The sequence below is a fragment of the Lepidothrix coronata genome, unplaced genomic scaffold, assembly GCF_001604755.1.
Source record: "Lepidothrix coronata isolate B3197 unplaced genomic scaffold, Lepidothrix_coronata-1.0 Scaffold5, whole genome shotgun sequence".
In the NCBI taxonomy this organism is placed as follows: Eukaryota; Metazoa; Chordata; class Aves; order Passeriformes; family Pipridae; genus Lepidothrix; species Lepidothrix coronata.
Window position 1 is genome coordinate 4,653,942 of NW_016690185.1, and position 72,089 is coordinate 4,726,030.

The window sequence follows — 72,089 nt, forward strand, 5'->3', positions numbered from 1 at the left end:
TAGAGTGGTAGCATTTCACTTGTATAACAGCAGTTTACTGACAGGAAAAATAAGGGAGCAAGTGCAAGTGCATGGATTTATGCCAGAACAAGGAACCAATGAATCTCAGATCAACATTTGTGGTTTCCAAGTTGGCCTCAGCTGGATTGTTGATGATGTCAAAGGTGCTCTTGCAGACACCAGACTTCGTCAGTGCAACACAGAGCAAGAGAAAAAGGAACAACCTACTTTCCTGCCTTTCCTTGCTTTCCACTTTTGCTAAGAAAAGAGTGCACTAGTCTCAGGACACACATCAGTGGGGTGGAAACGGTGCTCAGGCCTAGACGACAAAGACTGATTACACCTCTTCACCCACAGTACATCTTGGGGAGGCCAAATATGCATAGGCTGTCTCAAAGATGAACACAAAATTAATTTATTTGATGTAGTATTTATAATGAGACACACCAAAGTGAACTTACCTGCTGCTTTCAGGCAGTGCTGCTGCTTGTCTCCCACCCTGGGCCAGCACATAGGAGAGGCAGCTGGCAGACCCAAACTCTATTAACCAGCTGTGTCTGTGTAAGCATGCAAAGCAAAAGCAGAGGGGATGAAGTGGCAGGATGCAGCAGCAGGGGAACATTCCTGCCAGCAGTAGCCCAGCATGCCAGGCTGTATCACCTGGAGGCCATCACATGCAGGTGCCTGCTCCTCACACGGCTCATCAGGGTGCAGCTCACTTGCAGCTTCTGCTCCTTTTAGCCTAAGGTGGCTCATGAGGCCACACTTGGTAAATAGAGCTTGAAACAGCTAATTTCAGTTTACAGGCGGGTTATTACACACACCCTTCAGCAAAGGGTCTCACCTCTGCCAGATACCTTTACAGCAGCAAACACAAAGAAGACCACCAAGGGTGCTTCAGAGGAGAAATTAAGTTTTGGGACACTGATTCATCATCTCAAGGAGCTTTTCTCCTTTGACTATAGAAGAAATTAAGGAGACAAAGAATTCAAGTTACCTAGACAAGTAGACTTTCTACTTCCTATACATTGGTTTAGGAATACATTTATTGTACAGATGGGATTTCTTCAGAATTACTGGTGTCACTTCATGGAGTCCTGCAAGATGTTGCTGACTTGAGGGCAGAGGCCAGCACACAGCAACTTGGACCAGTTGGTGTAATATGGAATTCTGAAAACTTTGCTATTTCCCTGCTGTCAATTTTTTTTTCCTGGCAACTTGTCTCCTGTGAACTGCATACGTCTGCACTTTTTTAAGATTATATCTTTTATCAGCAATTTGGGTTTTTTTTTGAATGGGGAAACTCAGCTTTTAGTTGCAATGTTCTTAATGTTATAAGTCTGGAAAATCATGTTAGAAATACTGCTTGAACATCAAGATCCTAACTTTGGCACAAAGACCTTTCCAAATAACAGCATTCGTATTCTTATTAGATAAATCTACTCTGTGGGATTTGCTAACCTAGTACTGTAACAGAATTAAACACAGCTCCCAGCTAGATGAGATACACATGGATTGATGGAGGTCTGATAATCATAAATAACATCTTGTTGAGGCCATGAGCCAGTAGCTAGCACAAGTCTCTAAACAAACATGGACAGAGGACAGCAGGAGACTTTGCCTGAGAATCTCCCAGGTCCTTCCATGCCAGTTCTTATTAGGATGGGTTTGGTGAAGCCAAATTTCCACTTCTTTCTGAGTGGATGATTACTTTCCAAACTCACACGGATGCTATGACAGCTAATAAATTATAGCTGTATTATGCTGTACAAATTTGATTACTGTAAAGAGAGTTAGTGGGGAGAAACACTTCACAGAAAATGAACAGAGACACAATGCTATAAAGGCACTGTAGTTAGATAGAAAGAAGAGAAAAACAATAAATAAGGAAAGGGGTTTTGAATAATGAGTACATAAGAGATGTATATAAAAGAAACAAGCAGTGTGCTGCCTTTCAAAATAGAGGAGGGGAAAAGGAAATTAAAAATTAGAAGCAGGCAAGCCAGCAAGATGAATAGATTTGAAGTATAAAGAGAAGAAAAGAATTTGAAAAAGGTGTAATAAAAGCTACCCAGCCTTTAAAGTAATGAATATTTTAATTTTTTTATACCCTTTCTGGATATTAGAGGGAAATGGTAGCACACTTATACTGACCTTGCACTATGCCAACACAGTACAGTTTTTAATTCCTGAATTATGTTAAATAATTAGCTGATGAATCACAAGTAAATAATTAATTCTTGGTTCTGTAAGCCTCACAACTGAGAACATAAAACTGTCACAGTGATAACCAGATTTTAGCAGAACTGATACTGTTATTAGTCAGAAAAAGGACAAAAAAAAGGTAACATCTGTAGCTATAAAGACAGCTAGAAGAAGCACCTGGGCTCCATTTTCCCGTGGAACAAAATAAAATGGATTATCTATTATTTAAATCTACTATATTAAAGTTATGTCTGGAGAAGGTAGAAGAATGGATTGCTAGTTTCTCTGCAAATTACCTAGACTTGCCCTGGGCTTTGTCCTGTTGGAGAGGGTGCATGATTTGAGGGAACAGGATTGGAATGGGTGTCACTCTAAAAGGCTAAGGCAGTCTTAAGTTCATCTTAAAATATCTTTTCCTCCAATACTCCTAAGATGAAGAGCTATAAAATAAATCCTTACAGTTCAAAGAACAATAGTTTATAAGTTTCATGGCACTATTTAACAACCTTAAGAACAAACAGCTTCAGGAATCTAATGTTTATTCTTGTAATAGAGGAACAGTAGACAAACTAAAAAAGATCAACCTTTGTACCCACAAAACAAAATAATTCCTTTTCTGCAATGAACATCTGTTTATTTCCTGATACAGTAAAAGCATGTGTACCTCAAGCCTAAGCAAGGCAATTACTTTGGATTCTGCCATCATCACAGTCATAGGATCCCTTTTATTATTTTTTACAGTGAGAGGACTCTGGGAGCACAGATCCTGCTGTGCAGAGCCATCACACTCCTTCATGAGAACAGCCTGGTAGGAATGAAAAATCTAAGCAAAAGCAAATAATTATTCCAATAAAGAAATGAAAAACATTTACAATAGTTATCAAGCTAGACTCATTTCATTTGATAATTCTTGCAATCTCTTATTTAAAAATAAATAGAAGACACTTTATTTTTTAAAAAATTTTAAGAGTCTCTGAGGATCAGCGTGGGCATGAAAATGTACCAGGATTCTTCAGCACCTCCAAGGAACCTCGAAGCCTGAGGTTAGGCTGATTCAACAGCTCTCTGTCATGTATGTTGGCTACCACCTGTCCTTCAGGGCCCACTGAGGGGTTCCTTTCACCATGGCCTGTGCCTAGGCATAGGAATAGGACTCAGTGTCAAAGTAGCCCTCCAGCTGCTTGCTGAGGGCATCGAAGGTGGGCCGCCCATCCACCTCCGCGCTCCAGCACTGCAACATCATCTCATAGAGCGGTGCTGGGCAGGTCTCTGGCTGAGGAAGTCTGTACCCATCATCCAGCAGCTGGATCACCTGGTGTCCTGGCATACCTGCAAACCAAAATAAGTTCATCAGACTACTCAGGGTCTACTTAGCAATGCCATATATCTCTGTGTTTTCATCACAGAACCACGGTAGAATGGTTTGGGTTGGAAGGGACCTTAAAGACCATCTTGTTCCAACCACCCTGCCATGAACAGGGACAACCAGGTTGCTCACAGTCCCTTCCACCCTGACCTTGAAGACTTCCAGGGGCGGGGCCTCATCTCTTACTGTTTACTAGCAGTTAAAAACCAGCTCCAATGCTTCCCAACCACCTCATCCTGACTGTGCCACCTGCAAGGCACTGCAAACAGGTTTTTTGGGAGTGAGGCTTTTCTTCCACCAGCCAGGTTTGCCAATATTTTTCTGACATCTATTTCACTTGAATTGTTGCTAAATCCCTATAGTCTCAATGACTCCAAAATCTCTCAAGAAAACTTGTACTGCTACTGAATTTTCCTCACATTTAGAAACTTTTTTGCAAAGTCAGCCCTAAGTTTCTTCGAGGGCAGATGTGCAGTGACATCCTGCCTGCTCTGCCACCACCAGTAATGGAGAAGAAACCATTCCCCTACCTTTGCTATACCTTTATATCCTAAAACTATTTTTCCGTTCACTTTTAATTTTTTACTCTTTAAATTAAATTAATTGTGTAATCTTAACTTCTTTTCCCTAGATCTCTGAATGGTGTTTCCTCTGCACATTGTCCACTGCCACCAGAAATCAACATAACCTTTTCTCCTAACCGATTACTGAGAACAAACTACTGAAAGTAATACAAAGTAAGCAAATAGCCATGGCAAAAGAACATTTTCTACTGTCAAGATACAGGTAAAATATGTCTTTGCAAAGGGATAACACTGAATGTATTTTCAGACAATACTCAGAACTATGGTGTTATGTAGTTATACTAAAATCTTTTATTTCTGAGTCTGTGTGCATATGCACACAGCTGTAGCTTATGTAGGATCTCAGGATTTTTTGCTTTGCTTTTCTTTTTTTATTTTTTCTTCAGAATACTTTCATAGGAGTTGAGAGTGGGAGTCAAAAAGCAAAATCAATTTTGCCTTTTACAGGAGATATCAGTTTGAGACCCTGTGAAGTGCAGTTTATGGTAAACGCACCACCCCTCAGGCCTGTTCAGGTGCAACATAACTGTTTTTTGCTTTAGTTCTTCCCTTGTGCTCTCCTCACCAGCACTAAATGAGCCAGAGTCAATCATTTCACTAATATTGTGTGTTATTGGAGCCACAGTTCCTTGAGCATTTTTCACAGTGCTAGGAACAGTGACTGCTCTCAGACCACTATATCTACTTTTGATGTAGGTGACATATTTTAATTATTTCTTTAATTCTTGTGATCCTTCTCTTTATGAAGACTTTTCAATGCAATAGTAAAATATGAGGTAAGGTGTGAAGTACACCCTGATTCATTTCTCAGACACCTTCTTCCTGAAGTGCCCATGCCATGCTCCACATATAGTTTATTCTTCCATGAGATATACTAAAAAAAAATTTTAAAAGGACAGTATGGGGAATAAAAAAACCTTCTTTTTTTTCTTCCCTTTTTCCATATTCCAAGAATTGGCATCTTTGATCTGATGCTGGAGGAAAATAGCCAGCTGGCTTAGGTGCCTGTGCAGTGCAGGTTGACTTCAGCAAGAAGCATCTTAAATGTATGCTAATCACAGCATTTGGAAAGCTTCCAGGGAGCCTGGGGAAGCCAGAAGGTCTGACCCACTAAATGGACCTCATCTGAACAGCCTTCTTTCTCTGTTTACAGTTTTAACCCTTTAACATGCCCATAGAACAGGCATTCAACCTTTTTTTTGTGTGTCATTATGAAAGCAAGAAAAAATTAGACATCATTCTTTAGGTTAAAAGGACTTACCAGCATAAGGCATCTTCCCATAGGTGATTATTTCAAACAGAAGTATTCCAAATGACCAGACATCTGATTTAATACTGAATCTGTTGTAGCGAATCGCCTCCGGGGCTGTCCATTTTACTGGTAGTTTTGTTTCAGTCCTAGCTTCATATACATTTTCATTTTCTACCTGTCATGGATACAATGAAGCAAGCCTGATTTCAGATCTGCTTCAGCAAAGCACTTAAGCACCTGACTAAGCTCAGCCTGTGCTTAATCTTATCATCTTTTAGCCAAGAACTTGTCTTTCATGGCATTACAGTACACATTTTCTGAAGTCTATCATTGAATTTGGCTTCACATTTGAGAAATGCAGAGGCTTCATCGGAGACTTTTCTAAAGCATTTATCATTTCGAGCAAGCACACAGCATTGGAGTAGCTCCTGATTAATTATGACTTGCTACCGTGAATCCTGGTCTTGGCATGCAAGATTTCAAAAGTCTGTCAGGAAAGGCAGCATAAGCATCCTGCTGACACCAGAGACCAAATGGCTTCACATCATGTCATCAGTAAACAGAGAAGGCAAGAGCAAGAGCTAACGAATTTCAGAACCTTTCTCTGTGATTTATTGTGGTGTTGAAGGGCCATTGAATATAATAACAATCACTTACACAGGTTTCTGGGACCAAAGAATAAACTCTGACTGATTCAAATTAACATATTAGCTTACAGAGAGTCAAATTAATTAATGTAAAGTGAAGCTGAAAGATGCATAGAAAAACTGTTAACTTGCAAATTTGTAGAATCATGTCCTTAAAGGTTTATTGCACAAACATCTAAATTTTTCAAACATTTATTCTCTCTTTAATTCCTACATGTAATTTAGCGTACTTAAGTCACATCCAAGTCTTGGTCAAGACTTGGTTACATGCAAATCCTGGCAAACGTGTAGCAGATTTTCCTTGTTTTAATACAAAATCTATGTTTCCCAGCTTCAATGCCATATAGTTTTGAAAATACTGGTTGTAGTGATTTTTATCTATATACCGATACAAGTATCTTGATCATAATACTCATCTCTAGGAGTAAGAAATTATTTCATTATACTAATTAATCCATATGGAAATACTGATTTCATTTCTCACACCTAATCCTTTGTGATCTTTCCATGTGACCATGTTATTGCTTTGGCTTAGGAGACAAACTATTCCTAGAAAAATATGCCAAAATGACTCTACAACTGAATATCTCAGTAAAGTTCAGCTTCAACAAGAAATGTCAACAGCTGTAAATTATTACCCTTTCTAGTGGGGACAAAGGAGAAATATCCACTGTGAGCATTATTCATTTAAAAATACGTATTTTTTCATGTTACAGAATGTGCAATCTGAACTTATGCATATCTAGAAGGATCAAAATTAAGCAAAAAGCACTTTCAAAGTCCCTTGATGCCATTGTCAAGCCATTATTCTATACTTCAGTGTGTAATAAATCCAACTCTGTTACAAACTTCAATTTCGGCTGCTTGAATGAAAAAAAACAAATGAGAAGCAGAGGACTTTTTTCTCTGTTTTTCCTTCTCAGGGTAAAAATATAAATCAATTAGAAAAAAAAACACAACCAAAGATCTCAGAAATTATGGATTACATACTGAAATCCATAAAATATGGCAAATCAAATCTTTCTAACTCTGATCAAATCATTTTCAGAGGTAGAAAATCTCATTTCTGAACCACAGTTCTTTCCTAGGGAGATATTGGTCAGTGATATTTGTCATTCCCTGCCCTCGAGGGCTAGAGGGAAAAAAACATTGCAGTGGCAAAGAACTTGAAACTGGATCAGATTTAAAGCTCTGAGAGCTCACTTTATGAACTTTGCTGTTAGCTGTGGAGAAGAATAAGGTACTTTTATGATTACTACCTGCATTTGCAAGCATCATGGAGGCAGTGGAGCAGTGAACAAGGGGAGAATTGCTGCCAATACATTTTTATATGACTTCCCTTACAGGCTCAAGAATATAATTTTTCCATCATTCCCATGATCTCTCTCCATGTGGCAGACACTAGCATCGTGGATAAAGGTTGCCCAGCAAAGGCTGTTGCTTGCTAGGCTCCTTCCTTGGTGACTAAGTGGGAAGCAGACGCCAGAATGCTTTCTGTAGACTGACAAAAAGGCACAGACCACCTTCTAACTTTGCATAGGATAATGCAGGTAGAGGATATAAGTGAACACATTAGGGATCCTTTTCTCCCTGGGCTTGCCTTTTGCCTGAACACAGCAATTTAGAGACTGCAGTCAATCCTTGAATTGGCCTCTTCTACCTTGTTCTCCAGAGTTAAAAGCAGAGACAATTCACTCTCCCACAACCTACCTTAAAAACTCTTGCAAGTCCAAAGTCTGCCACTTTGTAAACATTGTGTTCACCAACAAGGACATTCCTGGCTGCCAGATCCCGATGGATATAGTTCTGAGATTCAAGGTATGCCATCCCAGAAGCCACCTGAGTAGCCATGTCTACTTGATGTGTCAGGAAGATTTGAGAGCCTCCATCTTCTGTTTAAAAAGAAGATGACAAGAATAGCATAATGTTTACAGATTTCAGATACAAATAACTGAAAAACTGTCTGGGTCAAATAGCCAACACAAATGAACTAAACCATGCAATACAATAAAGTAATAGCCCAACCAAATGACAGAGGTTAGCAAATGACACTCCTTATTTCACAATAATTGAGTAACAGTGCCTGCCCCATCTTCTCTAAAAGAGTGGATACTAAATGCAGGAGTTGATCTAGGCCTGGAAGGAGCTTCTGACACAGTCCAAAGAGAAAGCTGTTTATCTGCTGATAGTAACATAGTATGCACCTTTCTGGCAGGTGCATAAAACTGTTCCAAACTGTGAGTAAGAGTTAATGTCAGTATTCACTGGCTGTAGCCAAAGCTGACTAAGGATGGAAAGGCAAAAAATTACCATTGTTCCCTGTTCTCCAATGATTCTTACTAGGAAATATACCATCTGCTGTCAAGTCTAACTCTCATTTTCACTTTCCAGTTCACTTGATGCTTCACACTGTTATCTCTGTCATTGCTATTCAACAGTAGGACTCCTTGAGCTGTTTTCAAGCTGCCTGTTTCTCTAGTAGGACTTTCTGAAACAATGTGTAATTCCCACCACTTTAAAACCAGCAAATCCCAGAAATTGAGATTTGCCAATCAAAGATAAGCTGTTCAAACAAAGTAGTAGCAGAACTTTGAGCAGAGCAACTCGCCTCCACAAATGAAGGAAAGAGTCTCGGGCCATGAAAAACTGCAGCCAAAAATTGTAAGACAGGTAACCAAAAAGTCATTGAGGTATAACACATGAGAATACAAATTCTGGGCCTTTGTGAATTTTTAAGGACAGCTGACTTCCTCATAAGAAAGAATTATACCCCAAAGTAATCCGGGTAAGACATAACAGTGTTACATTCAAGCACCACTGTCACCCAAACCCAAATCCTGCAGCACTGAAGCATGAGTGCCTACCTCTGTAGCTTCTAACACTCAAAACCGTTTCAACTTTCTGTTTCAGAATCTTAACAATATCAAAAAGCTGAATGTTTGCTGCTAGGCTTATTGGCAGTTCTCCTTTCTCATCAGATTGGTGACTTTTACTTGCTGCCTGTGTGTTAGAGAAATAAAACATTTGTAGCTGGCAGTTTTCTGTTGTTTATTTTTAAATAATTTGTAGTGATAGTGTGTCTTAGCATTGTTTTGCATAGCCTCCTCCAGTTCTGGCATTGTATCTGACATAACCTTGCAATCCCACTTTATGAAGAATGAAATAAAGTGTAAAATTCCATTGTTTACTAATCTATTCTGCAATCTCCAGGCCTTGAATTTCCTTCTCATCTAGATGTTCTGAGATGAATAGGTAGAAAAAAAAGAATTAAATTATTAAATTTGTCCTGTATGAGTATTACCCTACTTCCTTTTTGAGGCTAAACTCATGGTCATAATAATCCAGCACCAAGATTATTTACTTCTATTGTTGACTCAGAACATTTACTTCTATTGTTGATTCAAAACATCTTTTCTTCTCCTACACATATGTTTCATAGTTGCATTGACCTTTAAAAGAAAGAGGGAGAAAAATCAGCCTATATGAAAATCCATTCAGGCCACAGGCTAATATAATGTTCTGAAGTTTTGCAATTCTGAAAACTGGCAGGCATCAACATTTACTATTCATCTTGCTAGACAAAGATATAAATCCATAAATTATGCTCACGTTGTATTTAATCAGAAAATACCTTAATATTTATAGGTAGCTTGCATGAGTACTTGGGTTTTGGAAGCTATCTTATGTGTGTCAGCTTTAAATGTTCCTTTTCACATGGCTTCTTCATCTGCATGGGTTGTGAACTACTTCCTGGTGAAAGCAGACAAGAATTCAGACAAACTTGAGCACATTGGTCTGCCAATGCTCAGGGATAGCCTGACACAAGCTTGCTCCAACAGGCAGAGCACAGACATGTACTGAAAAACGGATGACTCATTTAAGCCTTGTGTTTAATGAGCTGCCTCAGTGCAGAATAGGAGTTAGAGCTGCTAAACCCTTCCTGTCTTATTCCCTGCAGGACACTCAGGTGCACCACGCTAAAGGACAAAGACGAGATCCACCTCTAACAGTGGAGTTGCAGTTGAAAGATTTTTCGTCTATTGAGGCCTGTTTGGGGTAGCAGATCAGACTGGGCTGACCTGCGGCCTTTAGCCTGTGGGCTGAGAGGGAGAGGAAGAGGCCACTGTTACCCTGGCTGCTACAGTATTTCTTGGATGATTTATCTCTGTGAGCTGGTTCTGCACTGCAGCTGTCCTGGAGGAAAAGGTTTAAGGAGGAGCCTCAGCTGATCAGGAGCTCCAAACTGTGCACAAAGATGGAGCATGAAAGTACATGTCTCTTTGGGATCTGAAGTGTAAATCATGTATAGCAGTCTCATAAAGATTTCTGACTATACCTCCAAAACACCAGGCTGGACCAGCCAAAGCACACAAGTTCAAGCACAGCACTATGTTAGTAAAACTGTGGAAGGTTCCAAACCAGAGCCAGCTCCCATTTCATTCAGAGCACTTCAGAAGATATTACAGCTGTATTCAAACTACATGTGCTGTAGTTTGTTTTAAAGTGTTCTGAGGGAGGAAAAACTATAAAAACAACAAAACCAAAGTTTAATATAGACTCATAGAATGGTTTGAGTTGGAAGGGACCTTAAAGATCCTCTAGTTCCAATCTCTCTGCCATGGGAAGGTATGCTATTCACTAGCTCAGGTTGCTTAGGGCCCCATTCAACCCAACCTTGAACACTTCCAGGGATGGGGCACCCACAACTCTGGGTAACCTGTCCCAGTGCCTCACCACCCTCATAGTGAAGAGTTTCTAAGAATTACCTAAACTAAATAAAGCCTTTTTCAGTGTGAAGCCATTCCCCCTTGTCCTATCACTACGTGCCCTTGTAAAAAGTCCCTCTCTTCATCTGTCTTGTAGGCCCCCTTTAGTACTGGAAGGCTGCTAAGTTTTATATATATGTATATGTTTGTATAACTTCCACAATCAAACTCAGGCACTACTGGTGAATTTATAAAATCTTCCCATGGACCAATAAAGAAAATGTAGTACTTCCATGTCCTTTTTTACTAATATTTTTTTACAAAACTAACACTCCTATATGGAAAATTTATTAGACAAAATATTAAAGAAGTCTTGGGGTCTGCACCCTGTTCTTACCAATCACAACATCTCATATAGAAAAGACAGGAAAATATTCTCACTGACCTATATCGGACAATAAAAAGAAAAAAAAGGAAAAAGAAATAAAGCAGCACTTTCTCCAGTGAGGGTATTGCCTCCATAATATTTCACAGAACTTCAAGACTGTGTCCCCGACAGAACAAGCTCCAGGTCTATCAGATTTGATAAAAGCACTCATATATTTATGACAATTTCATTCACATCCAATTACAAAGAAAAGTTTTCAGTTGCATTTTTCTCATATTGGTGGCAGCTCAATAACTCTGCATAGCAGTGTTCATCAAGAACTATTCCAAAGTACATTTGCAGGATGCACAGGGAATTCACATGCCCATCATTATTAAGCAGCTGTCATCATGGTGGAATGTGATAGTAAATGTGAATAAAATGTTAGGGATTTTTAAAGTTGGAAAAGCATACCACGCAGTTCTAGGGAGGAAAACTTAATCAGAGAATATCTTTGGACTTTCCTCTGCTATAATTTGCCATATTTACCCATAGTGCTCACAAAGACAGAAGCCTTCTGGAAATATTTTCCTGTTCCCTGGAGTGGTTGAGTCTCAAGAGCTGTCCACTCATCAGGAGCTGTCCACTCCGTGTCAGCTGATACATATCACTTCCAGTCATGGAGCTCTATGCAAGATTCAAATCTCTTTCCTTAATACTCTCACTGACAGCAGACTTTTCTCTGACCAATACCTATCAAAGTACCTGGATCTCTGCCTCCACCTCTTAGTTCTATGTACTTCCCTGTGTATAGGCCATCAGAGAAGGAGAGGTACCACTAGGCTGGGTTTCAACTGGACATTTTTACTGTTATCCTGATGACTGCCTGAAAACCAACTGCCTTTCCACAGTCTCTGATGCAGGGCTACAGAAGTGAACACGTAGCAAAGAGCAGGTTGCACACACGTGCTGCACGCAGCAAGGGCAGCTGCTGTGCATGTGCTGGCAACTGATCCACACACAGGCTGCAGTGTTGATGTGCCCTGGACATACTGTACTCTGTGCACAAACAGGTCAATTTTCACCTCTGCAATAGCTGTGGCTCATCCTGGCTTTCTCAGAGCTATTTGTCCAGTGCAGTAAGTGTTTTCATGCACAGCAATCATTTCCTGATGTGCCAGGCTCTTTCAATCAGGTAAGCGGCACTCTGCACACAAAGGCACGAAAGATGAGAATTGAAAGGAAATTTGTGCCTTGCTACCTCTGGAGAGTAAATGCCTACAAAACTGTAGACGATCTGGCCCAAGCTCATGGCAGACCCTCTCTACGCAGTTCCTGCTGCAGCTGTCCCTCTAGCAGAGATTTCTTTAGCTTTAATTGTCTGTGGACTGAGCCTTATTTGAAAAAATGGATCTGCAGAGAAGACGGGGGAAGGCATGTGTCGCGTTAATACTTTCTGTGGTATTTCACAGGGTTTGCTTTATGGGCTGGAAACAGAGAAGAAATTAAGCATGACAATCGCAGCAAACATTTTGTCTTCAAGAGATCATTACGCTTAGCATCTCACAGACATCTGCTAAACTGAAAATGGGTAACACTAGAATCAAGCATTTCTCAATAACAGGAGTGAACTTAAAGTGCAATCATTATGCCAGTCTGTTCCAGGCTGTACATTTTTATTTTTAATTATTATTTGCCTTCAAAAGAGCACTTTGAAGTACTGCTGAGATAAAAACCCTAATGTGATAGGCAAGGGACAAATTCATAGTGAAAAGCTATCCCTGACTAGTAATAGTTTTCAAAGCTGTTAAGTACATTTTGTGGAAGTGCTCCTATTTCACGTCAAATACGATGACCTATCCTTCTGGATGCTTGTATTTTTATTCCATTAGTGTATGTTCCCACCTACTCATAGAACTGGGTGAAAAAATATGGGTCGTTACAAGGCAAGAATCAAACTGTGAATGTGATTCTTTCCTACTTCTCAAATATTTTGGCCCACCAAAAATTCATAAACGTCTCTTTCCATTTTTCTTACACCCACACGCGATAAATAATGCAGCTTTTATATTAAAATAGGGTGTTGTACTTCTATTTTTTATGTTAGTGTGTTTACTAAACTGACAGCTGTAGCACCTCTAAAATGAATTTATAGTCATTTGCTTACTTTGAAGGTATTCTAGAAGACTTCCAAATCTCATCAGCTCAGTAATAATATAAATTGGGTCCTCCAAGGTACAGACAGCATAAAGCTGTATAAGCTTTGGATGTCTCAAGTTCTTCATTATTTGTGCTTCCCTCAGAAAGTCTTTTGGATCCATTGAACCTGAAACAACAGCATATAATAAAACATAAGCTGAGGTTATCAAAGGCCTTCCTACCAGCCTGGCAGTCTTAAGGAAATAACTGAGATTGTTTTCTGTCTTGAAAGTACATTAGCATCTCAAGTCTTCACAGTTCCCACGGAAAACAGACAGTGCAGCTCAAACAAACAGTTAATGAGTGAAATATGCCAGTTGTGTAGGGACAGAGAACATATGTGTTCCAGACACCAGAAATATAAAGGCTAAAATCAACTGCCCCCAGGCCTCCCCCAAACAGGAAACAAAAGTGAGGCTAGAATGTTAGCAGATACAATTTAAGCAAACAACCAGTTAATGAAAGGACCAGAAACTGAGGTGAGAGTGTCTAGGTAATGAACATAAAACTTCTGAGAGACAACTAGTGCTGCAACAAGAATTTGTTGCACTATATTTTCAGCTTCACCAATCAAAGCCTGGAATTACTTTAGCCTATACAGAGTAGATGTGTGCATTTATATCTATAAAAATAAATAACTATTTTTAATGTTCATGTAATAACAACATTATTAGAAATACTAATGTATGCACAGATGTAACATTAATTTTACAAACACTTAAATGTTAAAGTGTCTTAACAGCAAATTATGCCAACCTTTTAGGCATTACATAAGGTAATAACATCTCTAGTTCTATTCACATACACAGTGAGTCAATGTATAAACTATGTCAAAGAAACAATCAGAAATGGCACAGGGAGTCATGGCAAATTTAGGATTAAAGCTCATCTGTCCTGAATAGGGGATCAATTAGAAAAGCACAGATAAATAAAGAAGTAAAGCTTTTTCTATGAATGATTCAGTAATGATCAGATATGGTCAGATGTTTGAGAAAGCTGGTAAATAGTATCCACTTCAAAATGCTTGTACAAAAAAATATGAAATTATTCAACTACTCAAATGTCTCTTTCTTCCTAAATCAAAATACTTTAATTAAGAAAATATTACAGTGAAAACTGGGGAGGAAAAAAATCTATCCAAGTTATTCTGCTCTATGCTATGTTTGAAAACAAACTCTTCTTCTGGTGTAAGCAGATTGAGTCATTTCAGAAGCCAAGGCTGCAAGAATAAGTTTTTATGTGTTTTTTTAACATTAGGTAACCAAAAAGGTTCATTTGAGAGTTTGTCTCCGTTTCAAACACAGATGTTTAAGTTAAGTGAAATTCTGGGAGTATGTTAAATGGCTCAGCAATAAAATTTCAACAGAAAATCTGTTCTATAAAAAGAACTAGCAAATCAGCCTGGGCCACTTTTATCCAACACCTACCTTGAGTGCCACCTCCTGAAAAATGCTCCAATCTATTTCCCAAAACATACTAATGATGTGTGATTTCATATCCTTGCATCAATGCAAGAGGAATGACTCAGTAATGCTTCTGATATAGACTCTATGAAAAAAGAGCCACTTGACATTGCAAGTTGGGAGAGCGAAGATTACTTCAAGGGACAAGTGCTCCTCTCCTCCATGTCCTCATACTTCCCTTGGCAATCCCATAGGGTCCAATTTGGCAATACTCAATAGGATGTCATTAGGAGGGATAGTGAAACTTAATGGATTTCATTGCCATCAATAAATGGAGAGCAGCCAATAATATATATCCTCAACAGGTACAGGCTATACTAATTTCCTTTTGACACTGTCAGAGGAAAGTCGAGGCCTGCATGAAAAGTAAATGATCTTACTTGGTCTGGATAAAGCAGAAATTATGACAGTCAGAGAGAAAATCCCAAATATCTGTTATGCTTCTCTATGTCTTTTTCCTGTATAGAGTAGCACAATCTTTACAGATTTTTTTGAACTTTCCACCAACTCTAGATTTTTTTTAAAAAATATCTAGGCTTGTCTTTATATGGTTTAACTCACTTTGATACTGATTTAAAACTGTGCCCCACTAGCTTACCCTTTTCAAGATATATGCATTGTAATAGAAATCAACCTAAAATCTACAGAGAAGCTGCATGGTGTGAAGCATTCTGCCTCCAAAAGCAAATGCATAAGCATGACTAATGATTTAGCGTCAGTGCCAAAATTTGACAAGTTGATCTTAAAAAGGATAAAGTATTTGCTCACTTAGGGTCTCCCAAATCATGGAGCCTCTATGGATCATCATACAGGATTTCTTCACACCATAGAATATGACAACCTGATTTGTTCCCATCATCAAAGTTTGACTACAAGGAATTTGTCAGTTTAATCATGATATAAACTTCTTCTAACAAGCTGAAACCAAGCAACATGCTTTTCACATATAACAACTTTCAATAACTTGATCAGGAGAGAAGTATTCTATTAGTTGAATAGCTGCAAATCTTCCTTTACATTGTAAAAGAAAATAATAATAGATAACAAACTAGTGACAAAGATCAATAAGTATGTCATACATATTTTAAAGAGCATATGTAACTTTCTGTTTTAGTTAGTTTATATCATTAAATAGTACAAGTAGCAGACAGTCCCTCAAATCCCCCAGAGCCCTGTAGATCTTATATTGTAGTTCATAAAAGGATCCGATGCCAACAGAAAAAAATTTAGAAGTGTCTTTATGAGTGTTTTGCCTAAGATTAGGTTTTAGCAGCTGCATAAGCAAACTAAAAACTGCCTCTAAAAAAAGTGAACATGTGTGTTTCAAATGATTTGGATAAAGCCTGTCACAATAGTGGTAAAGAAGTTACAATATATCCCTTTGAGGAAGGAAATACATGCCACACAGAGTTTCAAATAACTGAGGGGTTTTTTTTAGTTTGTCGTTAAATATGTGTGTTTTTAATGAAGCATACATTTTCAGCTGTAAGTAGTTAACACAGTATGAACAGCAGGTTACTGTGAGTAGAAACCACTTGATCATAAAATAATTAGTTTACAGAAGTCTTTACTGAAACAACTGAAGGCTTCTTTTGTGCAAGACACCAGTTTGGGAGTAGGTTTATAAGTACCTGGAGAAAATACAGTTTTGATAATTTGTTTTTTGAATCAAACATGTTTTTTTAAATGTCATTCTTAAGACCAAAATGTTGGAATCTATTTCTTTGATATGTCCGATGATGATGTGCTATTTTGACAGGAATCACCTCTAATTTAAGCCTACTTAAAACAGGTATATCAGTTCTGATTACCTTCTTCTTGAAAATATTTTGTTCTAGATTTGAAGAAGCTTCACGTTATAAGATAAACCCTGATAATTTGGAAAGGAGATAGAGAGGAAGTCAGTTATTTTCCAGATTCCATTGGCCTAAATATATGTGGCCCTTACATATTCGATAAGCCTCTCACGAGACACTTTGTTTGCAACTTTCAATAAACCTTCCCAAATTACTTCAAAGTAACCTTGTACTTCAGGGGAGCCTAGTCTTCTGAATTAGTTTATACAAAACAAACTTATGCGGAGACTACATTAAGCATATAACTGTGATCTTCTGAAGAAATTTATGAGTAATAAAGAAATAACATTAAAAAGAACAAAAATTTGGCAACACAAGAGACTAAAAAATCCTATTCACAGGTGAGTGGTATAGGTATCTGACAGTTCTCAAGCAGCTTTGTCACTATACAGAAGTAAACTTACAGGTTAGAGTAAGGTCATATAGTGAATTAAATGGAATAAAAGAATCTCTTTTTTTCCTGGGAACTTGAGGGACTTTCCTGAGTGCAAAGATTTTTAGATTGCATATGCACTAAAGAGATTACATAGTTAAGAACTGAAAATATTATTAAAAACTCTGATGATGGTACTAACCCAGGCACTATTTGGGAAAAGCCTCCTGAAAAATAAAAATCACGCTTGGGCAGCTTTCATGTAGAGAGAAGCTTGGGAGAAGCTTTACAAGATGATAATGACAAATGTATCTGTCAACTTGAACAGGCATAAGGAACTTTATCAGATACAATTAATTGGTGATGATAGATGTCTGCTTCACATGCTGATAGCTGGAGAAGCAAGCTAGCCCAGACAAAGGGTTCTAGGATATCCATCACAGTCAGCATAGGATGAAGTGCAAATCCCTGCTGCAATGACTTCCACTTAAATAGAAAAAACAATGTCTCAGTGAGGAAATAAAAACAGAAATGTGATATGACATGTTCAGGGATCTGCATCAGGACAGTGTTATGCAGAGCCAAGAACAGAAATAGCAACTGCTGGCTTCTAGACTATTTTCCTGTCTGTTGATCCCTACACCTCTTTGATAACTTTGATAACTCAAAAAGTCAGAGGTGTTTCTTAAAGCAAAGATGTTTTGTGTTTTGTTTTTTCATTCACATATCCATCACTATGGTTTTGCCTGGTAAAATGCCACAGATGTTTCCAAAGCAGAGCCAAACACCAGTGAACAAATAGGAGAATTATCTGAATGAAGGCATCATATTACTCCTGCTTTTTGTTTATAGTCACAGTGACCAACAGATTGTAATATAGATAAGGAGAGGTAACAGGAAAGACACGGACTAAACAATATTTTACAGCGAAGGGTGGAATGATCATGGCGAATTTCAGTTGTTGTAATTGTGCTGAAGGGACAAAGGGTGGATTGTGTGTAAACTGTTCACTTTTCTTTGGTGTTATGATTATGGTATTTTGAAGTGGAGAACTCTTTTTCTTGATGTGAGTGAAGCTTGTGAAGTGTGTGTGATGAATGTGGACTTGAATGATAATTCTTAAATATTACATCCTTAAATATTAATTCTTAAATACACAGAGCTGAGGTGTAGAATATATTGGGTTTATGTGGCAAGGTTTGGTAGTGGGGGGCTACAGTGGTGGCTTCTGTGAGAAGCTGCCAGAAACTTCCCTCATGTTGATAGATCCAATTCCAGTTGGCTTCTAGATAGACCCACTGCTGGCCAAGGCCGAACTCATCAGCTATGGTGGTAGCGTCTCTGAGATAATAGATTTAAGAAGGGGGAAAAGAAAACTTGTGCAACACTAGCAACAGCCAGAGGAGAGAGAAGTGGGAATATGTGACCCTCACTGGAGCAATCTGTTCCTGAAGGACTGCACCCTGTGGAAGGGATTCATGCTGGAGCACTTTGAGAAGAACTGTGGCCCATGGGTAGGACTCAAGTTGGAGAAGGTTGTGGAGAACTCTCTGCTGTGGGAGGGCCCCCATGTTGGAGCGGGGGAAGAGTGTGAGGAGCCCTTCCTCTGAGGAGGAAGGAGCGGCAGAGACAGTGTGTGATATACTGACCAATACCTCCATTCCCCGTCTCCCTGCACCACTGCAAGAGAAGAGGTAGAGAATTCGGAAGTGAAGTTAAGCCAGGGAAGAAGAGATGGGTAGGGGGAAAATGTTTTGAGATTTTTGGCTTCCTGACATCCAGATTTTACAATCAATGGAAAGAAATGTGCTTTTATTTTATGTTATTTATTTCTCATTGTAATGTGCATTTTTAATCTATATTATTTATCTGATATGTGTTTATTTCTTCCTGCTAATTATTAAAAAAGCTAAAGATGTTAGATGTTAAATCTAAGATGTTAGATGCCTAAAAACAGGAAAAATGTAGTTAGTATGCTGCACATAAATATTTCTGAAGCAGTTGTGAAATTTCCGATTTGTGTGCAACATTTAAAAAATTGGGTCATGTTCAATTGGAAAAGAAACAGATTTCTGAATACCCTAATTACTCTCAAATCAGGAATCACACATTTGCGTCACGAGAGAGCTGGCTCTGGGAAAAACCCATCACTGCCATCTCACCAGAATTCTGGGAGATTAGTTTTTCCTACAGGTTGGAAGGTCACAGAGTCACAGAATCATAGAATCATTAAGGTTGGAAAAGATCTCTAAGATCATCAAGTCCAACCATTGATGCAGAACTGTGATGTTTATAACTAAACCTTGACCTCAAGTGCCACATCCACACATCTTTCGAACACTTCCAGGCATGGTGAGTCCATCAGTTCCCCAGACAGCTTGTCCCAATGCTTGACAACCCTTTCCATAAAAAAAAATTTTCCCAATATCCAATCTAAACCTTCCCTGGCACGATTGTCCTGTCACTTGTTACCTGGGAGAAGAGACTCCCACCTCACTACAACCTCCTTTCAGACAGCTGTAGAGAGCAATAAGGTCTCCCCTGAGCCTCCTCTTCTCCAGGCTAAACCCCAGCTCCCTCAGCAGCTCCTCATATGACTTACTCTCTAGACCCTTCACCAGCTTCATTGACCTTCTCTGGACACGGTCCAGTACCTCAATGTCTCTCTTGTAGCGAGGGGCCCAGAACTGAACACAGGATTCAAGGTGTGGCCTCACCAGTGCTGAGTACAGCAGTGCAATCGCTTTCCTACTCCTGCTGGCCACACCATTTCTCATACAGGGCAGGATGCCATTGGCCTTCTTAGTTCTAAGCGTTTTAGCAGCAAGGGCTAGAAATTAGTTTAAGTGCAGAAAAAAGTGTTTGAGAAATGAGGAGAATATTATATAACAAGAAATTATATTTAGCCTTTCTAAAGACAATTAAAAATTGGTGTAACTCACTCTGTACATACCTGCAAAATGGAAAGAAAAACTAATGCCTGCAAAGCGGCTTTTATTTTGTTACAAGAAGACATAACAAGGGTTAGAGAGAGGACATCAAGTAAATTCAGATGCGAAATTAGGCCCACATTCTTACAGTGCCTTCATCTTGGGAGAGAACATTTCTAATTATTATCTAGTCAAGAACTAGCTATGTTTTGATTAAATATAAATACTAATCTCAGCAGAGGAATGATGTGCAATGGCTTATAACAGCAAAGTATTCAGACTATATATAATCTAAAACAGATGTACACTGCAAAACAATGCTCAACAGAAAAACTCAAAGTAACAGAAATCCTTTCTGCCCTTCAGGCCTATAAATCTATGACATACTGATTGCATTATGCTCTTCTATACTGTTCAATATGTGATTACCCTACTTGATCAACCTGTTCCTGCTTAGTAATGAGAGCATTGTTCCATGTTACAATTTCTCTGGTGCTAAAGCCTTTTTAACAAAACCCACACCATCTCAGATCCCTATCACTTTGAGTTTAACACACTCCTCTGTTGTTCTGATGAATTCCTTTTCCAGAGGGTCTACACTGCAAAACAGCTTAGTGAAAAGCCTTTAGTTTAAAACATACCCCCTCCTGTCCCAGCATAAAGACAGCCGATTTAGATCTTTGAACCAAGAAACAACAGAGGATCAAAAACATTTCAAAAACACTTGAAGCCTGAAATAATGCCTATGTGAATATTGGAATCTTCAAACATCAACATATAACACAATGTATTTCTTGATTATTCCTGCACTAATATGTTTTCCATTAATTTATCTTCTTTATATTATGGTGAATGAAATTACCAGACCTACCCTTTGCTGAAATTTTATTACTACCAAGATGAGCATTTATTACTTAGATTAAGGTGAGGGTATTGGGACTTTTCTTTAATTAGTGAAGTGTTATTTCTCATGAGTAACAATGAGAACAAGCTGTGGAAAACCAATGTGCTAACTGATTACAGTAAGGCACTCCAAATGCTGAAAAACACTGTATTGGAAGAGAATAATTCCCTAGAGAAGTGCACTACAAGGTTAAATGCTTACATTTCACACTGTTTGAATTGTCTTGGTAGAACGAGATAGTTCACAAAGTACAGTGATAAGAAATTCAATATTAACTATATAATTTATCAAGATGGCTTTGAGAATCAAAGTCTTCATTCTGAGCAACACTGTGCAATGTACAACTTCCTTATCACATTATTAAATCACAAACTCTCTGCTATCCAAGCACGACATCCAGGTGGGGCTTGTGTCTGCCCTAACTCAATATAACCCACCATGAAATCAATGAGACTACTACTGTTGACCTGAACAGGAGTCAGACTAGAGTGAAAAAAACAGAGATAGAAAAAGTATTGATTAATCGAGCCCCTTTTCCCAGACAAACTATGATACTATAAAAAGAATCACAGTTGAAGGAGTTTCTTCTACTATACTGTGCTAGTCTGTATGTAATAATGAGTTTGCAGTGAGTCTTATGTTTATTCCAGTGAGAAAGAGATTTCAAGATAGTTTCTGTGTTTACTGGGTCACTAGGAAGATGCACCTGTTCACTGAAAAAAGTACCGTCTTTCATATAAATTATGGATGGTCTTTAGTCTGAGCAGTTTTTATATTTCCAGTTAAGCAGAAAAAAAAAATGCTTATTTTCTTTCAATTTGCAAGTCTCAAAACACAAACAATATCCTGATACAAGAGAGCATTAAAACACATGCTTAAATTCCTCCCTGTTCAGGAGACCATTCAAGCAGGGCTCAAGTATATTGCTATTATTCTGAATCAAAGATCTGAATCTGTTCTGCTTCCTGAACCATGTTCATTAGTGTCCAACACATGCTTTTTCAGTTAACCACAACTCGTGTTATCTCCTTTTAAAAAACACGTATATCATCCAGGCTACTTTCTTATCTATGTGGTTCTTGCCATCTGCTGGCAGATATTTTATGTTGTCAATTTAAAATGCACAAATTACTTGAAGTTAATGAAACATAATTAAGAAAAATGCTAAAAGCTGTATTAGTCACAATCTTATACTACATGCAAATATTGGGTATTAATGTTTTGTATCAAAAACTTTGAAAAATTTTATACTAAGATTAAAGCACTTCTTAAGTACAAACTTATCATAGTACATATTCTGTACTACCTAAGAAATAATTATAATATAGCATCTAATCACTAGAAAAATTCTCTAGGTTACAAACCTGTAGTCAATCAATTATTTCACCTCTAGATAAAATGTAGTTATTCAGCTCCACACAAGCAACATTGTACAAGAAGACGTACAACCCTTGCTGGGGTTCCCTTTTTATGCAATCATCTAGAAACCGAAAACTGTATAAAATTGTAATTCAAAATACCAAAGAATACCTAGACCTTCAGTATTACTAATCTTCATGTTTAAGTATGTGGATTTTAAGAATGATTGCATATATGATTAGGCTGTCTTTTCAGTAGCATTTAAAGGAGCACCCTTGCTAACATTTCACATTATTAGCATTTAAGAGTAATTCACATACCTGGTTTTAATGTTTTGATTGCCACGGGGGTGGTATTATTCCACCGTCCTTCCCATACCTCACCAAACTGACCAGATCCTAATTTTTTCACCAACTTCAGAGATTGTCGGTCTATCTCCCACTGATCGACAGTTTTATATGACAAATCAAAAGTAGCAGGAATTTGAACCTAGTAAAAGAAAATAAATAATACAATAATTGAGGCTTTTAATATTTTTTTCAACAGCTTATACAAATCATTTTTAACTATATCATGTAAAGTTGAAACAGAATATAAATAATGCTTCCTTAGAGTACACATGCATAATAAAATGAGCCAAGAACATAAAATACAACCCATATACTGGGTGCTTTTTTTAGAAATAAGAAATACGATAAAGAAAATATACTTTCATTAAAAGTAAAAATTAGAACTCATTCCTCTAAGCAAGCTTTTTGAACAGTGACTTATTGCTTGCCTGAATCTTGTGGTTTTGTCTCAGTAATTACTTATGGACAGCTAGAGTTATGAAGTTGGAGATTTCATATCCATATATATATAAAGGCATTCATAAATCCTGATTTGGCATGTTTTCTCCCCCAGCCACTCGATGATTTGTTAAAAATGGTGGGGTATTCTATTATTAACTTGTCAGCCTCAAGAATGAAACAGTTACAGTATCCAGAACTTACGGAAAACAAGCAGATCATCAACATTTTGAAATGGTAGAAGCAGATATGGAGTCAACATTTCCTGACAGATACTTAAATGAGCTTACAATAAATATTTTGCACAGTATAGTATCCGCTCTTACCTTTAGGCACGGCTTTCCGAGCAACACGCAGAGGCCATCACTGTTCTTGCTATAATAGTCAACCAAGTCATTCAGAGTTTTGAAAGTTTTCCTTCTGCTTAGAAAAAAGCCTCCTTCATCCAGCTTTCTGATCCTGTAGTGCTTCACAGAGGCACCATCAAAAACTAAAAATATTTAAATAGATTAAATTTCTAGGAATTATTGCAGCGGTACAACATAATTAATGACCAAGCCATCATAAGGCTCCTAAATATATTTTTGAGGACTTTAAAATAAATTATTTTAGTTTTGAATAGAGCAACTATAAAAAGCCTCTTTCAAGCCAAAGCCCATTGTTCAGATATCTTAATACTGAGTCTATCAGTCTTCAGCCATTCAGGTTTGGAGATTCTTGTTTGCACCATAAGAACCGAAGTAGAAGTACATAAATACTTCTCGTGTTTACCATCTCTGAAGACAACAAAACTAGAAGCATCTTATTCACAGTAATCATTTAATCAGTTTTTAATATTTCCTTTATCAATGTCAACATTTCAAATAGCAGCTGCTGGGCTGGTAGGTATTTTAAAGGAAAAAGATATACTCTTCACATGGCCATAATTCCCTGAAAAGCACTCACATCTTCCCAGGGTTTTTTTGAGTTTTGTGTGTGTTTGGAATACGTAAAAATCAGGTGAATAATGCTCTGGCTTTTGTACCATTTGTACCATTAATAAATAAAATAAAATAAAAATTTTTAAGTAGTTTATTTAATCTTTGTCTCATCCTTTTTAAATTTTTTGTGTATGTTCTATAACATACACAATCTATCAGTACAGTAGTACATGTATAAAATTTACCAAAAAAAATAAATAAAGGTATATGTAGAGTGAATGCTCAAAAATCTTTTTGGGCTCAGAATCACCACAGTGGGCAGTTCAGAGGAGCTGAAAAGATATTTATTTACTTACGTGGGTGTCTTTTAGCAAGACACACCATTAGTTGGACATCACTGTCCATTTTCACTGGGCAAATGAGAGTTAACATTGCATACAGAAGGGTAACTGATTTAGCTTCTAACAATGCCACAGTTGTTAGCTCTAACATTAACAGTGTTCCACAATAAGCCCCACTGGTAATGAGGAATCCTGATCATATAAAGCATAACTTAAGAAGGAAGATGTTTAAGTAGTAGGACAAATTTGCTGTGTCTTAAACAGAAGATACATGCATCACTGCACAGAGATTTACTGATCCTAGGAATTTCAGAGCTCGTTGAATGCTACCAAGCTGTAAGATTAAGTGATAGACCAGGATTTGAAAGTGTGGACAGATATTTTTGCTGTCTGTTAGAACTGTGGGTGTGGGTTCAAGGTGAAGGGATGCAGCCCGCCCAGTTAGGCTTGGGGCCAGTGAGATTGTGAATTAAGCCAAACAGGAGAATGGGATCATTTAACAAGTCTGAGGATTAGCCAGAAGGAGAAACACTGGAGCAGAACTAAATATGAAGCACCACATTTTGGAAAAAAACCAAGAAGCAATAGCTAAAAGAAAAAATTGCTATTGCTCTCCTCTGGATTTACTATAGTTGATATATCCCTTATACTGTAACACTGCGTGGATTTTGGCAAACACTTTGGTTATAATAGAAGAATGCTAAGTTGCATATTGTATGTAGAAAATTATTGGTTGCATGCAATTAACAAAGCTCATATAATTTCTCTCACTATTTAAGTGATCAAGTTAAAAAGGAAAATCTCTTCTTCCTTAAGAACTGTCGTGGATAATCAAATATGTTTTGCGTTGTACTGTGCGATTGTCATCCCAGACCACCAGAGGGCAGAGAGGAGCTGTTCAAAATACTCCGCCCCAGGCAGTATTTTTAGGGACCTGAGAATTTCCAATCATGAGGACCGGCAATAAGAATATTTGTAAATAAAATCCAGATGATAAAGATAAATACATCACACTTTTAAATTAACACCCATAAGTAGTATTTATAATTATAAAATACATGCATATTTTTGTGATGTATCATTTGGAAATTGGGCTGAAGCAAAATGAAGTAAAGAGTAATTAGGTAACAAAAGATTGAAAATTTGCTGACTTTTCCCAAGTTCACAGGAAAATTGATCTGGACAAACTATTAAGTCTTTATGATGCATTGAGTAAAAGGACAACAGGATGACTGTTAATTCAGTCTCAGTTGTACATCACAAGTAATAGTAGTTTGACTACCTGGTTTGTTTATTAGAAGTATTATAACTATTACTTGTGAAGCACCTAACATTAATAATGGAAGAGCTGTTTTGAAGGATGTGCTCTAATTTCTTAAATGAGCCTTCTATGAAGCCTTATAATTGACAGCATCTAGGTCAGGTGGTGATGTGTGTGGAGAAGCTGGAGAAAATTTCTGCACTGATACCATCTCTTCTTGTGATAAGTAGCTGAGATTAGTGCAATATTTGACAGGAGGTTGTTTACTTGTATCCCAGGGCTGAGTCTGGCTGTACAACTCCTGCACCACACACTTGCAGCTCTGTGACATGATGTGGCTCCTCTGCCAAGATGATACAGAGCACATATCACCCAGGGAAGAGCTAGCCATAACCCCTTCCAGTCATCCCTACATCCATATCAGACTGCTTATCAGGATAGGATTATGACTTCAGCCTCACACAGCTTGACAGTAGCTGGGTTTGAAGACTGTTTTTTAATTCAACTTGCCCTTTGCAGAAGAATCACAGTTCCCCATTAGATTTCTACATGGTTTCAGTTTAACAGAAGGATTCTCCTCTCCCTGCAATCCATCTGCATATGATTTGACTAAGCAGAAGTAGATTTTGCCACCTGAAGAAAGAGAATAAAATAACCTACTACTCTTTTTTCATGGCAGAAAAACATATGGTGGCATCCACAGAATCAACATCTTCACCAAATGAATCGTGGAGACACTAAGACACCACTATACCGCCAGCAACGCTGTGTCCCCACATCACTCCTGTCAGCAGTGCTCCCCTAGCACTGGCCATGCAGCACTGCCAGCACGAGCTTTGCTCAGTCTCCATGCCCAGGGTGGATATGGGAGGAGACTGACCCCTGAGATCACCCTCATCAGCACAGACCAAGTGCAGAGGCAGATCCAATATCATTCTCTTACTGTGGACATGATTTTGCCAGTCCTATGAGTCTGCTTCTTTAAACAATTACCTATTTTTTCTTATGCTGAAACCCAGTCTGGCTTAGAGGAAACCACACAATATTTTTTAGGAGCATGGAAAAAAAAAAATTGAAGAAAACACAAACCATTTACATTGTTATTTAATGCAATAAGTCTTTTAGATTCCATTATTCAGTGACGGGCTAAGTAAAGAGCTTCCTGCTATCATTGGCAATGACACTCAATTAAGCTGAGCACATCTAAATTATGGCTTTTAATTAAAAAGAGGCAATGTCTAAGATGCCACCAACGTGTTTAAAATTTAATACATTTCACACCAGATGCTGGAGTCATCAACATAAAAATCTGTTGACAACATGTGCATTTTTAAAATGGGAAAACCTATTTTTAAAATGTCAAACACTTTAATTTATAGCAACACATCTCAGTGGCCTATCTGGTTTGATGAGCTTTCCATTTAACCATTCACAGATGAGAAAAGCCTTTCTGAATGTGAATTTTTATTTTTAATTTAAATAGTTACTTATTATCTAAATCTTACAAATTCAGAGTTTTCCCAAGTTAGAGATGAAAAGTACCATTTTCATGAAAGGTAGGGTTTGTTTGGGTTTTTTTTCCTAAGGAGATCATTTGTTTCCCTAATTAACATCAAGTCTTTTAAACATTGCCCATATGAGTATGAAATCAAGCATGAAAGTCATAAAGTCAGTTTATGAGTTCTTGAGTAAAAATCTCTCTTCCCTTTCAATTTCTCTTATTTTTTTTACCTTTATTGCACCTAAATATTAGGCTGGATAGAGAATTAAAACATTTTCTTAAAGACCTTAATTCTGAAAGCCAGGTTATCACTCTTCTAGCCATTATAATCTACTCTGAAATGAAACCAAAACAGCAAACCAACCAGACCTACAGAGGATGGGACTTTGAGAGTCTACTCTTTCTGTACTGAAAAAACTGGAAACAGAAATTAGGGCATATTCCAAAATACCAGGTTTTGACTTCTCCCCTGTCAGTGTATCAGCTACCATGGAGACAGAAGCTATCCTTCTGCTTCAACTTCAGTGTCTCATAATTCCTTCTGATGGCACAAGATGCAGGAAAACTGTCTTCTCCATAGCACCTGGTGAACTAAACAACCTTCTTTCCAATTAATACTTTCCACAACACAAACCTCTTCATCATTTGCTTTAGAATGTAAGAAAGAAATCCACACTGATGGTTTCATATCTTGCTGCTATCAGTCATCATCAAATCTCCTGTTCCCGAATAAGCTTATACAGAAACCAGAAAAATTACTACCACAGGCTTTTATAATTTAATCAAATATACTAAATCAGATAGAATAAACTTTCTATCCAAAATTTCTGTGGAAGAAACTAAACAGCAGCATCAAAAGATAATCTCATCATACCAAAAATGCTGGCCTAATATTTATTTTCATTGTCTTGGATTTTTCTCTGGAGTATCTCATAGTTTAACTAAAGTACTGCTGCCTTCCTGTTAGAGAAGTGGTTAGGATGCAGGATAAATAATTAAGATTTTGAACCTTTCCTAGTTGCCTGTAGTTGGAGAATAATAAAAAGAAATTGCATTTCCACTCCTAGATGCACAAACAGATGATTTTTCATTGATTTTTAGTAAGATGTCATATATTCAAATGCCAGCATTAAAAAGATAATACAGACCTATTTGTCCTTCCCTGCATAACACCACACTGTTATTGGTCTAGCCCAGCCCTTGGATGAAATCAGTTCACTGATTTCAAGAAAACTTGAAGGAAACTGAAACCACATAACACATCAATAAGTTGGCACACAAAGAGAAAGCATTTTGCAAGGTCTTTGGCTATAATACAGTGCTTGGATGAAAGTGTGCATGCACAGGAGTCAGTTCTGTCACAGCTGAGGAGCAGTCTGATTCCTCATTGATGGTAGTCTTCCTTTCAGCACTTTATGTCAAGAACCAACTTCCTTGAGGGTAAACTGAAAACTATGGAGTGAACTCTCCCAGAACTGTAAATATCACATTTATTTCATAAAACTCCCTGTCTTTCAGTCCACATTTCTTTGTCTTGGCAATGAAAAGCAATCCTTCCGTTACCACAAGATATTGCAGGTATATCCCCTTTCCTTATAAGTGGGAAAGAGAAAGCAAGAATGTGTCAAAAGTTCATTAAGCTGTGTTTCTGTGTAATGTTCAGAACATTTGAATGACACAAGTATCCAGGCAAAAGAGGAGTCATTATGAAATAATCTGGTTATGCACAGGGTGCCTCTTATTTTACTGACATAATTCTGCATGTGACTACTTATGGTTTATTCACAAACATCAAGAGTCTTTGCTGGTGTCTGAAATTAATATAGGTAGAGCACATTAGGTAGCTTGGATGTAGATCCTCATTGTCTCAGGGACAACACTATGCTCTTGGACTCATAGTTGTATGCCAAGTTTGATGGAAAATTTTCACAGAAAACAACTAATGAACAACCACATTTACTACTTAAAATGGCAAATATCTACAGCATGAAAAAAAATTATGTACTTATATGCGAGTGAGTAAAATTATTAACAAGTAAATGTCCTTATTAGACAATCTCTCAGATTCAAATAAAGGACTTAAATAAATTTCAAAATGCATCATCGTAAATCTAATTTTTTACTGATATTTCCAACACATTTTTCAATGAAACTTGACTGATTCCAAAGTACAGCTTTGAAGATCTATGATTTTACCCCTGAAGACAAATAAATATGAACCTAAGTGTGAGCTCTAGGAGAAATCTCTTTTTCTTAAACTGCAGATATCTGCCACATGCTTTTATTTTTATTTTGTGTGCTAATCAGAACAGTAGGGTACAACTGCAAGGTATATTTTTGTGCTTTGATTGTGAAAATACTATCTATTTTAAGGTATCTGGAACACTGGAAGTACTAAGCATAAAAAAGTTAATTTCTGTTCTGAGCATATTGATAAACAAAGTCTATAAAATATAAACTCAAATGACTCTTGCCAAGTTTTCTTTAAATATCTCCCAGGAAATAAATATTGTTACAAACTTAATTTCATTTTCATACCCACAGTTTATGGTTCTCAAAAATGAAAAAGCCCAGATCACCAGAGAAATTTTTAAAACATTGCTTTAGATGAAAAGCTAGGATATACCTGAGAGTGAGTATTCCCCTTTTAGACTTTCACTTTCTCGGATTAGGAAGGCTCCTGCCTGGTTTCCAGGGTATGACAGTTGTCTCTCAGCATCTGCTCGTTTGATTGGGCCAAAGAACCATCTGAACAAATAAAAACGATTAATTTTACCATTCAGTGAAACATACCAGGAAGACAGTTTAGCTTTTATAAACATGCTGTACATTTACTATGAGATAATCTGTGCTCTGCCAATTAAATATCAATGGGGGGGGGAACAGTCAGAACTATACAACAAATTATTGCTAGAAAATATTGCTTACACATTTGAGTGAAATCTGGATTTTACTGCTAATAGAAGGTCTTACTGATTTCAAGGAAAAAAGTATTCAGAAGTAACAAACTGGTTTTGTCCCAGAAAAAAATCACCAAGAAATTTTGCCAAGGCTGCAGTAGCAGAAATTGATACCAAGTCCATTGATGGCACTTGAACTCTGAAGAGGTGCAGGTATGTGCTAACATTCTGACATCTTAAAAGCCAAAAGATCTCTGAAACTGCAAAGGGCTCTCAGGTTCCAAGGTGTAAATCACCCTGCAGCCTTTCCTATTCCACTGCTACAAATAAGTTACTGGTAATTTTTCAGCTCTACTGCTGTGTGACAAACAAAACCAATATGTCCCTCACATCACTGCAAACATCTCAACATCCATGTTTTGTGAAAATCTCCTCCTATGTATGCCTTTTAAAACATATTTTTCCTCTCTCACTAAAACCTGTAGTTCACAAAGGCTTGTTCAAGCAATAGTTTTAGTTTCCTCCTCTGAAGGTAGCTCTTTTGCTGTTTTGCACTGAGTTTAAATTAAATGTAAATAAGACAGAGATGAGTCAGCATTTTCAACTGAGAAGTCATTCAGCTTCCTTTCAAAGCTTTTTCCAAGATTAGCTCCACCCCTTATTTGAAGTAAATGGTGATAAATAGGTATCATAGCTAAACCTATTACGCAAACTTTAAATATAAATCAGTGTATCACACCACAAGTAAGTTGCCTATTCAGTTAACTACTTGCTTTGTCAATTACTGTGAAAAGTACTGAAGGAGTCATCAACAGACTACTTTAGTACCTGCAAGGCTTGTAATCATCAAGAGGAATGGTGGAAATAAATGAGAACATTAGGTGACACCTTGGCTGAGCAAGCATGAGAACTGATAAATGGTTTTGTATTAATAAAGAGGAAATAAGAAGAGGGAAATACAGATGGCACTAACCCACACTGAATATGCTTTGTTAATAAAAGAAAATGAAAGACAGATATTCCCGACCTTATTCCTATCCTCTGACTTTAAGATGATTTGGACATATTTGGCAGGAAAGTAATCTCATTAGAAAGCTGGAATTTGTTAGTGGTAATTTCAATTAGTCAAATGTGTTCATTAATTTAACCAATTAATTTAATTAATTCATTATTTAGACTGTAGAAAACTAAGTAATCAATAAATATTCAAATCCTTAACTGAGGTTCTTGTCAAAGGAATAAGAGGACAAGTTCAGCTCTATCCCAGTCCTAAAGAAAACCTGCCTACCCTAAAAGTTGAATTAGAATCTCTGAAATTTCTAAATACACCTGCTCTGGGAGTAACAGCTGAAAACTAACTAACTATATGATCTGAAAAAAAAAAACAAACTAATATTTTTCTCCTTGAACTGTAAGATATCACTTAGTAGTGTTCCAAGTGACTGATTCTCATAAGAATGTATAAGAAGAGGTGTTTAATTTGGGGGGGGTTCATGGGCTAAGAAGAGAACATCTTTTCAAAAGAATTTAATTTTGTACCAAACCCAAAAGACCTTCCAATCCATTATTAGCAAAGTTGAATTTTAGGGACAGTCGAAATATAGTCTTTACATGACTCAACATTTGAACATACACTGTTAGTAACTGAAATTACCAGTGCTGAAAACATGAGCAAAAATACAGTGTATGCAATAAGGGGAAATTATTGGTTTATTTGGGAAATACAAATTAAAATAGTATTATGCTGTGTATGTAAAGTCATGTCTATGATATAGATCATGATTTTGGAAAGCAACACATAAGTATATCGTATTTAGGCACAAGTATCTGTTTCTTTGACTTCAAAACCTTTCAAATTAGATGCTTATTTTTACTTGGTTGGAAAAACTTCATTAAATCAATATGAAATTACCATTAAAGTTTATATGGAGGATATATAATATGTAGGTTCTGACTCCAGATAAATTAGCAGTTTAAAAAGATCCTAACTTGCCAAATGAGATAATTAGAGCAACAGTACTTGAGAAGGTAAGTGTAACTGAAGTAGTTATTATGGAGAGTGAAAAGTGGACACATATTGTATATTACCTCATTTGCCTGACTTTATACGATCTGATTAAAATGTTTCAGAAAAATATAGGGAAAATTACTTTTAATAGCACTTGAATATCTGATTCTTAGTTCAAAGTCATTGAAATAAGTTAACAATAATAATAGTAAAGTACCATGTTACCTTACACTCACTCTTGCCTATGCGTTCAGTCCATTTTGAATTAAAATGGAGTTGTGAGTTCAACAGAAGTTGATAGTGTTACCTGGCTCCTTCACCACCTTTGCTCAGAAGCCCTCTGTCTGCCAGGGTGCAATGCACTGCTGATCTCCATCTACATGTCAAAGCCACATTTAACTGCCTCTGCTTTTTGTCTCCCTGAGCTTTGCTACATAAAAATCCACTAAAATAAAAATAGTCACTTCTACTTTTGCACTTTTTTTCTTATAGTAGGAAGATATGGCAGAAGTTTTTACATTGGAAAGTAGAAGAGCGGAAGAGTAATATGGGTCAAGGGCTATCACATGCCACAAAGCCACTGACTTACTAAAGCCAATCACTAAAGCAAAGAAAGAGGTGGAGGCAAAGTTCTCCAATGCTATACCACTGGTACTCTTTCCAGTGCACAGCAACATGCCTATAAGAGGACAAATGTCTCACTGGAAAAACCAAAACCCACAAATATGCTCATCCAAAAATAAGAGCATGCAAAATGAGTTTTCTTCCCTCTGTTCCTTCTCATTAATTCAACATCCTCTTCTGATCAAATCAGTGCAATACACTCTTTGAGGTAGAGACCGAAGATTTAACAGATCTCAACTAATTTGGGAACTACAGGCTCTTTTTCAATCCTGAAATTAACTCTATCCAACACTCAAACCCAAAAAAAGCATTCCCCATCATGCTCCAGATGAAAAAGCTCTCTGGGGAAATATCTTTTGGCAGCTTGCCATTCCTTGGACAGTCATTTTGCAGACCCCTCACCTCCCTACACTGGAGCTCTCTGCTTGGTATCTCCTAAATCCCTAAAATGCTAAATCCTGACTCTAAAATAAGGTGTTTGCTGAGCCTTAGACAAAGCAGGGCCCAGTCATGGGCCTGACAAAATACTTCTTGAGACACAAGTCTTTCCTAGGGTAGCCTCTTTGCAGTTGTACTTCAACAAACACTCTAAATTCATGATTAAGGACTCTGCGTGCATCCCCTTTTGGGTTGTGGGTAAGATCCTCATGACCAAGCTAAACACCAGCTCTGAAGTAACAGCTACAATCTTTGACTTCCTTGGAAATTCAGCAGATCTCTCACTGCTCTTTTGTTGTCTACACTGAAGATGAACAGAGAAAATGATGTAGAAGTTCTGACTGTTTCACCCATTTCCATTAGGGCTCACCAGAGCACAGCTTCCCATTTTATCCTCTACCATTATTTAGATTTAATATGTAGAGGAATAAAATCAGAATCAACTCCACAATGTCATATCTGAAGTCACTGAATTTGCTTTAATAACTAGCTGTAAATGGGATAAGAGGGGATTATTTCAGTTTCTCATGCAAGCTGCAGGACACTGGAGGTAAGACAAGGCTAGAAGCAGAGGTCTCTGACATACTCTTAATTTGGTGAATGTTCAGTTAAAAGGGAAAATCCTGAGGGCTGAGTCAGCAGTAAGGTACAGCCACATATAGAAGTCATGATCATTACAATAGGAATGAAGAGGGAGGAAATGGGAGGAAAAAATGCTGAGAAACAGCTTGGAGGCATAACAGAATAAATAGCAGAAAATCAGTCACATGAAATTTATTTTCAAAAATGACTGAAGATGTTAAATTAGACAGCATGATCCTATCCCTGGATCAGCATTTTGTGGCATTACGGGCATCTTGCGTCTCATTTTTCATAAGTGCTTTCAACTGGGATTTACGTTCTCATGTTAGGGTACATCTCATGAGACTGCTAAATGTCAGCAGCTGAGAAGGTTTGCTGAGTTTCCTGTGGTTCTCAACCAGAAGTCTCAATTATAGAACAAATGTCAATAACAAACAGGTTAGCTGGCCCTCCAGAAGATTAACTGGAGTGTGTTAACTGTGTCTGTAGTACTAGGCTGAGGAGAAGAAGAGGTTTCTTAGACTGAGAAGAGCAAAGAGACTGTAATTAGAGCAAAAGACTTGGGTGAGAACAAAAAAAAAATGTTATATATACTGAAACAACCTATATCCCACTTTCTTCTGGAATGCAAAAAGCTTGTGTAATAGTTAAAACAAATAAAGAAAAGCTACAGTAGTACATGAAGCTTACATTTTAAATGCCTCAAAATCTACTGTCATAGAAAGCTGCAACTGCAAACTCAAGAACTCCAAAGTTAGGAGATGACAATATTAATATTGTTTTCAAGGCATCCACTCAGCCTTTTTCAGGAAAATCCAGGTTGATACTATCTTTAATTACATGGTCATATCCAGTGCTCCCTACAGTGTTAATACGAATGCCGTTCAATCAATAGCTGCCCTCTATTTAGTTTCGTCATTGTGTAGATAGAGTTTATTTACTGTACATTGTTTAGCCTCCGGTCTTAATGCCAGTTACAAAATTACATGAATGGTTTATTTCCTAACATCCTCTATTATAATGTTCATGTCTGTAATATCCCAATGCTTTACAAACATTTGTTACATTCTTTTTGTGGCACTTCTGATTATAAATTTTTTCTGCAGTGGAGAAACAGCCCAGACAATAAGAAACTATTACAAACATTTTCCACTAATTTTGAATGTCCAGCTTGAAAAGTTCAGGGCCTATCTTTCAGGGAATTTAATGATGTACAGTATGTAGTAATTTATTTGGACAGCAATAGGCGATAACTTCTGTGCCAGAGGAGATAAGGGGAGATGCATGGAAAGCTGAAGAGATAGAGAGATCCTCCAGGGTCTTATTCAGTTACTTTCATCATATGACCATATTGTGCCCTTACTCAGCACAGGGAAACCTGAACAGGCTTGCGTGTACCGCTCTTCACTACTGTCATCCATGCAGGACAAAGGGCTGCTGAACCAGCTTTTAATCCATGACAGGTTTGCAGTCTGCTGTGAGTAGAAGAGTGCAGAAGCAGGGGCAGAAGTTACCAAGGGAACCACCAGCAAGTCCTCTCTGTACTGAGAGGAAGGCTCCAAGCACTTGCTGGGTTTTTCCAAAATATCAAAAACATAGAATGCAGCTGTCAAATTCTAATGAATATGTTTGGTTATCACATATAAAGTGTAATTGTATTTCCAAAGCCTTGGTTTGATTAAAACAAAGTTTTCTCAGATGGCAGAAAAGCATACACTTTTAGTACAGCAATCTCCCTTCCTAAATATCAATCTCTCCTACTTCTCCAAAGTACACACACAAAGGATTTCTTATATTGTTCTGAGCCATGTTTTTTGCTTTCAGGGAGAGAAAGAGGCAGCCTGTGCCTGGTATGTCCCTGGAAAATTCACACCCAATCAGGTAAAGCCTGGAAAAAGCAACTAAACAAGCTCTTCTGATAGAAAATATTAGGCTGTCTTAATTATAAGACTAATGAAGTAATAGCATTTCTTCAAGAGCTGATATTTCAAGAAATTAGGAAATATTACTGCAAAGATGAAAGCCTTCCAGATATAACATAGTTAAGAAACAGATGTGCTTTACAAATGATGAGCTGCGTGCATGAAGAAGCGTGGGAGATGAGTGCTGGCTGCTTCAATTTTCCCTTTATAATCCACAGTGAACCTGATGACAGCTTTTGAAAGAAAAAAAAAAGAGAAGAAACAAAATCTGTAGTCAGGCTAAACCATGAAGATGAACACTAGCAAGCAAGATTCCTTTCATGAGCATTTCAAAAACACAAGCCTTCTCAGATATGGCACAAGAATCTACATAGCAAAAAGTTAGGGATTACTCTAGGGCTTGTAGATTTTCATTGTGCAGAGGCTAGAAAACCTAAGATTGCGTTTTAGGTCCTCTGAAAACAGAGCCCTTCCTCCTTACCTCCTTCTACAGGCAAGCCTGGGATCATTTAGAATGTTGTCTGTCTCTCGTTGTCATTTTTTATCAGATACTGAACACAAAATTTAAGAGGAAGGAATTTAAAGCTAATGATAAAGGAATGGATAGGACACACAAGGAGGAAGGGAGAAAACAGGACACTAAAAATTCAAAGCTGAGAGGACCATAGGATATGCATGTGGATGGATGGAGCGAAGAGAGGAAACCAGAGTTAATAGGCAACAATGAGAAAATAAAGACAAGACCAAGCTGAGGACTGCATTGAGCGCCCAAGGGCTATAACCTGCTGCTGCCTGAGCTGCTGCACTGCTCACAAAACGCTGGGTTTTGTCTTACCCTGCTCCCACAGGGCATGTGCTTTTGGTAGCTATTTCAGCCCTACTTGGGGAAAAAATTTCACAGAATATCCACTGTGAGGATTGTGCTATATAGTTCTTTTCGCTTTCCCTTTCTTAGTTCATTACACCACTTATTTTTTGTACTTGTCAAGAGAACACTTTAATATTAATTTTCATCATATATTTATTGTCCAGATATCACTGCTTTAAACCTCATTCACCAAAGCACCATCAGCAAAAAGTGAGTCAGGGGAAGTTGTTAAATGTTTAGGTAACAACAGCCTTCTCTATCTGCATAAGTAAATTATCTGAAATCCTAACACGCTGCAGAAAGTAACTGACTTGGACTTAAAAAATAATTTTGATTGTATATGTATAGTGACACAGCTCAGTCCTGATTACTTATTTACCATAATAACAATCTAGTTTCCTCCAAGTGGAACTAGAAATTCAGGTTTTCAGGAATGGTTAAGTCAGGCAGCACACTTAACCTTTGGCAACTACAATAAATTTGCTTTGTAAAGATCTGAGTCATGTATATTACTCAGCTCCTTGTTGTTGAATAACTTCTCACAAACTAAAATGAAGACTATCTTGCGCGCATCATGTGCAGGACTTGGAGTTTCTCAGTCTTTTCACAATGACAGTGGGTGAAATAAGTTTGCTTTTCTTTCCACTGAGAAAAACATAGAACATGTGAATAATTGTGAAAAATTAAAAGGCTCATTTCTATGCTATGTTAGCAGCAGAAATCTATCAAAGCAACAGAGCAGCACTGGTTTATGTTATGTATGTTTTTAAAAATCTGTCTGTATGTTTGAAAGTGGCTGTCTATAGTTTCACTGTATTTTCCATACTTTGAGATCAACAGTGTGATTTTTCTTTGAATAACCATTACAGTGTGAAATATACAGTTTTGGAAAATAACAGATCCCATTTTGATCTTGGCTTTTGGATAATATTTTGCTAGTGTTCTTGTCAGCAGATTATAGCTGACTGGTTGGTGTTTTTCCATAAACACTAAATTTATGTTAGACTCGAGAGAAGTTTTATTGGTGAGATGACAGAATTTAAGAGGAGATAAGAGACATAGAAGCAAAAAAGGGAATAAAAATTAAGTTACACTTCTCCATATATTGTCTAAAAAATTATAGCTTAATTTATGAAAGCACTCAATTTGAATAATTTTAAAATTTAAAGGGTTTTTTGTTTCTATTTTCAAATGGAGGTTCCAAAAAAATGTAAGCTTTTTTTTTTCTTTTAATTTTGTTCAGAAATTATTAAGTTATCTGAAAGCAAGATACACCAAGTAGTAAGCTGCACCTTATTTCACGGCACATTCTGATTTCATACGAAGCTAAAATGATGGGCTCTTGAGAAAACTCGCTGTTTCTTTCTTCCTGGAGAAGGGAGACGTTTTTCCTTTCTCTCTTTCCATTCTAATTTGATAATGAATGTGAGCACTAGAATACAAGTGCTACATTCATCCATGTAGAAGGGGATCTTTAGTTAAAATGAGGCAATTTAAACCTATGTCTCTAATATATTATAGTCACTATCTTGCTGGAATGTACAGCATGCATAGATACTTAAATATGAAGAACATACCACTGTCAAAACAGGTAATATTTTGGGAACTGAACATTTATGAGCTATCACCAGAATTAGGCAGAATCTTTGTTACCATTTCTTTTCATCAAGACGGGAAATTGCAGGTTACTGCCAGAAAAAAATGTTTATACTTCTAAACTGAGGGACCAGATTCACCACACTTACATTGCATAGTGACTTCAAAAAAAGATGGTTTCAATTTTACTAGTCCCTGACAACTCAACTATAACACCAAACAGTAGTTTACTCCACACAATCCCAATGACCGCAATGTAGCCGTAGCAAATGTGAAACACCCACCTACCCTGGAAGACCGACCTGGTGTGTATTCGAGACCTAAAAGGAGACCCAGGTTGCATTTACAAATCACTGGGGGAACCCAGCTGAAGGAACTGCAGATTACTATCTCATGAGAAGAGGGCAACAGGTGTCAAAAAGGACCCTGAGCCTACAAGGTCTGTTTTGGTCTAAAAAATATCTTTGTTTCATGTTACCCCATTGTTTTTGTTAGAAATACTAAGCTCTGCCAAAAAGAAAGGGCGGCCAGGGCTTCACAGTCTTTTACAGTAAGTTTAAGAAACTGCCTGAGATTGTTTAGATAAGGGAAAATTCAATAGTGAGTAAATTGGTTTAAACCCACCACAAGGGTAGGAATTTCCTCTTACAGTCCAGTACAAATTTACTGTCTCATAAACGTAAACACAAATATTACTTGTCCATTAGTCTAAAAATCTGTGACACACTGTGTATAAACCTTTCCAGTAATGACTTCGGTAGGTCATAACCATAGCGTCATCTGTTTCTGTTGTAAGGGATTATGCATAATACTCCATTAATTTTTCAGTAGTTGATAATAGCAGCTGACTGTGCTGCAAACACGGAAATTGATTTGCTCTGAGTCCGCTGCAGGATGACAAACCATTGCTCCTCTGGCTACTCTTGCACTCTGTGGTGGCTGGAAGTGACTATTTCTCTATAGTATTAAAAAGCCAAGTGCATGAGCTCTGTTAATTAACATAGCCCACCCAATACTAGGTTCACTGTACAATAGGAACAAAAGATAATAAAGCAGCAATGAAATCACAGTCTGATAGAGTTAATTTGCGGAAATATCCATAAATTGATCTCATCTTGTGAGTCCCTGCTTAGCTATTGTGTAACCGATTTCAATATTTATATTAATTTTCCACAATATTGGTCATCTGCATGCTGTATTATTTAACCTGTTCTGAAGTTTTTCTATATGAGAAAATAAACAGCAGATGAAAGTGATAACATTACTTTTTTATGGTGTTCTATTTACACAAGTCCCTGGTATTTCTCCAATTTAAAAGCCTAAAGTCAATCATCAAAGTTTGTTTCCTGTAGTGGTTCTGGTACCTGGATAAGGGTCCCATTGCATTTAAAGCTTATTCTAAAACAACAGCTTGTATTTGGAATCAATGAAAGGCTACCGTTGTCTTTGGGACTTTAGGTGTGAAATATAGCCATATAATCACCTCTTTAAAAAATCCAAACTTAAAATGTGTTCTGGAGAGCCTATTTCTGGTGTGTAGTCTTCCAAACAGGACTGTAAAATCTTGCATCAATGCTAGTAGTACCTGTATGCATTTGTTAACACAAACATGAACAAAAATACTGAAATACTGACATAATATACAATAAAAGAGACAATAACTCTGCTATTTATAACAATTGAGGAACAAAGTGGAAACCTTGAGATAGCCTTATTGTTAACAGGGTACAGAGAACACAAATAACATGAATTGATTTAACATTAAGAGAAACTCAAATAGACAAGAAAATTTTCAATCATACATTCACTTAAACCATTACAGCTTCCAAAAGCACTCAATTGATTTTCTTGAGAAAATCATTCCAGAGAAATTATTTTCTTTTCTCACAGGGAAACTCACCTCAGTACAGAAATAATACAGAAATGCTTAGGAGCAAAAAACCCCCTTTCCCTGCCCAGGACACTGGTGGCAGAGCAGATCTCTTCATAAGCCAGGCTCGTCCTCTTCACTGGCACAGACAGAAGATCACTAGTGATGATGTGCACACATGCACACATACACACACTCACTCTCTAGATTCACAAGAACATGCACACTTGCAGATCTTCCCTCGAACAACCAGAACAGCCCCATCTCTTTATCCAAAACCCCTACCTCGATCCCAGCCCCTCATACCCACACTCACCTCACACACACCAGTCTCCCCACCATCTCTTTTCAAGACATAACCCAGTGGCTGGTAGTCAAGACCCCCACTCACCCTCAGCATCTGGCACCAAGACCCCACCTGCTCCAGCAGCTGACATCACAGGCCAGAGACACCTACACCCCAGCTCTGACTCCAGTTGCTGGTCTAGTAGTCTCTCCAGTCCCCCCAGTAGCTGGCACTCAGTCCTTGCAGCACTCAACATGGGGCAGAGAGTCTACCCCTCCCTTTTTACCTTCCTGATCTCTTTTCCCTAAACCTTGCTTCATCACTTGACAGAGCCACGCAGACGCCTCTGCAACATCCTGGACCCCCAGGTTTACATCCTTATTTATTGCATAGTCTGATTTGCCTGTTTTTTCTTGATAGGTCATCAACTAGTGTGACTGAGTTTATTTTTTGATTATTGTCTTTGTCAACATAAACTGGTCAGGTTTGATGTCTGCGTGTTTGTCTCCCTCCCTTTCCTTATTGGCAAGGTGCTCAGATAATCCTGAAAAAGAAACATTCCCACACTGCATACCCTTCTTTGTCAGCGCAACTGAGCAGGCTTGTTCTCATCACCACCTCCCTCCTCATGTGCCCCACAGGTTTTCTCTCTGCATGTTCTTGTGTATGAATCCTTTCACTACATACCCTTAGAGGAGCAAAGACCCCGTCCATATTTCTTTACAGAGACTTCCACTAACTGAAAAGATCAGTAATTTCAAAAGGAAAACTGAAGTTGGTGATTTCTCATAATTTCTGAAATTCATGTTACATATTCATTCCCACATGTGAGTCTTAGATTTCTTTTTTTATCTTCTTTTGCAGTGAGGTTTGACAAAGTGTGCTGCAAAATTGTTTGTGCTATAAATACGGACGAATAATATTAATTAAACTAGAAATATATCTGTATTAGTGAGAGAGAGCTAGGAAAAAATCCTTACCAATATTACTGAAGATAAATTTATAAGGTAAAATATAATAAAATATTCTGCATAGAAGTAATGAAAATGTCAATTAGTGCAATCCTTTATGGAGCCATCGCTTATTATTTAATTCACTGCTTTGTTCTTCCAGTTTTCATTGTCTAAGATTAGTGTACCAGCATGAAAAAAAATTATGTATTTCTATGTGATTTAAGTGACAAGGAAAAGGAATACCTTCATGATCAATATTTTGTTTGATCTTCTGAAGACCTATTTCCAGATGAATTCTAGGCATGTTTGGAAAACTGAAAACTGCAAAGATGTAGATTTCCATTCTAATTTCTTATAACACTTATGGTTTTCTTCACAAAGTTATAAGGTGAAAACCTGAATGCCAACACTTAAGAAAATTGTGATGAAGGATAAACTTATTAACTAAAGAAGTTTAATCTCTTAAAGTTCTAACACAAGAAAGGCCTTCAAATATACCTCATCTAGTACTATTTAAAAATAACTGAAAATTGTTTTTTCCTCTTACATAGAGTAATAAATAACATTTTGTCTCTCTTTTAAATATCACCTAATAAATTATATTCTTTCTCTACTATGCATACTTTGCTTACATAACTTGAGAAAACCCAAAACATTATACTACAGAAAAACATCTGAATCTGATTAGTCATATTTTCTCTACTAACCTGTTTTAAAATTAAAGTGCAGGCAAATTTTGTGTTGTCTAAACTACGTTAATGGAAGGCTGCTCAATATCATAATGTTTGCAAGATCTGCTATAGCCTCATGTTAGAACATAATAGGATGTATTATAATATCCTGCAGGATATTAACAGTTCACATCCTAAGTTTAGTACTGCATCTTTGGTAGGAAGCAAAATTAATTGATGGGTAAACCTGTGCGAGTAAAGTCATTGATGCCTGCAGCCCAGCTGACTCTGGTACATTAGTGCAGATGGGGTAGATAGGTGTGGTCTGTAAAGGACCAGTCCCTGAATGTCGTGGGGACCTACACAGTGCTACCATTTCTTGTTGTGACTGTTTATTTTAAGTGTATCCTTTTTTGCATCACTCATGACTAAGCAATCAACAATCTAGAAAAAAAACCCAGAACACTTGTTTAGGAATATAAAACTTTCTGCAGAGAGGAGAGGGTTTTTTGTGGGATTTGGTTTTTGGTTTTTTGTCCTAATAGTTTGGTCTTTGCCCACTAACAGAAATAAAGAATTGTGCAGTGTCAGCACCTATGGTTTTGCTAAACAGACTTGAGAATAGGTCTGTAATTAAACATGACAGTGATGTACCCTCTGACATTGCTTATACAACAGTTCCAGCCTTTGGTGAAATACAAAGGTAAGAGACCAAAGAAAGTAGATAGGCTTGTTCACTTTTCACAAAATCCTTTTTGCAACAAAGAAATGGGGCTAGAGCGGGCTATTGGATTGACCTTGTAGGGCATCTCTTATGTTTTTATGACTTAACCTCTTCAGTATAGATAGGATCCTACACAAAGAAAGTCTTCTATAACCAACAGTGCTTTTCACATGTTACAAAATAATTCTTCACACAGATACCTGACTTCATCTTTAGGACTTCTTAGCCTGGATGAACTGTTGGTTACTATTTCTCAGTTCTAAACCTGCTCAGAGATCACTCAGCTCTGCATAGCTCTGTATTGTCCTGCACAGAGAGCCATCAAAGACAGCTATTGAGGAAACTTTATACAATACCTGGTGAACGTTTTTGCCAACATTATTCAAAACCAACTAATCTATGCTAGCATGCGTTATACTGATTCCTACTGGCTCTGAAAAAAAAACAACAAACACTAAACAGGACTATTGAGTTATTATGACCAGTACATGGTCTTTCTCTATTACTTTTTTTTCCCTAAAAGGCATTGTAAAGGCCACTGGGGTTTCACCAAGCTGTAGGAAATGCTAACTAGCTATGTTTGCAGCATATGTTTTAAGGATATTGTTTCTGGTCTTCACATGATTCATTGCTAAATCTTTTAAAACAGGGTAATGGAAACTAGTATTTAATGATTATAATATATAATGTTAACACTAATTTCAAACAAAGACAAGGCAGGAGGAAATTTCTTAATTTCTCAGAATTTGAATAGATAAACTTATACACTTTAGAAAAACACATTGCCAGAGAATAGGTGGCCTAAATTAGACAAGTTTGCACAAAATGCTCATCAGCAACGCCATAATTCCTTCCACCTTTCTGAGCAGAGACACACATTTTCTGAACATGGGTATACACACGGATGTTTAAATAGTGTTGGCACTTGACAAAACCTGACATTTCACAGTTCTGTAAACCATTTCCTTTTGCTTTCAGTGTACTCTATTTAAGAAATGAGCAGAAATTAAGTCAACGTTTGAGATGTGCTTGAAGACAGCACTGGAGTGCTGAACCACAATTGAAGAAGTTAAGTGATTAAATTCACGGTCTTCTTGCAGTATTCAATCGTTTACGTTCAAGATAGACACTCCACAACACACATGGTAGTTTCAAATGTTGAGTACTTTAGATACTGTAAACACAAGGTGAAAAAACATCAAAAGTATGATCTAGCTTTCCAATACATATCTCATCGCACAGGGCTGTGCTACATGATCTTAAAAATATTGGTTTTATAAACTTTATGTTGTGCATGTGTACACAAGTATGCACACAGAAAAACCACACATAAAGTATATCAATTGAAAGAGAAGATGCAATTTCACATACAGCCTTTCCAATGTTTTATAATAAATATGTATTTTGGCAATAAAGAGACCATTTCTACCAAAAAAATATATAAGAATAACTTTTGTACTTAATAGGTTCCAAGAATATGTGAACAACCTACTAGTACTTTTTGTAGTCTGTTAGCAATGAACAGTTTTTACAAGTTTATTTCAGTACAAAGGTTAGTGCTAATTCTGTTGGTGTCCTCAGGAGTTTGTACTGTAACAGAGAGGGGAACTATAAGAGCAAGAGAGAAGGAGCATACAGAAACCACAGTGGATTACACTCAGTTTTCTGAGATATTCAATAGAATCTAAAACTTTGCTTTTTAAAAAGCCTCTAAACATTTTGACTGTAAATATCACTTTAAAAAATGACCCACATGAACTAATGAAACCCCATAAGACTGACTTTGCAAAAAATCCAAAACAAGTCAGCTCAGGGAACACTTTATTGTTCACATACAGTAACTTGGATTCAGTTAATGTATGAAATAGTTAAAGCTGAGTCAGTTCACAGAAGGTGAAGGAATTATGGAAATTGACAAAAATAACCTACAAGTCATTTGTGCTTTCAAAGGGTTGTTTAAAAAGCTCATTGTGGAATTGACTGGTGAGGTTTCATTGATTAGGTCTGGGGCTTGGTTTCCACCAGCTAGGAAATACCTACATAAGAAATCTTACAAGATTTCTTATAAGAGATAAGAAACGTTTCTAAAACTGAAAAAAGTTAAAAGTAATTGCTGTGATATTATTTGACCTAATCAACTAGGAATTTGTGTGGATTTACTTCCCTCAGCAGAGCAATCTTGTGTTGCATGAACATATGGAATGAGTGACGGTCAATGGCATCCTGACTTGTATCAGAAATAGTGTGGCCAGAAGGACTAGGACAGTGACTGTCCCCCTGTACTCAGCACTAGTGAGGCCACACCTCTATTCCTGTGTTCAGTTCTGGGCCCCTCACTATAAGACATTGAGGTGTTGGAGCATGTCCAGAGAAGGGCAATGTAGCTGGGGAAGGGTCTGGAGGACAAGGAGAAGAAGCAGCTGAGGGAGCTGGGGTTGTTTAGTCTGGAGAAAGGAAGGCTCAGGGGGGACCTTATTTCTCTCTACAACTACCTGAAAGGAGGTTGTAGTGAGGTGGGGGTTGGTCTCTTCCAGATAGCAAGTAACAGGACAGGAGGAAAAGCTGTGCAATTGAAGGCTTAGATTGGATGTTAGAAAAAATTTCTTCAGGGAAAGGGTTGTCAAACATTGGAACAACCTGTCTGAGGAACTGGTGGACTCATCATGCCTGGAAGGGTTCAAAAGGCATGCGGATGTGGCACTTGGTGTTTAGCGGTGAACACAGCAGTGCTGGATTAACGATTGCCCTCAATGATTTTAGAGGTCTCCTTCAACCTCAATGATTCTGTGATTTTATGGTTGTAAACTGACTTTCAATAAATAGCCAACAGCTCCATCAGGATGGCAGGCAAGAGCCCTCTCTAAGTACACTCCATTCCTCCTCTAGAAAAAAAAGAATTTGTGTCACTGCAAACACCTCACTGCAACAGTGAGGTGTTTTCTTTTAATTTTGCTTCATTAAAATTAACTGTACAGCTGGGCTGTATTTTTTGTCCACAACAAATGACATTTGCCCTATGTCATTTTCTTGTTTTGTTTAAACAATTGGCAGTAATAAAACAAGGGCAGGTGAATGTGTTACTATGGTTCCTGTTTGTAGTGCTGAACAACAGGCACAGAAAGAGCACAGAGACAGGAAGGTCATATTCTTTGCCAAGGAAATTTATCTTTTAATTCTGATTTTGATGTTAGTCAAATTGTTCTTTCTGATCATCCTTTGCTGGACGTGCAAGTTAAATTATGTGATTGTATCTCCAATTGCCTTTTTTGTTTTCCTTTTTCTAAATCTTATGTGTCTAGAAACAGAAAGAAGAGTATTCCAAATTCATGGGATGCAGCAGATACAACCTCCCTCGAACTACCTTAGAAATGAAAAATCTGTCTGGCTCGTGGTTTTGACTGCTGCCTGTGATGCAGAGAGAAGAAAACACCAAGTGCTCTTACAGTTGCTAATTTATCATTAGCGTAGTTTGTGTCTGGTTTTGGTCAAATATTATTTTAAATAATGTTTTTGTTATTTCCTTATGAAGAGAAAGTTCAGTACATGACTATGGTTGAATGCTTCCACTCCCTGACTGCTTTGCCCCACCTGCTGCAAGTGGGGCCAGGAGAACACATCTGTCTCAAGAAGCACTAGGCACAGTTCCTTCACAGTCCCCCCACCTGACAGGTTGTTGTTGGTATAAGGAGTACTGCAGGTGCTAGAAGAGATCAGCAATAAAAAATTCTTTACTGGTAAATATAAAAATGAAGGGCCTTGTTTCCCCGGTCTGTCCAAAACAGACTTCATGGTAGCAGGTGTGCACTTCTTGGATGTAATTACTCTTATGCAGCACATATTTGGACTGCAATGCTGCAGCAGGCAGGATCCAAGCCATAGATTTTACCTTATCTATTCACACAGATTGTTACTGATTTAATCCAAATCATTCAATCAGGAAGGGATAGCTCAAGCCAAAGGAAGGAAGCAAAATAAACTTTTTTTAACAAGATATCATGCACAAATAAGAAGTGTTTGACTTTTGCCATAAGTTAGTTCTATTATATAAATATATCAGCAAAATCAGCAAAATTTAGTATAAAAAAAGTGACCCTGCAATTTTAGCATACAACTTCTACCAATGACTGTTGGTCTGAGGAGAGCAACACAGTAAAGAAATCTCATTCTTTCTCAGTTCTGCTTGAGCATTCTGATAGCCATGGATACTTGAAAATTCCCTTTGATATGAACAGTGTTTATGTTTTGTTTTCCCCAGACTGGAGATATTGCACATCATTTTTGCCCTTTCATCCAGTTATTGATCCACCTTATCAGCACTACTTCAATCACATTGGGCAGAGTCAGAGACTTCCAGGAAGAAAATCTGTTATCTAAAGAAGTTTCTCACTTTCTTTCTTACTTTACTTCATTCTTTTTCTTACCAAGGAAGAGTTAAGAAAAAGCTTTTCTCCCTGATAAAAACTCACACACGCTTCAGCAAGGAGACAAACTGGTCTGCTGCAACACTTGCTAAGAACAAGCAATGACTTAGCATTATTCTCTCCCAGAATGGACAACACAGACCCAGATGGATTATCTGATCTCTAATTTCTCTATAAGAAAGACCATGTCAAAATGTTGATAAGAGAGGGCCAGATAATATTTTGTTGTTAAAAATCTTGAAGATCACAGGCAAAACTGAAATGATTAGTAAAAGAAATGTCGCTGCTCTGCATGCAGCTTCCAAGCATATATTGGCTAAACTTACAGAGTTCTGTCATCTCTCAGTCACTATACAGCATTTCCTTCCTTCATCCCTTTGTTCAAGTGAATTTATGGAGTAGCCATGCATGCCTTGGAATGTAAATTTGTTAATAGTTTCTACACAAACATACTGAAATCAGGTGCTAAAAAATATGGTCAATTTGGTTTTCTTCACAAGCTTCCTAAGAGTTACACCATAAATCAAGTCTTTCTCAGAACAGTATAGCCAGTTTGCCTTGGTCTATTAAGTTGAAGATGCAGTCTAGAAAAAAGTTAAAATTCACATTGTCTCTGCAGATATACAGTAGCTGTCTGGTGCTACAAAATGTGCATTTGATTAGGTCAAGTATACACTGCAAGTATATGGTACATATGCATTTTGGCAGGTAAGCATGAGATTGTAAGTCTTCCATTCTTTGTCAGTTCTGTGCTGGGACCATACAGGACTGCTATACGGGATGCAAGGATGCATTAGAAACTTCGCCTGTTTCCACAAATGTCTATATCATGTCCATGAACAACTGGCAAACACCAATGGCAATTAAAATCAAAATGGAAAGATGAGAGAAGATAAACTTAAGTTTGGGCAGAGAGTATGATTAAACCATTGAATTTTAATTAGAGACACTAGAACAACTTCTTTTGCTACTTGCAGTCTTTACTTTAGGGAAAACAAAGGTTAGTTCTTTAAACCAGCATTACTCTTGCTCTAACTGTTTCGTTAGGATAACAGAGGTGTGAAATACAGGAGGTGGGTGAAAGGGAATTCTTGGAGGAAATTGTAGCAAGGGATATTACATTTTGACACAAGGCAAAAAAATCCTCACCGTGAGGTTGAAAAGCTCGACTGGAAATGCTCAACAAAGCAAAGAGTCTATATTTATTTTGGCCAGGTATGAGTTGGGATGACTGGTTCAAATGTCCTTCGGAGGCCCTTCCTAACCTGAGTAAGTCTATGGCTGTATGTGTGTGGGTTGACAGCAAACAGTCTTATATATATATGAAGATTGCTAAAGCCAACTGACTTATAAAGAAATCTGAGAAAAGACAATATGTTTAGCCAGATTAGTCTTGCTGTGAAATTAAAAACTCATCTTTGAGAAATTACTCTGAGAGCTGTAAAAGCTCTCCATTTTTTCCTCTCCAGTATTCTACCAATAGATAAAGAAGAATGTTTTGCTGTAACTTAGTCTTTATTATTAAAGAGAGAAAAGTATATAAGAAGAGTAAAAAAAATTTTTTTCAGTAACAAGTGAAAAAACAGAGGTTACACAACAACACACTTCGGCAAACTTAACTTTGTATTTGAAGCTATAGGTATAGAAATATAAGAAGGACCTTAAGAGTTGAAACATTGTTTTATAACTGAGCAAAATTACTTTCTAAGTATTAACAGCATGAAAAAATCCTAGGTGACTTCTAATAAAGCTAGCTCTAGAAAGGGAGCAAAGGCCAAACTGAGCTGAATTAAAGCCTACCACCATTTCTCTAGTGATTCAGAAAATGCCTTCCCTGCAGATTAATTTCTGCAATTGGAAAAATTTTTTTGAGCATGACTATTGAAAGTGTTGTCTGTCTGAATACCGAAATATAGAAACAGCTGGTCAGACTCTGGAAATTAAAGTCTTCATGTTAGAGAAGAATCCTATACCTGCCCTAAAATGCCTCTAGCACAAATCCTACAGATGATAAAAGACTAGCATAATCATCTCTGAGCCAATTTTCCTAGCCCTTGGCAATACAGTGAGATGATCAGGTCAGAGATGATGTTTCAGGTCCAAATGAGATTTAACTGAAAGCTGCAACATCATCCCTCTAAAGACAACATTAATTCTGACACTAATAATGAATGCCTTTTCTGCTGTTTCTTTACCCACTGATAATTTTTGCCAAAACATATCTCTAAAACTGAAGTCAGATGAATTTCAGCAAATGCTGCCTCTGACTGCAACATGCAGAAGTGACTGTGAAGCCCAAGCTGACTCAGACCTTACTCATCCTCACTAGGGAGCCAAGTGACTGATTCCTTGTGATTTCTGCTCTATATCAGAATATTAAATAAGATTGGGCATGTTTTGAAAGGGCAGAAAAACATGGGATGCATAATTAAATTCAGTGAAAGTTTAACAACTTCCATTTGTACTCCATTGCTATATCTACTCTTTTGCCCCCTGCAGTTAACTTAACTTCCTCCAGTTAAGTTTGTCCTGAGAGTAGAGATTTCCATCCAAAGAAGCAAATAATGTAGAAGAAACCATAAGAAACTTATCTGTTAGAGACTCACCCATCATTTGTAAGAAGATTGAAAGGTGTAAAGGTAGCTTCCTGTAACTCTGATTAATTGGTAACTTTGCAGCTTGTTAGGCTGAATGCTGTTCAGGGCAGGAGTCATACATTTTCACCCTCTGCATAGCATCCAACACACACTTACTGTTACACCAATAAAAATAATGAACTATCACAGTAGCAAAGCGCACTGATCTTCCCAGATGGTTCTTAAACAAGTGATTAGGGTATATCAGAAAGGGAAATTACTTTAACCAAAATAAAACCTCTCCATATTCTGCCTTTTGTAATTTATTTTCTTGTGACCACGGTGCCTTTTCCTTTCACATGCCCAGCGCTACCACCACTGGGATCAACAAAGGTTGAGTGTGGCAGGGCACTACTCAGCAAGGGAAAAGGCTGTAACTTCCTGTCCCAAACCCATTCAACACAACAGAAAACAGTCTGCAGTGCACATTATGTGGGTTACTCACGGCTCAGCTTCAATGCTCTGGTCAGCAGCTATGTAGTTAGCAGGGATGTAGCCCTCGAGTTTGCGTCCGGGACAGACTGACCCTGTTGGCAGGAGGAGCCTAGCATACCACCAGCCCTCATGGGATGCATTCAGCACTTCCAGCTTATCCCCAGCTCGAAAGCTCAAGTCCTCCTCAGTGCGAGCGTCGTAGTCAAACAGTGCCACAAAGGTGCAAACGTTCGCTAGATGCTGGCCAGGCAGTGGAGGTAGAGGTTTCTCTTTTATCTTATGTTCTAGGTCTTTCTGTCCTGCTTGGAAGTCAGGCCTTACCACAGCAAGGTTGGCGAAGACTTGGCCCACTTTGTCATCCTGCTCATCATTTGTCCCCAAGAATAAGCAGGGGATGTAAGGTTCCAAACAGGGGCAGTGCTTCTGGCAAAAGTTTCCCATCCTGGCTTCTTGTTCCTTCCTCTGCTTCTGCTTTTCTTTTGCTTTTCCTGGCTGCAAGACCCTTAGACCAGTTTTTGCACCATCAGCATTTCACCTTTTTGCAGATTTCTTCTCCCCCTCCTTCTTTGGCACAAAATGAAACAACTCTTGGCACAGCTGGAAGCTCCTCTCCAAACCCCACTGAGAGCTCATTACAGGCAGCTCCCAGTTAGGGAGTGAAACCCGAGCATTCAAGTGCCAGCGCACACGTGGAAGAAATTTCTCACTTCCTTTTTGGAACAGGAAAGCAACACAACGGCTGTGCTGGGCTGAGCTCTGGGAACAATGGAAAAGTGTGGAGCCTCTTCTGCTACAGCAAAACAGTAATGTCAGAACATCTAAGCAAGGGAGGCTTCTCAACTCCTACTGCTTGGGATGTGTGTTTTCTTAGCTCAGGTGGGGTCCGGTCATATGATCAGCAGTTAACGTAGGCAAAGTCTGTCTTGGTAATCATTAGCCAAGCTGAACTGCCTGTTTCCTCAGTAGTCTCTGACGTGGACAGCTTAACTGAATATTTCTTTTTGTTTCCTGGTTTCTGCTGGTTTCGGTTCGCAGTGGGAAACCTTTGCTCACCTGAGAGTGGCAGACGCCCTCACCCGGAGTGCACTTGTGGCTCCTGCCTTCACTCACACCTGGGTGCATTCCCTACCAAGTGCTTGCCCTTTACAACCCCTTGGTTTTTTTTACTCAGCTGGGTTTGGCACTTCTTACAAGGAAAAACAAATATGTACAGCTTACAGTAATAAAGCGGTACATTTTAATGCATTCCTTATTCTGCATTTTAAGAAAACAAAAACATCAGCCAAAAAAAATAGCTCTAGGTGGTTGTCTAATTATATCAAGCCCATACAGAAATAATGGCTGTCTTCCAGTCACCATGTAAACCAATGAAACTGAATTGACCAGTATATTCCCATTTCTAAAGCACTTATAACCTGACATACAGACCAAGCACGAGTGTCTAGATACTGCTATGGCAAAGCAGGCTAAGGAGCTCGCTGCCATATCACAGAAGTGCAACCCAAGCTTTACAGCTGCTGGAAATCACCACAGCCTGCAGGACATCCAATGCTTGGAGCAGGAGCAAGAAGCACAGGAAATAAGCAGATAGCCTGCCTGCATTTTGTGGTGGCATTTCAGTAAGAAGTAAACTCTTATAGATGAGAGTCTATTTACTCAGGTCAATCAAAACTCACACATGGACCTATGGCTTCCTGGTGATTAAGAAAACCTGACTTCCATGATTTTCTTTTCTTTTCCTTTTTTTTTTTTTGGTCAGGAACATGGTGCTGTTTTCCTAAAACATTTACACATCTCTCAGTTTCATTTAGAGTTGCTGACTTCTGTTGCTTTACTTTACTAGAGAGAAAACAACCAAATAACAGAAACAAGTCACTTGCTTTCATCAAGTCTCATTCATTTGAATAAGGAGACCAGTGGCAGAGGCCTACTGATGAACTAGGGACTGTGGGATGACTGAAAAAAATCTCCACTGCAAGTGTATTACTATCAGGTGCATCTCCACTGGAGAAGGATGGGGAACTGCTCACACACTCCTCTTCTGCAATGCTGCAAAAGAAGTTAAATAAAGGAGGAAGTACTACACACATTAAGTGATCACTACACCTCATGATCTCTAGTGAACTCTTTGGGCCTGATAAAAAAATGGCATGCTGATTTTGCAGATTATGAAAATCATATTTAGTTTCTGAAGCACCACTGGAGAAGATTTTTCGCCATAGCAATTATTAGTTACACCATAACAAGAACACAGAAATCCAAAAGATATTTACTTTTCTTACGTGTGATAGACAATATCCAAAGGCAGGAAAGGCATGTGTTGATAAAAAAGCTGTCTTCATTATTCTTGTTTAAAGAATTATCTACATTTACTGAAAGCACAGAATATAAGAAACTACTATTAAGTAATCTGGGGATTTTCAGTTTGCATATTTGGTTGATTTTCCTTGTAATGTTTTGTGTTTCTGGCAACTTGGGCATTAATCTGGCAAAGATTTGCATACATGTTTCCTGAACAGAATAGATTCATCATGACAACAGAGTCATTTGCATCATACAGAATCAATTTCCTGCACAGTTCTTTAAGGATCAAGGCCCATATTTACACTGAGGTACCAAAATACAAACTCATTAGAAATCACACTATATTCACTGAGACCATTCAACTAAGTATTTATAACTACAGAACTGGGCTTAAGCCTTGTGTATATGACTACCTTATTTCAAAGAGGTCCAGGAATTAAATGCATCGTCTCTCTAAATGTATGCCCCTGCTCAGCTTTACAAGAGCAGAAAGAATTTTGCTGGAAGTGATAAATAACTATAAACCAGATTGCTTTCGTACAGATCTTCAGGACCAGTTCTGTGCATAAAGAAGTAGACTTTAACAAACAGCCATTAAATTCATTAGTCAGATTTAAAACTCTCCTCAAAAAGAGAGAGAAGTGGGGTTACTGAGATCTGATGAGCAGATTCCCTAGCCCATGTAGGATGGGTCAGTAAGTGAGGTGTGGTGGCCACACTGCAGCAGTGCCTCTGCGACGGTCTTTGTTCCCATCCTGGTGACTTTACTGAAGATTTGCTGCATATCTGAAAATAAAGCAGTCCTTTTTATGGTTTAGAGACTATATAATTTTATCACAGGCAAGAAAAAAAAATAGCATGTAATAAAAATGTTCTTACTGGTTTTACTGAAAAAAAATAAAGTCAGATAAATCCCATAATCCTAATTTTCATATTCACTGTTTGGAACAAATTAAGATAATCATGTATATTCAGGGGCTTTTCAATATAAACTATTGTCTGAGTCCTCTGCACTGGTATTACATGTAATTTAATAGGATAATCTTTGCAACACCTATTTCTCAGCTTAATTTAATTCTTTTGCCTTGCATCCCACTATATTTTCCTTGTTTGCAAGGGGAGGCCAAACAGTTCTGCATTGCTTATTGGTCTTTTGCATCTTTATTTAATTTGTTTGGGGGGCTGAATACCAAAGCAGAAATTGTTCAAATAAATAAGCTACTGTGGGTAAAGTGACTGTAAAGACTTAATCAGATATATTGATGAATTTTATTAGCAAAAATGCTTTGGGAAGGACACAAGAGTGTCACCTCATTCTTACAACCAGCAGTAGCTAGTGAGAAAGATTAATTTATTATAACCAGAATGGCACATTTACAGTATGGATACTGAAATTTAGTATTCTGGTTTCTATGTTATAAAAAACCACCCATTAATATTGCAAGTAGTTTCTTGAAATATGCAACACCTTAAAACAAAGATGGATCATTTAAAAGCTGTGTCTGACAGGACCATATAAACTTAGATTTTAGAAAAGGGAACAAATCTATTCAGTCAAGCAGTACTTTCCTCCTTCAAACTAGGTAATTCCCCATTGCTTTTAATATATACTTCCTGGTTCCATAATGAAAAAGTGGATGATAGATATCTGAAGTTCCTTTTTATATTCTACATGTTGCTTACAAAGTCCAGTAAGCAAGACTCTTCCAAGGAGCCTTCTGCCTGCTTACAGGATTAATTTGTACTCCTCTAAGTCCATTAAATCAAATTCTAATTAACTTAGAGTCAATACTCTTTAGGCCTTGTTTATTCTACAAAATAATCATGTTTAAACATGGTAGTGAAACATATTTCTCTTAGTTGTCTGAATGGAGAGTGTTAATATTGTTAATAATATGTGTTAATATTATATGTTTTAGTAAGCTTAGTACAAACCTAATCTACAGTACTGATATTAATTGAAGTGCTCTTGGAATGAGATCCTGCTCTGCATGAAGTAAGGTATCAGACTGAGTTGTATTAAATAAGTACAGATAAGATTTGAATCCATAATATTTCAAAAGTCTTGTTTTGATATATTTTATTTGTGTTCCATGCTTTCAAAAATGATTTTGTATGACTTTTAATTACAGATATTTCCTATGAGTATTGATTTGTATGTGCTCTGTATGGAACTCTTGGTATAAATACATAAAACCTTAGAGTTTCAGAAAAAAATGAACCCTTCTTCAACACATAAATATGCTCATCCATATTTCAGAGACAAGGAGTGAAGATCACTGAGCATCAGTCTTTGGTACTGATGATACACGATGTTTGGAACAATTCCCCTATGCCATGCAGAGAAGAATTACAGTTCGAACAGTGCTCTGCTGGGAAAAAAGAATATTCCAAGACAATATCCACCAACAGTTTTGTTAAGAAATATGAGTCCATTCAAACTGGAAATTAAAAAAGAGAATACTTTTCCTTAATAAAACAAGATCAAAACAGAAACAAGCATTTTCCTTCATAATTGCTTTGAATTCTGTAAACAGTAAAAAACTTCATGTAGGAAAATGAGAAATTAGGATATAAAATACAAGAATTGTAATTAAATAATGTATGAGACTGCTGCCTATATCATAACTTTCTGTATTGCATAATCTTTTTCAAGTTAGGAGTTATACTGTTGCATTAATGTATGCTAGTTTAAATATTTGGCATTATACACCTCTCTTAGAAAAACTTCTTAATACGTTATGATAAAGCAAGTCAAATGTTTTAGCAAAGTAAAATGTTCAAGTAATAGGATCTTTAAAGAAATTAGAAGAAAACCAAAAGCATATTGCTTTGAATCTGTGCTTAGGAAACTTTAAATGATTAAAGATTTTAAAGTCATGTAGGTTTTTTAAGGTAACAAATTGAAATAAAGCACAGTGAGGTTTTTTTATTACAACTGTCTTTTCAGCTATATCTCTTTTCATTTGCACATTAAAATGGAACACAATACCACCACTTTGTAGCTTTTTTTATAACCCTTTTAATCAGCACTTCCATTTTGTTTCTGTAATTTACAAATTGCTATTCTTTTCAGTGAAAATAAATTATGTGCTTAATTTTACTCTTGACAAAATTATTTACTCTTATTGATTAATCACTGTCCTGGTTTTGTCTATTATCTTAAACCATAAATCTACAAAGATGGAGAGTTATATTTGATTCAGCATTTTCCAATTTGAAATCTTTTGCATTTGTAATGAGAAAACTATGGCTATTTATTTCCATAAGGCTAATCCAGTAATCCATCTCTACTCTAGAAAGCATTAAAAGTACACTTTCAAGGGCTTTGGTGATGAGGGCTGCTTATTTATTAACCAAATTCAAGCCTGAAACAGGCTACATCTGACAACAAAGTAACAGAGAGGAATAAGGCTCTGTCAAGGACTGACAGAATAGAGATTTTGCGATTTGTTCAAACAAACAAATCTCACTCTGCTCAAATTTAATGCAAGTTTTGCCATTATCAGCAATGGGACCAGACCTCAGCCATTATTTTTAATTTCCTTGTACATTATTCTAAATGATATACAGCCCACACTGTTAAAAATTGTAAGTTAATTTGCTTTCTATGAAGTAGCCTCTGAATAAAACCAGAGAGCTGCAGCTCTCTAAGGCATAAAAAATACTTCTAATTGAATCTATCTCTCTGTGGGAAAAAATATGGCAAAAGGATGACAAAGATGGCATGTTATCAGCAAACATGACTTTGCAATTCTTTTAAGAAAATATATATCAAATCTGACCCTATTATAAATAGTTCTTAAATTTAGAAATTGTATGTATTTATGAAGATTTTATGATGGGTAAAGATTATTTGTCACATAACACTATCAAAGTCTGCATGCTATGCCGTGGATGGCTTGTGAACATGATTTACCATTTTTATCTTAAGCTGGAATTGCATCAAAAGAAGTCCAAAGAGAGATAGATGGAAAGGGATAGTGTATCAAAGAACTATACTCATTGTTTCAACTGTGAGTGAAAGTGTGGGGGTTTTTTAAAAAATAAAATCATCGCTCTCTCCTGACCTTTACTGTGCCTGGGAAAGGCAGCATCTCACAGGAAGCTAAAATTCACAATTAGAATATACTGATATACCATATAAAGGAACATATCTTATTAATTACTTTAAATTGCTAAAATATTACATGCAAAACCAGTAGAAAAATGCTAGCTATTAAGAATAGAATAGAATAGAATAGAATAGAATAGAATAGAATAGAATAGAATAGAATAGAATAGAACAGTTCAGCTGGAAGTGACCTACAATTATCATCTGACTGACCACTTCAGGAGTGACCAAAAGTTAAAGTATGTTATAAACGGCATTGCCCAAATGCCTCTTAAGCACTGACAGGCTTGGGATATCAATTACCTCGCTAGGAAGACCATTCCAGTGTTTGACCACCCTCTCAGTAGAGAAATGCTTCCTAGCATCCAGTTGGATCCTCTGCGATGCAACTTTGAACCATTCCTACATGCCTTGTTAATAGATCTCAGGGACAAGACATCGGCACTTCTTCCTCTACTCCACTTTACTTTTATCCTTCCTCCTAGATAGATCATATTTAAACAAACCAAACAAACCACATTACTGGAAATTGTGCGTACATGGGATTTTATACAGCTAAAATCTCTGTAAAAGAGAAGGAAAGGACTGGGTCTATAATCAGTTTACATGACTATATGAACCCTGTGCACTCTCCATCCACCTTCCTGACTAGGTGTCCTTCTCTCCTTGTATATTTTCTAGTTTTCTACCACCTGTTTTCTTTCTGCTGTATCTTCCTTTCACAGTGAGGTGCTGTACAAACAACATTACCCAAAATGTAAGATACTCTTTATAAGCCAGAGCAAAGGAGATTAGAAGTGCTCCACAGCAACCTCAGGATGTGCACTTACATATTTTCCATATGAAAAGGAAAGGATAGGCAGAAAAGGAAGCTACAAAACAGGGGGTTACTTCAAAATTATGTTGGGAAGGAGCAGCCATGTTATGCCTTAAACTCTGGAAACAAATCTTAAACACCATAATGTAGCCATGGCCTAGGGTACAGCTGATTTAAAAACCATTATCATACCTACCCATTTTCAGATGCCTAGGTATAATCTGAGGGTCAACAAATACCAGTATTTAAATGACTAATTTCTATATTTGATTCAGTTTAAAAGGTCTTGAAATCATGTTTGTCTTACTCTGAAGTCAGTGACAATATACTCACTGGTTTAACTGAAAGCAAGATTACCTTTTTACCCTTAGTTCATGTATCATTTTTTTATCAAATTTTGACTTATATTTAGAATAGTATTAATGTATAAGTAAAGATGCAGTATGTGAAGTTATTTCTTTACTGTGTTTCAGCATCAGTCTAATAATAATGGCCAGTCTTCGCAAGCGAAGATTTGGGAAAGGTCATTAACCCTTCGAGCCTGCGCAGTGGATTTTTTAGGTGAGACCCAGCGTGCGCTGAACTGAGCCCACCCTTTAATCCTGAGGTTCATCTGCCGGGGCCGAGCAAGCTTGGACAGTGGCAGTGAGGTCCCCAGTAGGTTTGTTTAGAGTGACCTTCTCTTAGATGGATTGCCTTACAAGGCTGATGAGCTCCATCTGCCCGGGGGGCTGGGAATCGAACCCGGGTCGCAGCGGTGAGAGTCCTGCACCCTAACCACTAGACCACCAGAGGCCCCAGCATCAGTCTGATCTGTTTCTATGTGTGCAAAATCCAAAGTTTCACAAATGAAAAGGATGCAACTTGTCCTGAAAATATGTATACTCATAATCTTCTTTGTTTCCTTTTGTTTCTGTATTCTTCTCTCCCTCTAGAGATATAGAAAAATTTCTAGAACATTACCCAACATGCAAGAAATTATCTTTATAAACATAGGGAAAGGGGATAAGAAGCCAGCAGCTTTGGTGATACTCACAGTGAGCACTTCTGATACAGATTTCAGTTAATGTAGACAAAATAATTTAATTCTTTATCTGGAAAAATTTTCTCAAATTTGTATTCCACAGCTTTAAAAGTTATCAGAATTCCCTCTCTCTGTCAGGAGCATGAGGCTTAACACAACAATATAGGTTAACGCAAACACTGTTTTCCTAAAAGTAGAAGAGGTGGCTCTGATCTTCTTTGCAGACTTACATAGAAACAGAATACAGATCTTTAAAGAGTTACATCAGCATGATGGAATCTTCTTGAGACTTAATACATACTTACAGTTTTAGGATATATACCTCTACATCACTTCTTTCTTATCAAAATCCAGCATACTTTTTTTTTATCTTTTCATCAGATCATTACTAGACACTCCTAAGAGGCAGAAGCAGAACAGCAAATATCAAATGCAATTTATATTCAAAATAAGCTCTTATATTTTAGATTTATAAGCATTAATATTAGCTTTTTATTATTGCAGCTCCAAGGAATATCACTCTCATTGTCCTTTATATTCAGCAATGAACACATATAGAAAAAAATATTTCTTGAATAGAAGATCAAATGCTCCTTAAGAAAGATGGCTTATTGTTAAAGAAGGAAAAAATTGAGCTCTCTACTCATCATAGTGATAGAATTTGATCTTGAAAATCCTAACATGGCAATGATTGTAATTAATTAACTTGTTTGTTACATTAAAAGCAAATTTCTATGTTACATTACAGTGCGTTAATTATTTCTGTACTCAGTTCTAGTAAGACCAAAACTAGAGCAATGTGCCCAGTTTTTGATCCTGTATTCCAGAAAATTTGATAATGACCTATATGATAATGAAAGAGTGATGAATGAATATCATCCAGATTGAGAATGAAAGGTAAACAGGTTCAAAACCCCTCAGCCTTTAAGGAAAGACCTTAAATAATTAACAAAAAGAATCTGTGGGAAAACATAGTAGCAGCCTTCAAACAGATAGAAGTCTGGTGCACAGTGATGAGGTTCTCACATCTGCTAGGAATAGGAGACAACATAAGAAAAAAAGATGCATTAGAGCAACAGAGACTGTTTAGAAATGGAGGGAGGAAAAAAGCTCAATGTTCTCTTGTAAGGACTGTTAGAAACCGCCTCAGTGGCTCTGTGGTACATTTTAAGAAGTAAGTTAGACAATTGACTTTTAAGAATGTTTGTAGTTGGATTGATCCTGTCCAGGGCAGAAGATGACCGTCTTTAGGTCTTTCCTAGTTCTGTTATCTTCAAGTCTGCAGTTTCATAATTGTGGCATTTCCCATCAGCTCTTCAGTAGCTCTGTTCTTTTGTGCAGACTGTGCGTTGAAATACATCAGATTTTTTTTATTTCAATTACTAGCGTCAGGCTTGAAATGCAAGCCTGCAACCTACTTGACCAACTCAGAAATAATTAGAAGGTCTGAATTAGACATATTTCAGTTTTGCTTATGAACATATTGAAGCCATAAGTAATTAAAGTTATCTGTCCATGAATACACCGTGAATGAATGGGAAACGAGGACCGAGGATTGAGTAGTCCTCCTCTGGATTTTATGTTTAACACTGTAAACATAAAAAAACGGTATGTCCAAAAGAACAAAAAAACAAACAAACAAACAAACAAAAAAACACAAAACAAAACAAAAAAAAACTAAACATAGGAGAAATAATAGAAATTGCACAATTCTCTCACTATAAAATACAAAACGGTCTACTTTGGAAGTATAGCTTCCCCAAAAGTCCATATTTCTAGTACAATTTCTTTTGGCTAAATGTAGCATCCATCCAGCTAGAAAAGAAAAATCTTTCAAAGTACCTTTAAACAACTATGAAGAGTTTCAAAATATATATTCACTAAGGGTCCAGCAATAAGTCTTGGCTATTAATCATTCTGACAAAATAATTGATTTTCATTTCCTTCTTTCATGTTGTGTGGGAACAGCCTGAGGTAGATTACAAGATCTAAGAGAGATGATAAGGACAATAAGCAGGCTTTTGAGAGATTCTGAGCACCTAGTGGATTACTGTCTGTTTAACCTTTTGATGAACTATTGGGTTTAGTTTCGGGAATCTTGTCTTTTTAACAGCCTGAGTCTCATTTCTATGCTGGTGAGACAGAATGTAAGGAATATGAGATGCCAGATGTAATCAGATATCCCACTTCCAGCAAGATTCTATAAATTTTACGTATGTGATTCCACTGAAAAAGTTGATGTGTCCATATTTTTTACCATATAAAAAGACTACTAAACAACCCAATAAACAGTAAAATTCTGAAATTGCTAGAATTTAATCAAATCTTAATCCTGGTCAATAGTTAAGTATATTCAGCAGGCTTCTGTACCTAGTAACAAGGTACCCTGTCTGTCACAGATTATGTAGTATTTTGCTCAACTTTTAATGGTCTCCTAAAGAAACAGAGAGTACTAGTGACTGTTTTTCAAAGAAAATATATTCCTGACAGCTTTCATTCTCTCACAGAGAACCAGGTTGTCCTTAAAATGAATTAATGTTGATAGATCTATGTCACCTAAAGCATTAGTCTTTAACAAGTCATAGGCCTGCTTTTGTATATTCTTAGCTTATTTCTCTGATGGTTCCCAAACAAATGTGTTTCCTTCTTAATGTCCTAAAATTAAAATCAAGAAACCAAATCCATCAATCCTGTTTAACTTTAAACATGCGAAGAACCCCATTGAAAGTACAATTTCATGCCAAAACCTAGAAATGTGTTGTACCTGTTTGACTACCACCCACTACTACTACTACCTACTACTACTTCAGGCTGTGATTGTGGGGTCAGAGATGAAGCTAGCTTTATGCTCCTTAGGCCCTTTCGGTGCAAATAGGCATGGTGTCATTATGCCAAATCAATGCCATTGTATTTGAATCTGGCTATTGATCCAGCATTAAGAGAGGAAGCAGAATGGTTGTGGTGTATTGCTAGCAAGTGTCTGTAGTATGGGACCTGTGTGATGGCTTTTCAGGAGCTGTTAAGGGTGGTTGTCTGCTGTGTCAGCACCAAAAGGTGCTACAACGATCTGCCCGAGACAGGAAGTGAAGTTAGAGCAATAGAAATATTTCTCTGGGGGCTACCCCAGTCTGAGGGGAGATCTCAGGAGACATGTATACAGAGCTCACTGAGCTGGGCCAGTTGGGTAAGCCTGAGATGTGAGCTCTGTCCGTCCTCCTGTCAGTCTGGGATGAAAGTAACAGTTATCAGATGGGGAGTTTGTGCTGTGAAGAGTAAGGAGTTATCCCAGCAGGGAGAGTGGGCATCATGCTTCAGGGGGGATGGAGGTACTCTGTTGGTACAGGATGGGAATGCTGGGTTGTGAGGCATTCTTCTACCCATGCACTGAACAATTTCATGGGTTAAAAGCTAAATCAAGTGCAAACCTAAGGTCCATCTTTTACCAGTGTGCTAAAATAAAATGTATAAAAAAAAACCCCAACCCAACACTTTTTGGTTTGACTAATGCTACTCCAGAAGTATTCTCATATGTTTTTAAAAACAAACAGCAAAAAATGTTTTGACCTAACTTCTCTGTATGAAGGTGTTCCTTGTCTAAAATGAAAACACTTCATGTTTGTTCAAATTCTTGCCTTATTTTTAGCATACTCTGCCATAGTAATATGAGGGCTTTTTCCCTTTTTTTAACTAAACTCTTATAACCTTTGCCAAGATAGACAAACGGCTACAGCTGTATAGCTGGGACAAAACACAACCGACAAAGCCAACTTACACCGTCTCAGGACAATACACACGAAGTTTAAGGACAGTAAAATAGACTAGGGTGCAGACGATTCAAAGCTAACTCAGAGGGATGCTCCAATGTGTCGTACTGCTGCCCTCTTAAGGACGAAAAAAGAGAGGAGCTGGAATAACCGTCTCGCTCAGAGGCCTGCAACTTCGGTGTGGCAGCTAGGGTGAGGTATTTTGACACGGTTCTTATGTCTTTATGTATGTTACCACACTCTATTATGCTTCTTTTGCTCTCCTGGACGTGTTAGTGCACTCCTGTGCTCTAAACCTATATGGTGTCAGGAGCCTGTTCTGTGCGGAAAGCAGGCATCAGGCATGATGTTCTGGGCCCCTCAGTTCAGGAAGGATATTGAGGTGCTGGAGCAGGTCCAGAGAAGAGCAACAAGGCTGGTGAAGGGACTCGAGCACAAGTCCTATGAGGAGAGGCTGAGGGAGCTGGGGTTGTTCAGCCTGGAGAAGAGGAGGCTCAGGGGAGACCTCATCACTCTACAATTGCCTGAAAGGAGGTCGTAGCCAGGTGGGGGTTGGTCTCTTCTCCCAGGCAACTATCAGTAAGATAGACATGGTCCTAAGCTGTGCCAGGGGAGGTTTAGGTTGGATATTAGGAAGAAATTCTTTACAGAGAGGGTGATCAGACATTGGAATGGGCTGCCCAGGGAAGTGGTGGATTCTCCATCCCTGGGGGTTTTTAAGATGAGACTGGATGTGGCACTTAGTGCCCACAGCAGTGGTCTTGGATCAACGGTTGGACTTGATGATCTCGGAGGTCTTTTCCAACCCCGTTGATTCTATAATTCCATGATAGAAACAAAAAGGCCCCTTTGCATGTCTATAAAAGGCTTTGACACATCAGATCTCCCACTTCACACATTTCCTGCAGGTTGCTAAACCGTGAGGGTGCTGAGGGTGGGCAGCAGCTGCTGCCCTATCCTGCCGGCTCCATCGGTATCTGTGTCCCAGGGCCTGTGGGCTGAAGGGGGAATCTCCCTTGGGCTGGCCTTGCAGCCCCAGTCTGAGGGATGCTGCAGCTGCAGGTAAGCCATACCACAAGCAATTCTACCAATTAGAAGTTTCCCCTACTAGGACAGGATTTATGATTTTTTTCCCAATTACCATGTATTTACAACATAAAAGCAATTACTTTGATGCATAAATTAACCACAGGGAAACCTAAAATAATCTCAGTCAGGACCTGATAGGCCAACAGTTCAACCTCAGTTATGTGGATATCTAAGTGGCTCATGGTGCCATCAAACTTGAATAATAGAGCTGAAAGGGTGCTGTTAACACATAAAGGTAGTTCAGCTGTTGCAGATAATTTCTGTTAAAGGCAGCTCCTTTCTGAGAAAGGCTCTAGTATGGGATGTCAGTATGTTTAAAGGATTCATCCGAAAGGAAGAAACTGAGACACAAAACACTTCTAAGACAAAAGAAAAATAAATAAAATGGGGGGGTTGTGTGCTGAAAGTAAATTGCCCAGGCTTTCCTCTTACCAGGTTTGTACTACAAATACTGAAGGTAACGGTTATTGTCTCATTTATCTTCTCTTTCCCCAGAACTGAAAACCAATTCTCTTCATCAGTATTTTCTCTATTTCTTGTTGTCAGACTTCTAATTTAATCTTCAGCTTCATGTACCCGAAATTTAACTTGCTGAATCTCTCCCTAGATGAATATTGTTCCCTACACAAAGTGGTTAAAGATTAAATATGATTAGTACTTTTGTGTTGTAAGTTCTATGAGAGCTCGTCACTACCGTCAATATAATTGTGCAGCATTCACAAAATCTGGATTTTCGAGATTATCTTCAGTTGACAGTGAATACAGTGACCAGAGGGTTTGACAAGATTATCTCCTAACCCAAACCATCCTATGACAATGAATGTATGATTTTCAGTATCTATGCAGATGTTTCAATACTTCAGTGTGTTAAGTTGCTGTTGTGGTTTTTGTATAAAATGTTTTACAGGTTTAGCCTGTAAAAAAAAAGTTATACCGTTTAAATGCCATAATCTAAACACCACTTTGGAAGCTACATGAATCCTTTTGCGGGTGGGGGCAAAGTAAGTCTGGAATAAGACAGCTGTATGGGTATAATCTGCAAGGCAGACAAACTTCATGTGAGGATAGCATAAACACCAGCTGTGGGTGAACTCTTGGACCTACTGAAGTCAATCAAAATTGTGGCCATTGCCTTCGGTGGTGCAGGAATTTGTTCTCAGTTTTCTAAAGTGAGCAGCTTTAGGAAGGTAAATTGTCTTGTGCTCTGCATTCCCAGGCTGCTGCCTTATCTTGATAGTTATGATCCCCGTTGTGTGTGATGTCTCAGATGTATCATTTAGTATGTTCAGATTTCACATATATTAGTTTTTATGTATTTAGGCATATATTTGTTTCTTTAACATGTACCTAAAACATATGTATGTATAAGTATGTTTGCATAATTTATAATGTTCATACATATATAATGTATGGTGTGCATATAATATACAATGTATATATAATACATGGTATGCAAGTATGTACACACACATTAGGAAGTATATTAATGTTTTTGGAAGATACTGACAACCTTTGAAAGAAGCTGCTATACAGTGAGCTAAGGTAAAATTATGCAATCCGTTTCTTTCTTGCTCTTAAGTGCCCATCCTGTCCTTCTATTACCATTTGTGAATTTTATTCCAAATTTCCATGTATTTTCCTGTGCTACCCACTTTCTAATCTGACACTGAATTTCTCTGTACAATTTTTAAATGTATGTGATAGGTCATGTTATTTAAATTTCTCTCCTCTATGTCTACCTAAACTTATATAAGTATTTTGTATCTCATTAAACTATTTGAATGTATTTTCAAAAGCATTTCATTCCATAATACCAAATTATCATTGAGTCATCCAGCAAAATTCAAATAATTATTTTATGTAATCAAAATTGCTGCTGCAGACTGCTGCTATGGGTATGCACTCCAACTTATCAATCTACAAAGCACAACACAGCTGTGTATAGGTAAGCAACATGGAAAGACAACTTGTACTAAAAGTTTTATAACAATTGTTTTCGATTCAAATACGTTTTATATTCTATTTATAGCCATACAAGAATTTTAAAAGAAAATATATTTACTTGAATATATTCAACTAGAGTTTTTCATGTTTTGCTAATCAAAGCAAAGTTTTGATGGTGTCACTGGTCTACAGAGAGAAAAGAATAAGAGAAGAATAAGGAGGTCCTGCAAAGAAGGCTGTCAAGCCCAGCTGTTTTAGCATCCTGAGCTCAGCCTTAACAGGACACTATACTGAAGTTCAACCACAGAGAACAGGACTACATCAATGTAACTCTCATCTATTTGCTTTTCTCCAAACCGTACTTTCTTTCAGACAGCACTTTCTTACTAATTGCACTGTGGCATTACTTATTGACCAAAAATTTATTTGATTATGTATTCTGGATACAGACTGTACTGTTCTTAGTGTTATTCTTTTTTTGATTACCAAAGCTGTCAATAAATAAAAAGGTAGCTGGTTACTTGTGGGGTTTGGTTTTCCCACAGCTAAACGTACAACAAAGCGTGTTTACTGTATAGAGTTGCTTATACCCTGCATGGAGTTTGATAATCACAGAATCAAAATGGTTTGGATTGGAAGGGACCTTAAAGATCATCTGGATCCAACCACAATGCCATGAGCAGGGATACCTTCCACTAGACCAGGCTGCTCAGGTTCCCATCCAACTTGGCCTTCAACACTTCACGGCACAGAGCATCCATAACTTCTTTGGGTGATCTGTTTCACTGCCTCACCACCCTCATAGGAAAGAATTTCTTCCTTTTATCTAATCTAAACCTACCTTCAGTTTAAAGCCATTACCCCTTTTTCTGTCACTATGTGCCCTTGTGAAAAGTCTCACTACAGCTCTTTTATAAGCCCCTTTTAGGTACTGGAAGGCTGCTGTAAGGTCTCTCCCGAAGCCTTCTCTTCTCCAGGCTGAACATCCCCATCTCTCTCAGCCTGTCTTCATAGGAGAGGTGCTCCAGCCTTCCAATCATCTTCATAGCCCTGCACTGGACTTGCTCCAGCAGGTGCATATCCTTCTTTTGTTGAGGGCCCTATAGCTGGACACAGCAAGAGCGGCATAGAAGGGCAGAATCTCCTCCCTCGACCTGCTGGCCATGCTTCTTTTGATGCATCCCAGGGCACAGTTGTCTTTCTGGGCTGCCAGTGCAGTCATGTTGAGTTTCTCATCCACCAACACCCCCAAGTCCTTCTCCTCACGGCTGCCCTCTGTCCACTGTCTTCCCAGCCTGCTTTTGTGCTCACGATTGCCCCGAGGCAAGTGCAGGACCTTGGACTTGGCCTTGTTAAATTTCATAAGGTTTGCACAATCCCACCTCTCACGTATGTCAAAAGTCCCTCGGGATGGCATGCCTTTCCTCCAGAGTGCCGACGGCACCACTCACCTTCATGCCGTCGGGAACGTGCTAAGGGTGCATAATGAAGTCGTAGTACTGTTTGTCCACTTATATAAGATAATTGTCTCCCGGTAGGGCCCTTGCAGTGTGGCACTGGCCGTCCAATCACTGACCAAGGCCGACTCCTGTTTTCCGCCTGCGCCTTGCAAAAGCTCTCTCGATGACCCGCGTTTGGGAGGCAGCCACTTGAAGTCAGAAGAGCGGAAGCCCTCCATTCCCACGCCTGCTCCCCAGCACACAAAGCCTCGGCGGGAAACGTGTTTTTCAAATCGGAGCGCTTGGGCACGCCTCCGGCCGGCCGCCCTGCGCCCGCCTCCGCGAACGCCGGGTTCGCGGGCGGGCTGTGCCGCAGGTGAGGGCGGCCCCGCCGGGGCGGGGCGAGGTTGTTCTGCGGACACCGCTCCGCTCAGCCCCGCACCGCCCGCGCCGCAGGAAGCGCCGCCTGAGCTCCTTCCTCCTCTTTCTCCTCCTTCTTCTCCTCCGCCCGCCTGCGGCGGCGCGGCGGCGGCGGCGGCTCGGCGATGCAGCAGCACTTTTCCCTGGCTGACTGCGACGTGGTGGGCTTCGACCTGGACCACACGCTCTGCCGGTACCACCTCCCGCAGAGCGCACGGGTGAGTGCGGGCCGGCAGCACGGGCCGGCCAGGGGGAACCGCGGGAGAGGGACCCCGCTCCACTCCCCGCCGCATGCCCAAGCGAAAGGGAAAGTGCTGGTTCCCAGGGGTGTGGGGCCGGGACCCCCGCGGCGGAGGCAGCGAGCCTTGGGCCGGCTGTCTCAAATATCCACGGAGAAACCTAGGACGATAAGAGAAACACAAGTGCATCTCTCGCCGGGCCCTTCCTCAGCAGGCCTGTGCCCGAGCGAAGAGGACAGCCATATCTTCCTCCTTGAAAAAGGTGCTGCTTTCCCAGCTGTAGCGGCGCTGAGAATAAAGGTAGAGTCCCCCCACCCCCCACGCCAAATCCAGAGATGCTGCAGAGTGAGGAGTCCGCAGCACTTTGAACAGGCGATCTTTGCAAACTTTCTGGTGCTTATAATAAAACGCGGAACTTAGAGGAACTCAGCACCTCTGACTTAGCTCTGTTGTGCTTTTCGGAGAGGAACTGTTGTCATGTGCTTTGCCTTCCCGCCCTTGGCACTTTTTTTTTTAAACTCCCTGGTACTCTTTCATTGGCTCGTCCTTCTTTGTTGATGTCAGGACTCTGCCCCGGAGCTATCTTGTGTAATGTACACTCGTGGTAATTTGCCTCCATTCACCTACAGTACATTTTGCACTGCATAGGGCTCCTATGCTAATGGCAAGATATTTCAGCATTTGGTATAGAAACAAATGTTTATGAGCTGCCCCATTTATTAATAGGCATTGTGCAGAGTATCTTGTGTTGAAAAAGTACATTGCTTCCTTTAAGTCTGAGTGATATTCCATGAAAAGGCATCTTCCTTACAAAAGACGGTTCAATAGAAGCAAGAAAATGTATAAGCCTATTTCTAGCTGGAAACTATACAATTCTAGGCTTACCTTCCATGTTCTTTCTGTTATGCCACACAACACCACATCACGTCTTACACAAGCGCGTTCTTGCTGGTGAGAATGTTGTCTGATGAAGGCAAATATTAGACTATTGATAACTATAAGAGTTTTTAAAAACCCTAACCAACCAATGAACAAAATAGAGAAAAAAACCCAAAAACATTTATTAGGCTTGATTCGGTCTTCATTTTTTCACAGGACACAGAAGCAGACTGACACATGCCTTTTGCATGCCCTCTTATTTCTTAGAATTAAAAAATACTTTAAAAGGCTGACAGGCACAGCTGAAGATGTAGTTAATTCTTACTCTTTCAGCACTGCTCTTCGTATTTGTCTTTCTCAGACATTACTCATTAATTCCAGGAGCAGCTTTTGTAATTAAAGAAAAAAGGTCAGGGAACAGCTTTAATGAAAGAACTATGACAAAAAGGGAGCAATAACTATTTTTGGATGGTCTTTAAGGACATGGCAGCATCTCCTTAGATTTTCTTGTACAGCTTTACTAGCACAGTACATTAATAAATTGCTGACAATCATACTAAGCCTTTACAGTGTTCTTTCTGAACTTAGAAGTAACGACTGTTTGTTTAGTCGCTGCCTGTTTCCTTCAAAATATATTCCTTCAAATACTTTTAAAATGTCCCCTAAGGTTAAATATTTATTAGTTTGGAAGCTGCTTGTTGAATCTCAGTAAACATGACATTTAAAATTGAAAAACAAAAAAGATTGAGGAGGGGGAAATAGTGACTAGTCTTTAAGAACTTACCATCTTGTTTTCCCAAAAGTCTTGAAGCACAGGGACCACAAGGTAGAATGTTGCAGACTTAATTGTGCTGGACACGGTACACCAGAACTCTTGTGTGTTTTCCAGCCATGACAGAAATAACCTCAGGCACTATTTCCCAGTGGAGGCAGTAGGCCAGGGCCCTGGGTTTGATTTCACTTAGGAGGCGCTAATACTTGCATCTTGTCACTTTCCAAGGAAGCAGTATATTTGATCTCACTGAATCAATATAATTAATGCATGTGTTTTTTCATTTGTAGCTAATATATGATAGTTTTGCCCAGTATCTGGTAACGGAGAAGGGTTATGACGAAGACTTGCTGATTCTAGCTCCAGACAGCTTAGACTTCTGGTGAGTACATTGAAGATAATAGAAACTTTTTTCATAACTTTCTTTATGCTATAACTTCTACAAAGCTTGTAAACCAGCTTCTCTTACTAGGCAGTTGTTGTTAGGAGTGTCAAACCCAATTGATAAATCCAAAATTACAGTTTCAAATACTTGTTCTTCATGAGATACTTCTAATGTGATATTCTGAAGAGAGAACTGAGCATGAACTTTGTCTGTGCTTCTAGCTTTCTGGACACAAACCGTTTAGTCTGACTTCCTGTCTTATTTTATGTAGCTTCTTTGTCTTCTACCTACTATTCAACTGGTAAATCCAGTAACCATCAGAATTTAGTAATTTTTATCTTGACAGATGTGGTTTCATTTGTTTAAGGCATACATAATAATCCCAACAGCTTTCTGAGAAACCAAGGAAAGGTGATGCGTGAGTAGGTAGCTCTTTGGTGGCATGTCAGGCACAAAGCTGTGATGCAAAAGACTGAAATGCACGCTCCTGCTCTGAACTCAGTAGTCTCTGAGCAGGACCTTGAATTCAAATCTTTGATCTTCAAACTTTCATAGGTTATTATCTAGGCCATGGCGGTGGGGACTTTAAAGCCAGGTAATCACTAGATTTTTTTAGGAAAAACGGAGATTTTTTAATTAAATAACGTGTGTATTCTTGTGTAATGGTTTTTACAATATTTGACTGGACAGTTTCCAATGAGATTGATTTCAACTTCCATGAGACAAGCAATTTCTCACATTTTGAGGCCTGATGCAAGACATCCTTTGTTAAGATCTAGGTGTCTTGGGCTTGATCTCTTATTGAAGCAGGAGGCTCATTAATGTGGACCTAAAAGCCCACAGTGCTGGTAGCTGTGTGTCGGTACTACTTGCCCAGGTGTCATTCATGAAAGGTTGGGATTTGCTTGCTGCCTTCATGTCATATATTCTTTCTTTTGGATGCCTTATAACGGAGGATGAAGGTGTCATTACTTTTTCAGTCTTGTTTATTCGTTTGCATTCTAACCATTGAACTCTGAACTAATTTTTCAAACAACCTAAGTAAATGTAGATTCAATTATTTGGGAGATACAAATTGATTAGGGAAAATTAGAAACTCTTGCTGAGTGTCTCTCCTGTGTGTCAACTCTTGCCCTTGTTAGTGCTGGCTAGCATGGCAATGCTTCTACTTCATATGTTCTTTGGTTATTCAGTTGCCTCATTTACAGCAATGTTCTACCCCTCTTTTCCATAATAACTGGTGTTATCAGTCAGTAATAATGGCTAGAGGAGTTGCCACCAAAAAAAAATTCCTTTAATAGAAGTGACTTAATTGTGTATGTTTGAATCTTAATCCTCCAACCAATCTATATGAATAGTCACTGAACGGTGGAATTGGATTTGTTCAGTAAAATTTTGCTTTGTAAGTAAAATCCAGTCCTCATTGTGATAATATGTATTTGCTTATATAGAGCATTGTTCAAACATGAAAGTATTTCAAAGGTCGTGACTTCCACGGTTTTGTGTAGCATCATAGCTACAGAAGCACCATAGCTTCTGTAACTGCACATCACTGATAGATGAGGGCATTCCTCTGAAACCATTAACTGTTAGTTTCTTCCTTAAAATCAAATTATTCTTAGTTGCAAAGGCTTGGTGTTGGACATTGAAGAAGGAAACTTTGTGAAACTTGCAGAAGATGGAACAGTTTTAAGGTAATATTTACAGTAAGGTCTATATTATTAAACATAAATTGTATGTTAGATTGTATTGTTAAATACGCCAAAATTTTATCCCTTTTCTAAATTTATAAAATCTTCAATTTTATAAATATTTAAAATACTAATTTCAGCATGCATTCATTTATTAGATGTAGAAGCTGAAATAATCTTTAGTAATGTAGTGCTCAGTTTCTCTTAATGTTACATATGCAGTCTTTTTGTAATGTTTCCCTGTTATCTCATTTTTAAAAAACATCGGAGACTCTGAGGGCACACTGATCTTGCAAGTAAATTCACTGTTTTGGTGGCTACCAATGTACTCTTTGTCCAGTTCTACTAAAATCTGGAGTAAGGTTTTTCTTTGGATTGTGAGTAACCTGACTTGGAGGCAGTGCTAATGACTAATGCTAATGATGGAAACACTATTATCTTTGTACCATATACATTCAAAATTCTGCAAGCTTACAATGTATAATTTAAATAGCTTGAGATAAATTAAACACAGAAACTGACACATTCACTTTCAGAATTCTGTGGGTTTTCCTCTTTAAAGCTATATTTTGCTTTCAGTCATCATTTTGGTACATCCTTCGCTCCTCTTTCACTCCTTTTTTTTTTTTTTTTTGTTTTTAAACATAGTAGACTGATATTTTGAATCAAAAATCTGAAAAATAAATATACCTAAAGGATATCAGTCCAGCCCCATTTCTCCCTTATTTTGTTCTAGAATGAAAAACTGTGTAATTTAGTACGCAGGACAGACTCTACTTTTTATTTTTTCTGATAGCATGTGGGAGAAGGAGCTTGAAGATGCTAGGGAAAAGCAGAATTCATTAAAAGAAGAAAGAAATACCTTTGAGTCATTGCTGCGTATCCCAAAATTCATTTAATAGCATGAATTTTGGAGTACTAAATACAGAATTCAAGATTAAAGTGCGTACCTCATTAAAGTCAAGAGTGATACAGGATTACTTTGCCTGGCATTGTCTACATTTGCTTCAAAATGGGGCCCAATTTGATGGTCCAACTCATTAATTTTTAATTCCTAAAAAGGTTTGTCTGTACTTCTGTATTAAAGAGCTGCTTGCAGGGCTCAAACTAGCACTTTTCCATAGTTCTGCCCTGCATTCTGTGAATGTTACAGGGCTTCAGAATGATGTATAGGCTTTCTGCACTGTGCTTTATTGTGCAGTGTATATTGATAGCTCAAGTATAGTGAGTGTCCTCACACAATTGAAAACAT

General features: G+C 38.0%; 2 protein-coding genes across 3 annotated transcripts in view; one reads left to right on the forward strand and one right to left on the reverse strand.

Annotated features, from left to right (window-relative positions):
• Positions 1-2,727: 2,727 nt before the first annotated feature.
• On the reverse strand, positions 2,728-50,819 carry FRK (fyn related Src family tyrosine kinase). The gene is made up of 8 exons (XM_017830342.1): positions 49,967-50,819; positions 29,649-29,770; positions 23,326-23,489; positions 22,532-22,700; positions 13,295-13,453; positions 7,765-7,946; positions 5,417-5,582; positions 2,728-3,534 (listed from the first exon to the last, which is right to left on the reverse strand). Exons 1-8 carry the CDS (start codon positions 50,395-50,397, stop codon positions 3,341-3,343), a joined length of 1,587 nt encoding a protein of 528 aa, XP_017685831.1. The 5' UTR covers positions 50,398-50,819; the 3' UTR covers positions 2,728-3,340.
• A 16,078-nt stretch (positions 50,820-66,897) lies between these two features.
• Positions 66,898-72,089, forward strand: part of NT5DC1 (5'-nucleotidase domain containing 1) — a 135,650-nt gene continuing 130,458 nt past the window's right edge. The window contains exons 1-3 of one of the 2 annotated variants that reach the window (XM_017828974.1): positions 66,898-67,089; positions 69,052-69,143; positions 70,769-70,840. In XM_017828974.1, the coding sequence (XP_017684463.1) occupies positions 66,997-67,089; positions 69,052-69,143; positions 70,769-70,840 (257 nt within the window). In that variant the 5' untranslated portion in view covers positions 66,898-66,996. The remainder of the gene's footprint in view (positions 67,090-69,051; positions 69,144-70,768; positions 70,841-72,089) is intronic. The other variant, XM_017828982.1, reaches the window with a different exon arrangement.

What these genes read in the sequence shown, in the direction of transcription:
- FRK (XM_017830342.1), bottom strand. Translation starts at nt 50,397, where the DNA reads ATGGGAAACTTTTGCCAGAAGCACTGCCCCTGTTTGGAACCTTACATC. An exon ending in AGGGGAATACTCACTCTCAG is followed by an intron (nt 23,490 to 29,648) that starts GTATATCCTAGC and finishes AAATATTTTTAG; the next exon opens with TTTTTGATGGTGCCTCTGTG. An exon ending in TCTTCTAGAATACCTTCAAA is followed by an intron (nt 7,947 to 13,294) that starts GTAAGCAAATGA and finishes CTTTTTAAACAG; the next exon opens with AAGATGGAGGCTCTCAAATC.